A 72,089-nucleotide genomic window follows, 5' to 3' on the forward strand; every position below is an offset into this window, starting at 1 on the left:
ATTATTCGGTAAGTTTCAATGAGGTATTCCCCTCATCCTTCATCCTAAACTCCAATGAGTACGGGCCCAATGCCGTCAAAAGCTAACCTGGGATCATTTTCACAAACAACATCGGGACCCTCTCCAGCGCCTGCACACCCTTCCTCAGATATGGGACCCAAAATTGGTTAGTGCTTCTAATGCGGTCTGACCTGCGCCTTAAAGCCTCAGCATTACATCCATTTCTGTATTCTAGTCCTCTCGAAAAAAATGCTAGCATTGCATTTGCCGTCCTTACTACCGATTATAGACTTGCAAATTAACATTTTCCCTTCTTTTCTGGTCCCAGGCTTAAGCAACTTGAAATACGTTGAAAATGCCGATAATTTATTGTATTGTATTGTATTTATAATTTTACTTCGGAGTCACGTGAGTGACTACGTGAAGGGCCGTCCGTCTGCGTGCGCGTCATTATGTCTGAACGCAATGCGCACGACGGACTGGCAGAGGCACTGCGTCCTCCCAGCCGTTGGGATTTTCAAAAAACAAGCGACAGGTAAGGAAAGTTGAATTACTTACCTGCGTTCTTTTCGGGCTTGAAGCTGTTGTAATTTCAGAGCCCAGATGTCGAGGAGACGGTCCGCGGGGAAGTCGGCTGCCGAAGACCGCAGCATTCCCAGTAGCGGGCGACGGTCTTGTCCCCGACATTACAGCCGGCAGCAGAAACGGCAGCAACAGACTTGGTGCGGGAGGAGAGCTCCGTGGTGGTCCCAGCGGGACGTAAAACCACTCGCAAGTCTGACAGACCCGTTGACTCGGATGAGTCCGGGGAAGAGGGATACCCTCCCTCAACGGAGAGCGTCCGAGGACGACTCTCCCACATGGAGCAACTTATGGAGAAGTTGCTCCACAATGATCTGCTCCGAAGGAGGGAGCATTATCAGCACGGGTCTCCACAGCAGACCGTGCCAGGAGCCTCGCACATGGGGCAGCACAATGTCTTCCCCATTGGAGGGGGAAGTACATATGGAAGAAACTACTCTGAGTCAGAGTACAAAAGCACAGGGGGGGAACATTCCCAGGGACGAGCAGAAGAAGTACCTCTGCAATCATCCAGGTTTGCTATCACAACACCACTGGGTGCTTCCTGGATGAAGATCTAGCTAGTAATATCAATTACCTAGCATCCCATTAACTTTAAGACCTGGCCATGGAAGAAACCAGGAACAGGTACCCCCCACCAGCTAACTGTGCTTCCCTGAAGGTCCAAGCAGTGAACCATGTCATCTGGGGACAGATTGGACCTATCATCCGAAACCAAGAAGTAAAATTCCAGAAGGTATTAAACCTACTGGGGTCTGGGATCACATAATTTGCAGGAGGAGTGGAAGGAGGACTCCTCACTGACAGAGAACAGGACACAATGGCACTATTGTGTAATGCCCACTTTGAGATTAATTGTATTCGGAAGAATGCAATCAAACCATCGATTAACTCGAAGTTCGCTGTCCTGTGCAAAGCCAGCAATGTCCAGCCCGCAAACTACCTGTTCGGGGAAGACCTGCCGAGACAGGTACGGGATCTGGACGACGAGGCAAGAACGATCCACCTAATAACCAGAGGTCAGGTTACCCAAAAGGGTTCATCGCCAAGGATGCATCCTTACAGCTCTCGGCGTTTTACGCCTAGAGGGCCAGGCACTGGAGGAAGACCCACACCGGAGTCAAGGTCTTCTTAGGGGCAGGGCCCAGCCGGTCCACAGCGAGGATGAGGAGAGAACCACCAGTTCAACCTCCAAAATCTCGCGAACGAAAACCAGCACCATACCGCCAGTAACGTTAGAGGTACGTCAAACCAGTTCCTTCGGGAACACCCCAGACAAGCCTCACATACTGGTGGGAGGAAGGTTAAATTATATTTTCAAAGAATGGTGTTGAGTCACAATGGATCCGTTTGTACTGCACAGTATAGAGGGTTCAAAATTGAGTTCATTTTGAATTCATCACCACCCACAACATTCAAATTTTCGCACATAGGTGTTCTCTCAACAAGAAACTATGGATATACAGGAGGAAATTGGAACTTTATCTGACAAAAATGTCATTGAGAGGTCACATACAAAACCTCACCAATTTATATCCAATATATTTCTCAAAAGAGAGAAAAGATGGAAGGGTCCGCATCATTCTGGATCTTACGGAACTCAAAACATATGTGCAATATAAACATTTCAAAATGGACAATTTTGGAACAGCAACTCAGTTGGTTTCCAAAAATGGTCACATGGCATGCATCGACCTCAAAGATGCATACTATTCGGTGTCTATTCACAAAGAGCAGGAGATATTTGAAGTTTGACTGGATGGGTCAATTATGGCAATACATGGCTCTGCCAAATGGGTTGACATCAACTCATAGACTATTGACTAAACTACTGAAACCAATTCTGGGTCTACTAAGTTCTCAGAACCACATAGTCATGGCATATTTGGATGACATTTTCATTTTTGGAGTCACCAAGAATTGGCAGAAGCATCAGTCAAAGCAAACCAAAACCCTGTTTGAAAGACTTGGTTTCCTCATCCATCCAGTTAAATCAAAATTGACACCTACAAGGGTAATTGATTACCTAGGATTTACTATCAAACACAGTAAATATGTTGGTGACTTTGCCTAGGGGCAAACAAGATTTGAGTAAAGCCTGCTATGACCTGATAGTCAAATACAAGCCATCCATCAGGCAAACAGCGAGTGTAATTGGAAAATAGTAGCTGCATTTCCAGCAGTACGCTACGGGCCTTTGCATTACCAGAATTTACAGCGAGCAAAGGAACGAGCACTCAGATTCCATGCAGGCCAAATTGGCAAACCTATGGATTGCCAGCAGAGGCCATTGTTGAATTACTATGGTGGATAACGAACGTGAGACAGCTCAAGGGAAATCTTGCTCGAAAGCCATCGGTGGTTCTTCAAACCAATGCTAGCGGCTAAGGATGGGGAGCTACAAACACAGTCAAGAGCTGTGGGGGCAGATGGAATGAGCAAGAGTCTGTAATTCCCCAACAACATGGAATCAATTACCTAGAATTGTTGGGGGCACAATATGGGCTCAAGGCTTTCTGTAGCAACATGCAACTTGTGCATGTTCAAATTCAGATTGATAACACCACAGCGGTGGCATATATCAATCACAAGGGTGGTGTAATATCTGTATCTTGCGACAGATTGTCAAACCTCATTTGGCAATGGTGTATCGAGAGGATATTTGGGTTACAGCAGTCTATCTACCAGGTAGATATAACACGGTGACAGATGCTAGATCACGAATGTTTAATGATAACACAGAATGGATGTTGAATCGAGCAGTATTTAATGAAATAACTACACGATTTGGCATACCAGATATTGATCTGTTTACATCTAGACTAAACAATCAGTTACCCAGATATGTGTCCTGCGAGCCGGATCCATGAGCAGAGGCAGTGGATGCTTTCTCCCTCAATTGGGGAGGAATGTTTATGTATGCTTTTCCGCCAATTTGTCTCACAAACCGATACTTGACCAAAATCAAGCAAGACTAAGCCACAGGCATTTTGGTAGTGTCAGATTGGCCTACTCAAGCCTGGTCCACAAAAAATTTGGGAATTATAGTCCAGCCATTTATGGCTGTACCCAAGAGCAGGGACCTCCTAGTGAACCCAGTTACAGGGAGCAATCATCCACTACATGAACGTATTAACTTGTTGGTCTGCAGATTCTGAGGAGGCCATTTCAAGGTATTGGACTGTCTGAACAAATACAACACAGTTCAGATAACGGATGTCTTGGAGTTCCTATCAACTCTGTACTATGACTATAAACAAAGTTATAGTGCAATCAATAGTGCCAGAGGCGCACTCTCCTCCTATCTGATGCTGGAGGCAGGGCACGGGTCGAAAGGAACGCACCCATTTATAACAAAATTTATGAAGGGAATTTACAATTTAATACCTCCAAGGCCAAGGTACACGGACACATGGGATGAGAGCGTGGTACTAACCCTACTTCGACAGTGAAGACCGCCTATGACCTCATCATTATAAAAACTAACCCTGAAGGTGGTATGCTGATGGCAGTACTAACAGCACAAAGAGTCCAGACACTGCAAAAGCTACGATTGGACTACATGACCACCAATATGAACAACATAACATTCGTAATCAGGAACCTGATAAAGAGCAGGCCAGGCATGAAGAGCTAGTTCTTGGCATATCCAGAGGACCAACGGTTGTTTGTGGTAACATACTAACACCACTATCTGAGAGTTACGGAGAACCTGAGGCTCAGAACAATTGGTCCACATCAGCCATAAAAAAACACATCAGAAGGTGTCAACTCAAACCATCTCCAGATGGTTAAAGGAGGTAATGGCGGTAGCAGGAGTGAACATTCATATCGTTAAATCTCACTCCACAAGGGCTGCATCTACGTCGGCAAGAGCAATGGACGTGCTCCTTGACGACATCCTAGCGGCTGCAGGATGGACGAATGAACGAACGGTCCACCAATTTTATAACAAAACCATAGCCGGACCGGGGGTGTTTGCTCGTACCATTTTAAGTTCTGTTTCCTAGTTTCCCCCCCAAGGTTGGGAGGGGTAACTATTTTTTAAAAACGTTTTCCTTCGTTTAAAGCATCAGTGTCTTTACTTAACTATGTAATGTCTGAATGCTTTAATGATTACACTCATCCATGGTCAATCCATTCAGTGTGTGACGCCTGGATTCGTAACCGGCGTAAAATCACAGAGCTTTGAAATTTTCACGTAGTCACTCACGTGATTCCGAAGTAAAATAGTAAGATTAAACGAGAACTTACCAGTTTGAAGTTTGATCTTGATTTTTTGAGGAATTACGATGAGCGATTACGTGCCCACCGCTCCCACCCTCATACTATCAAGGTCATATGGAAGTTCTAGTTTCTTCACAATCTTACTATTCTCAGGTCTTCTTTTTATCTGTGATTTAACACTGCTGCTTTGAAGATTGACGCGCACGCAGACGGACGGCCCTTCTTCACGTAATCGCTCATCGTAACTCCTCATAAAATCAAGATCAAACTTCAAACTGGTAAGGTCTCGTTTAATCTTACTATTTTGTTGTGTTGTTGCATTAATGTGACTGCAAAACTGCAGCAAGTAAGAATTTCATTGTTCAGTTCTTTGGGTTGAAAATCTTCTGACATCCAGAACAGGTCAAATTTTACAGATGCTTGTGACAAAAGTTAATTTTCAATGATACAAATGATTTAAACACTTCACATGAAGCAGTGCCTCAAGAAACACCTGTGCATTCAGAGAGCACAATATTTGTGCAATTATATTAAGTGTAAGATACAAAACACGAAATAAATAATTTCTGTTACAAAAATTAAATGCAGCATATTTGAAAGTTTTATTAAACAGCTGAAATAACTTAACAGAAGGAAAGCATCAACTTCAACAATTCCATTTTTTTAAACACCCACTATATGCTAGATTATGACATGTATAACAATTACAAAAAAGACATGAAAGGCAAAGATTATAATCACTCTGTTTTTCCTATTAGTCATTTCATTTCACAAACATTGTTACTCGATGGCTACACAAAATGGGTGATACGATTCGGAATTTAATTTCATACCCTTGGCCAATGAACGTGACGGAGAGGAAATTTGGATCCGGAGAAACAAGATCCCAGTTCACCAGAGGATATTTTGCACAAACACCCTACATACATTCGTCGTACCAGAAATTAATTTTGTGATGGTAACTACAGAAAATGCAAGCAAACTCAGATAAATGGAGAAGTTTGGGTCCATTTCATTTTTTTACAGTGCAGTTGACAAAGGATGATTAAAAATGTTGCATAGCACAATACAATGAAAATAAACTTGTCACACTGCTTCATATTTGCCAAAAAACATCCAAAGTGCTTCAAAAAGAAAGTAACAATACACAGTTAGTTATTATATAGTACACACTTTGCATAGGTAGATTTCAGAAACATATGAGATGGATGAACTGGTCAATCTGTAGATGGTGGGGTGGGCATAGATTCCCAGTCTTAACTGAATAAAAAAAAGTGACAATACTAGAAGCCAGGAAGAAGTCTGCTTTAACTTGATGTGATAATGATATTTTTCCTTTTACAATTATCTCCTGTATTTATGCTTTAAAGCCACTTTAAAAATCTGGGCAAGAACCAGATCAAGAAACACAGTAGAAAACAACATTGTGTTTATTTATTTACTTTTTTCACATAAATTCCATGAGAAATAATTTTATTCCTTATCTCAGTTTTTTGGAGAGTGATTTGTGAATTTGTTAGAGGCGAATTTCCATTACCTGAACGGCCATAATACAAGGGACATCTTTACAAATCATCTCAAAAGTTAATAACTCTTTCCAACAGTAAGATTAAAATATTTGTTAATATCATTAAAAACAACTTTATTTAAATAATTCATGGTCAAAATAACACAGAAGAATTTAAGAAAAAGAAAGGTCTGTGCCTTGATGGGCAGTTATGGGAAAGAAGAATTGAGAAATAAAAAGATGAATGGTGGAGGGTTAATGGTAGATCAACATCTGATCAACTTGCTTGGGCCACATTACACTGTAAATTTCACCCTTTGCCAGCAAAATATGTCATTAAAATTTTAGCCAATATTAGTCTTCGCTCAGCCCACCATGTTCACTCAGAACATGTCATCTAAATGCCTTGGACCATCATTTGATTTGCAAGCTCTTTTAACTATACTGGTGCAGAATAGTAATTCAAATATTTTTGGAAAATGCTCTTATATTTCTTTAGCCGATTCTTAACTTTTCACTGATAGGCAAACTGCTGATCAATAGAAAAATCATTGAATGGCATTTAAGCTACTGGAACCTGGATGATTTACATTTTCTTGAAACCTGGATGATTTGCCATTCCCTGTAACATCGAAAAATGATCGTTCTATAGAACCTGGACATTTTCCTATTCCTAATAGGAAAGTTGGGATGAACTCTGATGCAACCACTGCTGACTGACTCAGCTCCGATGTTCATGACCCTTCTGGAATACAAGTTTTTGAAAATCATCAATGTGCTATATATTTCAGGATTTGTTTCCAATGAAGTGAATGGAACCACATTTCAGAAGTGCGGTAGATTTATTGCAATTTCTAATGGCACCAAACACTGATTGATTACCTCCAATTTTTATTCCAATCATGGAAATTAACAAAACTTGGTAACTTTGCTAATTTTCTTCAGGTGGTATCTAAATTTGTCACCAGCACCAGTTTACAAAATGCATGACGATGTTTTGCACAAATGCGTTAGACATCAACTCTCCTTTCATTATTGAACAAACTGGCAATGGCAATGAATCCTAAGACAATGACCTAAAGATCAGCCGGAACTGTCCAGGCGTGCCACGAAGCCCCAGAGATATTCTCAAAACTTGCTTTGGAGAAAGATATAAACAAAAAGCATTAAAACACAGCTATTTACATTTACCAACTAACAACTATGAATGAAAAAAAAGCCTGAGCTGAAAAATAACACAATACTAGCTTTCAGAACTGTTGCTTGGTAGTTGTAAATTCTTACTTAATTTTCTATATACAAGTGCCTTCACTTTTAAACAATCTTGTCCCTTATTTTGGTGTGCTGATTTAGACTTAAAAACTGCAATAATTTCTCTGGAACTTCTTTTCAACTCTGATTATATATATATATCTTTTAATCAGCTCCTTGTAAAAAAAAAAAAGTGACAAAATGTTAGAGGAGAGGAGATGATTCCTCAAAGGACCATTTCTTTTAGGATCATCTCAGGAGTAATCTCTTTCTTGGCTTGAGTATGCTGTGTATCCAGCTTTCTGCTGTTGTCCATGTGGCTGGAAACACTCTCTGCAGGATCCTGTGGGCCAGGGTTCATGTCAGCTGCAGAAGTGTAAAGGATACATGAACGTTCAAAACTGTGAGACAATTTATTCAAATCCACAAAATGGGGAATGAGAGTAGTGAGAAAGATGATAGATCAGACAAATGGATAAAATAAAAGTTCAGAAGTGTGGAAAAAAAATCCAGAGAACTGGAATTCAATAAAGTTCCAAAAGCACTGGGTCAAGGAAATGGGGAAAGAGAAAAATGAAAAAAAAAAGACCCTTCACAGCAGAACAGAAGAAAACAGCGAGGACTGAAGAAAAATATTCAGTGTGAAAAGGAATCGAGTAAATTAAATGAGGAATATAAGCTGAATAAGGATAACAAAATGGTGAGAAACAATGGCAAATAAAAGAAACAATGATTAGAAAGAAAATTCAATCAAAAAAAGGTATGTTAATGTGTCAGGCTTATCAATTAGTGAGACAACTGTGCTTTGGCCTGCATAGAGATGGATTTGAGTAAAAGAGTGGAGACATCTTGCTCCAATTATATAAAGCCGTGTAATTGCACACCAAGAAGTTCTGCACGTATCTTCCCCCTCTCTTCCCTGTGTCCCATCTGGAATTGCACCCATTTCTCCCCTTCCCTCTCCACCTATATTCCTACCATTGGCTTCACAATCCGCACCTCTTCTAACCGTAGCTCAAATTTTGTCTTTCATCTCTGGTCGTCAAACCATCTGCCAGTCAACCCATCCCCCCACCCTCCGCTTGATGCACTGAGTTACCAGCACTTCATGTTGTTTTTTGTATAAACCAGCATCTGCAGTTCCTTGTATCTCCTCTAGAATATTAGGTATTGATGCAGTCTCCCGACTGAGGGAAAATATACTTGCAATGGAGAGAGGGTATGTAGAAAAGATTGTACGGATTGATTCCTGGATTGGTAGGTTTGTCATAATGAGTCATTTTAGAAGAAAGTGAGGTGATCAAATTGAAACATACAAAATTGATGGTGAGTGCATAATTATGTTTCCTCTAACTGGAGTGTCTAGAACCATAGGTAAGTCTCCAAATAAGCTGCCAAACATTCACAACGGAAGTAAACAAAAGATCTTCAACCATAGGTAGTGAATCTTTGGAATTCACTAAAGAAGGCAGTCGAAGTTCAGTTGATCGATGCATTTAACACGGAGATGAGTATATATTTAAATATTAAGCAAATCAAGGGATATGGGGTTAGTGAAGGAAAGTGGTGCGGTGTTAATATAGATTACCATTGATTTTGTGAAATGTGAAAGCATGGATCTGTGCCAGGAACTGCCTAGATTTGTTTCCCTGCGAAAGATAAAGCTGTACTAAGATCTGAAGCACTGTTCCCGAGTTGGTAAACTGAAGCTGACAATTATTAGAAATTCAGGTGGAGTATCCAAGAAACAGAAAAGAATATCACAGGCAAGTCAACTGAAAAGTTAAACACATGCATTGAGCTTTACTCTCCATCTCCATTATGCAGTATAAAGTGCTGTACCTGACTTTCCTTTAATATTTTCCACCTCTTCAACTGTGTTTGTCTGGACATACTTTCCAATGTGAGCATCATTTGTTCTTTCAATGATCTTCGAGGTATTTTGCTCAACTGGAGGCTCATCTATAATGAACAGAAACACATCTTTAGTACAGCACAGTTTCCACGTACATCCTCGAGCTAAAAAAAAATATGCTTTTTGTCCCGATTTTTTTGCTGACTTGGAGATGTATCCAAATATATCTCTCTTACAAACTGTCGGGTTGCATCACTGCATGATTTAGGAACAGCTCTGCCCATGACTGCATATTACAGAGTGTTGTACCCCAGTCCATCACACAGAACAGACTCCCCACCATTGACTCCATCTACACCTCATGCTGTCTCGGGAAAGCAGCCAACATAATCAAGGATCTTTTCCATCCTATTCATTACCTCTCCCCAATTCTGCTGGGCAGAAGATTCCAAAGCTTGAAAACATGTAAAACCAGACTCTGGAGCAGCTTCTTCCCCTCTGTTATCAGACTTCAAAATGGTCCTTCCATAAGTTAGGTTACATCCCAATTTCCAAACCTATCTCATTGGACTTTTTCTCTGGAATTGTTATGCTACAATGTTGTGAATATATATTCTGCAGTCTGGTGTCTCTCTCTTTGCTCTATCTACGCGTTTGGCTTGATTGTATTCATCTATAGTATTATCCAATTTGACTGAATAGCATGGGGTGGAAGATTGCAACCACCCTGTTTCAACGAATGCAATCAACCTGGCATGCACAATCAAATAAGATCAAATAGAACAAGTTGTCCTACAACTTTAGGCTGTGCACGCCATACGCAAGAAGAAGACTGAATAGCATACAAACAGTTGCTTTTCACTGTATCTCTATACACGTGACAATAATAAACCTAAACTTAAACCTCAAAAGGCACTAACTTTTCAATAGGTTATAAAACAATCAACAATATCCAAAATGATCTTGTAAAAATAGGTCTTTAAGCATGAACATTTGGCCAAATAAAACTTCAAAAGGGATTTATATATGACAATGAATGCATTTATGCTGCACATTAATGTAAGAATAAGTCAAATTCAGAGAGCACTAAACAAAAATTCGACAGTGATTCACATAGGGATATCAAATGACTGATAGCTAGATGAAAACGGTTAAATCAGAGGAGCAGGCAGAGAAACCCGAGCTCATAAAATTTGGATTCTGTGGGAAAGTTTAATATGGGATTCTAGAGAGTTACATAATCAATATTTAAACAATAAAAACATCTTAAAATTATTAAGCCCACAAGTTTAGCTTATAACAGACCCAAGGTAAATTCAGAGCATGCTGCTCACAGAAATGCAAATGTAGTTTTTATCTGATGATTAATCTTTTCAAATAATAATTTTGGCTCGAGTTATTTGTTTAAAATGCACCTTCTTTTGCTTTTTTGGGGTTTCTGGAGTCCAGCATCATCTTGCTACTCTTGATTTTCTTTGCTGTCACTGCTGCATCTCTATCTTGCACCCTCTGACTCCTGCACTTCTCGGCATGTTTTTTCATGATGTTCTAATAAAGCAACAGACTTTTGCTTGATGTTTGTACATAACATTTTCATGTTCACCGTCATCTTCATTTAGCATTATAAATAAACAATAGTACAGCTAATAAACAGGAATGATTAATCATTGTAAACGCAACACTAAACTATTCAGACACTGACATAACAGAATACCATTAACTAATGAATTGAGATGGGGCAGAGCATACGTCTCAGAGAAAACTGTCAATATATATCCGCTACTGGAACATTTCGGGTTTTATTTTTGTTTCTGTTCAAGAGTGTTTTCTCATTTTTTTAAAAATCAGTGTACTGCAAAATTGCCTTCCTGAAATTCACCATATTAATATTAATGCTTTCCATCACCTATCTATTCATCACTGTCATTTACTGACTAGCACATCTCACAAACACAAAGATTTAGTTAACAATACATGTGCACGTTTTGAAAGCCACGTATGAGATTCTTGAAGCAACATGAATGAGAATGAAAATTTTTAATTCAGCATGATTAACATTTATTGCATTCAATGTTTTCAAATAGCATATGGGAAAGCTTTTGACATTTTAAATTGGTGAAAATCAGAAGAATTCAAATTATACAGTAAAATACATCTAATCAGTAAACACCCAATTTAAAGAGCAAAGTGGATAATCTACAGTTTAAAAAAAGCAATGCTACGGATGGTTACATGCAAATTATATGCCTGAAGTCAATTTCAATCACTCACAGCAGCATGGACCCCAAACTTTTATTTTTTATTTATTCCTTTTTCAGGATCTGGGCACCACTGGCAAGCCCAACATTTATTGCTCATCCCTAATTGACCTTGAGAAGATGTGGAGGGGAACCTGTTGGTGATCCCCTCACCAGCTTCACAAGGTCAATTAAGTATGAGCAGTAAATGTTGGTATGTTGGTCCTGCCAGAGGTGCCCAGATTCTGGTGAAGATATACCCACTTGATTTAGACCCAGCACCACAATGAAGATACATTGCCAAGTTAGGATGGTATGCGAGTTGGAGAGGAATCTGGAAACGGTGATGATGGAACAATACAATACAATACAATTCAATTTATTGTCATTTGGACCCCTTGAGGTCCAAACGAAATGCCGTTTCTGCAGCCATACATTACAAACAAATAGACCCAAGACACAACATAATTTACATAAACATCCATCACATTGCTGTGATGGAAGGCCAAAAAAACTTCTCTCTACAGCTGCCTTTGCCCTTCTGAATAGCAGGTCAGAATTGAGAGATGCTCTTGGACTAGCCTGGGCATAACGTCATTACATTTTGTAGACAGTGTACACTACCACATCTGTGTGCCAGGGTGGAGGGCATAAATGTTCAATGAGATACCAACGTTGGTGCTTCGTTCTGAATGGTGTGGGCACACAGATATGGTAGTGTAAACTGTCTACAAATTGGGGCATTTTAAAATACCAATTTATCTACCAATCTGCATATCTTTAGGATATGCGAATAAACCCACTCAGTCACATGGAGAATGTGTGAACTCCACAGACTTCATTGAGATTAAGAATTGAACCAGGGTCGTTGGCAGCAGCTCAAGGTGTGCCTCTGTGCTCAAGACCATGTGCTCTACTAAAGTTTCTTAAAGAGGTTAACAGCTACAAATCAGATCAATACTCCTAATACTATGGGACATTATAAAATATCATGACATTGGAAATTATAATGAATAGTTTTGATGTCCAGCAGCCACTCTTAGCAGTCAAAGCACACACTGCCTCACAATACATACTGTACAACATGTACAGATGTTTTTCAGCAGTTAAGAGAAATGCAAATTATTCCTTCATTATAATTCCCTTGCCCCGAGACTGCAATGCAAACTGCCTGCTGTGGTAGAAATTTAGGGTATCTGACGGAATACGTACACCTTTTGATAAAGGCAAAATATAAGAAGGTACCTTGCGTGTAAAGCTTTTGCAACACCAGGAGCAAACATGCGCCTCTGGAACAAAACTGGGATCATGATGTTTCTTGAAATGCAGATCCAGGAGCTGCTTCTGTCTGAAACTTTTATCACACTGAGTGCAGTTAAATGGTTTCTCTCCAGTGTGGATACGCCTATGCATTATCATGTGACGTTTCTGTGGATAGAATAGCACCCGCACTAGTAATCAGATTCATTTAAATCAGAGTGGCTTTCAGAAATTAAAGGAGTAAAATAGAAAGTTTGAAATGTGGAATTAAAACAAAGAGTATTTAGCAGGTCCAGTAACAATTGAAGATAAAAGATGGATTTCAGGAAGAAAATCTGTATTAGCCCATGTAACAATTAGTTTCAGAGATACTCATTACGTGCACAGTACTATAAACTTTTCCCAAGATATGCGAGAACCTTCCCTTCAGATGCGGAATGGGCAATTGACCTTGTTTTCCTATCTGTTCACAATTTATGTGTTGTTTATGAGGGTAGCAATCATGCTCATTCCTATTTGCTCTTGAAATAAATGGCTTGCCATTTTAGAGGGCAGTTCAGAGTCAACCATACTGCTATTGAACTGAACAGATGCATTGGCATAAGCTCCCAGAAGCTGGTGTATTTAAGTTTTTACCTTTAGATTATTGTATTACTAGTCCACCTATTTATGCTGCCAAACACCATCATCCAGATGTGAAGCCACTAGTTGAATAATATGGTGGCACAATTGATCAATTAAAAAGTCTGAGAACCTTCCATCATCACATTGACAACACAAGCCTTATGCAGGCCTAACAACAACAACCACGTATAAGGAATTCAGCAAGATTGGGTTGAAATCTTGAAGTTACATTACTCATTGCACTAATGTGGTGAATATTTGGTGCAGAAAGAAAGTTGATCGGAAAGAAATATCTAAAAAAAGGCTATAAGTACTTGACAAAAATAAATACAGCTCTCTCAAAATAAAAGGCAAAAGAAATTGTAACAGGAAAATGGTTTTGGCATTAAACTCATTTGGTAACTATCTTTACTGAAGAAGACACAATAAACATAGTAGAAGTAGTGGGGAACCAAGAGTTTAATGACATTGATGAACCTAAAGTAGAGTCAAGAGTGTTTTATTGTCATATGTCCCGGACGGGACAATGACATTTTTACTTGCTGCAGCACAACAGAATATGTGAATATGTAAACATTGTATATAACGGGGAAAAAAAGTTCAATAAATAACAAATATAGTGCAAATAACAAATAATAATAGTCTTTTGCAGTTCAGAGCTCATAGCTTATCAGTCTGAAGAAGGGACTGTATTGCCTCCGAATAAAGGAGTGGACATTTGGGAGGGAGCGTGGGCGGAAATCCGGGGGGGGGGGGGGGGGGGGGGGGGGCACGTCCCCTCCATGTTTTGAGAGGTGGGGGACAATCCTCCCCCATGTTTTGTAATCCGGATTTTGAAATTTGGTGAAAAATAAAAAATCTCCACTTTCCGCGAAACAGTGGGGGTGGGACTGATGATCGACTGATTGGACGAGAGAGACGTCGGTCAGCAGGCAGTGGGGGGGGGGGGTTGGGGATGCAGGACATGATGATTAAGCGCGATGATTGGAGGAGGGAGGTGTCGGTCAGAGGCAGAAGTAGGGGTGTGGGACTGAGGATAGAGCGCAGTGATTGGAGATCATAGAGCGGAACTTAAATCGGCCCGTTCGCGGGGTCTTTCATTGCCCAGCCCGGTGCGGCTTAAAATCGGCTGCGGGTCTTCCACCACCCCGCGGTCAAATTGCTGCAACAAAGCTCCCAATGTTGAAGCCCCGCCGACGACAGAAGATCTCGCGGATGATTTTACTTCGGAGTCACCTGAGTGACTACGTGAAGAACCCGCTCAGCGCGCATGCGCGGCATTACGCCAGCAGTGCAACAAGCGGCGGCAGCTGGAGTCAGGCTCTCCACCTGCAGGTTTAAAAAACGGACCGTTAGGTAAGTACACTGAAGGTGGAAACGGAGAGGAGAGTTGTGTGTGTTCTTTCTATTTTACCGAGATGAGTACACTGAGGAAAAAACTCTCACAGAGAACTGCCCCCCGCAAAACTCCACCAGAGGAGCGTTCAATCTCAGGGGGACAGAAACAGGTGGCGGGACCGCTCATAGAGCGGTCCACCATCCCTGACACCGTGCCAAGCCCAGTCCCGCTAATGCCTGAACAGCGGACTGGGTGGTTTCCGACTCGTCGGACGGGGACACGTCTCCACCTAAACGGAGGAGACACAGCCGCATGGAACGGCTCTTGGAGCAAGTACTCCAGCGAGAAGTGCAGAAAGAGCGCTCTCGCGGAGGGAGGTCAAGCACCCCCTCCACAGTGTTCTGTACACTGCCCTCTGCTCCCTCATTACTGGAGGCTAGCATTGGTGACCAGGGCTGGGCTGGTCTGCAACAGGGGTTGGCGGACGAGATCGGGAGTATGCAGGAGGTGCAGGAGCAGGAAGAGCTGCTGGGTGTGGTGGACCGCTATGTAGCAACCCCACGTGCTGGAAGACCGCTGGAACCGAAATTAGCGGCCAGCATTAATCAGCTTTCAAATAAGCCCTTGCAGGAGAAGGTGCTTTCTGAGGCGATGGATCTCTACAAAACACCAGAGAACTGTGAGGCCCTCAGAGTGCTGACTGTAAACAGCCAAATCTGGGGGCACGTGGGGGCACACATGCGCAACTATGAAGTTAAGCTACAGCGGATCCTAAGGCTCCTGACGTCGGCCATCACAGCCTTTGCTCGTTCTGTGGAAGACACGGAGATGGATACCTGCCAGCAGGATGTATTGGCATTAATGTGCAACACGCAGTACGAAATTAACAACTTCCGGCGGGAAATCATAAGACCTGCACTCAATCCCAAGTTTGCTGGGTTGTGTAAAACCCCAGCCGCAGAGACGGACGCTCTGTTATTCGGGACGGACCTCAACAAAAAGTTGAAGGACACGGAAGAGGCATCAAAAACTTTCAACCTCATGAGGGCAGGCCCCGGAACGAGCAAACCAAGACTTACAATACCCAAGCGGCAGCACCCCACGGCATCCACCAGTCGACGTCCTCAATATGGGACTGGTGAAAGCTCAAGGACCGCATTTTATCCCCAAAGATCTTTTTTAGATCAGGGCCCAGAGCGGACCCCATGGAAAATGCGCCAACCCCCAACATCGCCAACACGTCAGACAAGCAAAATCTTCAGGAACATAAGGGAACAGAAGAAACGACAATAACCCTGGAGGTAGGTGGGTCTGGTTCCTGCCAGCATATAGAGAGTAAGGGTGCTTTACTAACAGGAGGGAGATTACACTTGTTCAAAACAGCATGGGATAATGTCACGAGTGACAAGTATATACTCAACAGCATTAGTGGATATAAAATACAATTCATGTCAGAAAAATCGCGGCCAGTTCAACATTTGCCCCAAAGGGTATTTTTTCCCTCCGTCAAAGAGAAACGTGAGGGACAAGCTGAACTGGTGAGACTTATCACAAAGGGGGTCATCGAAAAGACCAAACATGAACCTTTGGCATTTGTATCGAATATATTCACTAAAACTAAAAAAGATGGTGGTTGTCGCATCATCATTGACTTAACATCACTAAACAAATTTGTTAAGTATATACATTTCAAAATGGAGACATTTGTTACTGCCAAACAACTGATTTCCAAAGGATACTTCATGGCAAGCATTGATCTTAAAGATGCTTACTATCTAGTACCCATACACAAGGATCATCGCAGATACCTAAAATTTATCTGGATGGGGCAGCTATGGCAATATAAAGCATTGCCTAATGGGCTAACTTCAGCCCCAAGATTATTTACCAAAATATTTAAACCAGCCATGGCAATACTAAGAAAACAAAAACATATTGCCATGGCATATCTGGATGATATTCTGATAGTAGGGAGAACGATGGAATTGGCTGTGGCAGCAGTATCAGCTACAAAACAGCTCCTGGAAAGTCTGGGGTTTGTCCTACATCCAGATAAATCTAAATTGAAGCCATCCACTATCATGGACTACCTGGGCTTCACAATTAACTCAGTCCATATGACTGTTACCTTGCCAAAGGCAAAAATGGTTGAATTAGCACAATCATGCAACAATCTAATGGTCAACGAGCGACCAACTATCCGACAAGTAGCAAGAATAATTGGGAAAATGGTAGCAGCATTTCCGGCTACCCAATTCGGACCTTTGCACTATCAAAATTTACAAAGAGCAAAGGTACAGGCACTAAAACGACATAAAGGTCACTATGATCGTATCATGAAATTACCCACTGCAGCAATATCAGAGCTACAGTGGTGGGCAGAAAACGTTTGGCATAGTTTTAGCCCTATCATTATCACTAACCCTACTTTAGTTATTCAAACGGATGCCAGTGCTCAAGGCTGGGGAGCGACTAACTCCATATCCAGCACAGGTGGGAGATGGCCTAACAGAGTCATCATTACTACTCACACTGGGCATTAACTATTTAGAGATGTTGGGCGCCTTTTATGGTTTAAAATGTATCTAATATGCGGCACTTGCATGTTCGGTTACAAATTGCTAATACTACGGTGGTGGCTTACATTAACCATATGGGCGGCATAAAATCATTATCATGCGACAAATTGGTCAATATAATTTGGCATTGGTGTGTCGAAAGACATATTTGGCTATCAGCTACTTACCTACCAGGTAAGCTAAACACGGTGGCCGACACCAGGTCACGCAAATTCAATGATAACATCGAATGGATGTTAAACCCTAAAGTATTTGCGAAAGTTATTAAGCAATATGGAATGCCAGCTATTAATTTATTTGCATCGAGGCTAAATCACCAGGTACCTATGTATGTCGCATGGGAACCAGACCCAGAGGCAGCAGCGGTAGATGCTATCACGCTGGATTGGGGAAATTTCTTCTTCTATGCTTTCCCTCCCTTCTGCCTCATCAGTACCTAACCAGCATCAATAAATGGGAGAAGTACTGCCAGGAAACAGGAACAACGTATGCAACAGCCACAGCCACCAATGTATTGGAGTTCCTGGCCCATCTACACCATGATGAAGGGATCAGCTACAGTGCCATCAACACAGCGCGGAGTGCGCTTTCTGCTTATCTCAAGCCACCGCCAGGACAACAGGCGATGGGATCCCATCCACTGGTGGTAAAGCTGATGAGGGGCATTTACAATATCAAGTCCCCTAAGCCCAGGTATACCCACATCTGGGACATCAGTGTGGTCCTGACATACCTCAGGGAATGGCCACCAACCAGATCCCTCGGCCTCGAGCAAGCTACACTAAAGACACTCATGTTGATGGCACTGGTATCCGCTCAGAGGGTCCAGTCTCTGCACATGCTGAGGCTGGACAACATGGTGACCACCCCAGATCAGATTGCATTCAGCATACAGGGCCTGGTGAAACAAAGCAGGCCAGGAACAGCCAATCCAGTAGTGGTATTCCGGGCCTACCCACCAGAGCCACAGTTGTGTGTGGTGACCCATCTACAACATTACATCGACACAACCTATAATATCAGAGGGAGTGAAAAAGCCTTATGGGTCAGCCACAAGAAATCTCATGGCCGGGTAACGAGCCAAACCATTTCAAGATGGCTCAAACAGGTACTGAAGGCTGCCGGAATAGATACTAATACATTTAAATCTCATTCCACTAGGGCAGCATCTACATCAACGGCAGAGAGAATGGACTTACCGGTTGACCATATTCTGAATACAGCAGGATGGTCGAGGGAAACGACATTCAGAACTTTTTATAATAAGCCGTTGACGAAACCTGATTTATTTGCAGCCAGAATATTACAAGCTGCAAATATTTAATTTAAGCCCGGGGGAGCAATTATTTTTTTGTTATTGTTAATAAATACCTTTTGTTTCTCGAAAAACAGATTCATTGGTTGATTACGATAACACTTCCTCCCTCAAGAACTTCGGCAGTGAGTGAAATAAAACTGTTACACGGTTTGAAATCACAGAGCTTTGAAGTCTTCACGTAGTCACTCACGTGACTCCGAAGTAAAATAGTAAGATTAAACGAGAACTTACCAGTTTGAAGTATGATCTCTATTTTATGAGGAGTTACGATGAGGGATTACGTGCCCTCCGCTCCCACCCTCATTGTATGGATCAAACTAATAACTGATCTCCTTTTCTTTACTATGTTTACTTCAAATAACTGTGTCTATCTGTGATTCCACACCGCTGCTTGGAAGTATGCCGCGCATGCGCGCTGAACGGGTTCTTCACGTAATCCCTCATCGTAACTCCTCATAAAATACAGATCAAACTTCAAACTGGTAAGTTCTCGTTTAATCTTACTATTTTAAGCCGCGCCGGGCGATGAAAGGCCCCGCGAACGGACCGATTCAAGCCCCACGAATCGGGGTGGACGGAGCTGCTGTTGCTGGAGTTCGGAGTCGGTCACCAACCAGGTCAGCTACCCATGTTACCGTCCACAGGGGCCCACGGCCGAAGCCTCAGGCGCGCGTGTGTGTGAGCCTGCCAAGAAATTGTGCCCCCCCCCCATGTTTTGATAGCGATTTTGGCTCCTAGGAGGGAGATGAGGGGACATTTCTCTGAGGAATATAAATGTGTGGGACTCTGCTATCCTGAAGGGTGGTTGATGTTCGATCATTAAGTTTACCAATAGACTTTTGAACACTAATTCAATCAAAGAATAAGGGTAGTGAAGGGGAAGCTGCACATTGTATGGTGATTGGCTTCAACCTTAATAGGTGGTGAGGAAAGCTCGATGGGGTGAATGGTCTGCATTTCTTATGTTCTCATATACCTGAATAGTCTTGAGCTGTGTACCTGTTTACATGCATAATCACACTCGTCACACTTAAAGCGTTTCTCATTCCTGTGGGTCTTTTGATGCTGAATAAGTGTGTAGCGCTCATGGAACGTAGTCTCACAGTAACGGCACTTCATGCCAGAGCTTGTATAGGAATGCTGCTTTCGTAAATGGACGCCTATAGATTAAAAAATACCAGTGTCATTATTTCTGAATATCACTGTGGACAACTTTAAAAAAAAATCGGGGTAGATTATAATTCTGTGCAATAGTCACAGCCAGTTTTGTATTTCTATCCATGACAAGAGGCATAAAACAGGTTCATTATCAATTTTCTACACCACTGCACTGAGTGGGTGTGAAAATAAATGAATGCAAGTTGATTGAGATAGTAGCTTTTATTTAACATTTCTAAATATTAAATAATCTATTGCTGTGATATTCAATTTTGCTCTAAATGAAAAGTGTTAACTGCTGAGTCATTCATAAGACTGCAAGCAACGAATTAATCAATCGTAAAAATTTAAGGCTACACCTCTCTAGTTTCAGAATTCTCTCCCTGGGAAAAAGACTGAGCGTCCATTTTATCCATGCACCTAGTGATTTTGTACACCTCAAAGAGGTCCCCCCTCAGCCTCCTATACGCCAAAGAAACAAGTCCCAGCCTATCTAATCTCTCCATATAACTCTGCAAGACCAGGTAACATCCCAGTGAATCTGTGTCTGCCGCTGCTACTGATCCCCACCTGCACTCCAGCCACCCACGGACTGCAACCATTGGCTCCCTTAATCCTCACCTCTTCCTCCAACCACCAGCAGGCCAGGGCCATCAACTCACCTGGATTTCAGGCCCAATTTCTGACCGAGAGTCTGAAAAAGGGTCTCAACCCAAAACGTCACCTATCCATGTTCTCCTGAGATGCTGCCTGACCTGTTAAGTTACTCCAGCACTTTGTGTCCTTTTGAGTTCCACAATTGTTTGTTTCTACTACTAATACAACGATAATACCTCTCGTTTAGCGGACAATCAGCAATAACGGACACCATCCACCCCCCAAGGGTTTACTGTACACGTTGTGATTGTTAATTTCAATTGTTTAAACATTTCTCAATGTCAGAAACATTTGAGCTTCAGCTTTTACAGCTTATAACATGCGCTCACAGCTTTGCTGGACATCAAGGATATTTCCAGGCCAGTATCACCTCAACCTACCACCTAAGGCACTCGTTTTCAAGGTAGATTCTGCTGTATTGATGGAAATCCAGCAATGCATCGGGGCAACGCAATGCAAGCATACATAGACACAAAGGGACTACAGGCAGCAACTCTACATGTGACATCAGTGTCAGCAAGATCTAGCCCACTGCTGTTGCAAGTTCCACGCCATGGTAAGAAGAATATTTAGAATAAGTTAATAGAATATAGACTTTCGTTGTCTTCACTTTCAAAGCATTCCTTCATCCAGATGATCCTACCCAAGTCACTTTTTCTTGCAATTATAGCATTACAGTGAGGACAGTGGTACTTGGGCACATTGTCCATGTGCTTCTGCCGGATGTGCATCTTCATTGTACCACTCTGTGTGAAATTAGCCTGGCAAATATGGCATTTGTAAGGTTTCTCACCTGCAAAAGATTGGAAATTACAGCATTAGTAGCTGCTCATTAATTACAAATTGCAACTAGACTCTCAAATGCATCAGTGGACAATCCATTCCCATAGCAATTATTGCCATGGTTAGGATCAACTAAACACACTGTCAAACTCCTAGGATCATCTGTGTAGGGAGGAACTGCAAATGCTGGTTTAAACCGAAGGCAGACACAAAAGGCTGGAGTAACTCAGCGGGTCAGGCAGCATATCTGGAGAAAAGGAATAGGTGATGTTATGAAGTCACCTATTCCTTTTTTCCAGAGATGCAGCCTGACCCACTGAATTACTCCAGCCTTTTGTCTCTCTCAAAGGATCATCTGATCTGTTTCACAGTGCTGGTGACCTTTAAGTCTTTTGGGGAATCTTTCCATACTTACACATGATGTTTAAAAACAAGTCATGCTAAATAATAGTAAGATTAAACGAGAACTTACCAGTTTGAAGTTTGATCTGTATTTTATGAGGAGTTACGATGAGGGATTACGTGAAGAACCCCGCCAGGACGCATGCGTGTCATTCTTCAAAGCAGCGGTGTGAAATCACAGACAACTGTAATGACTAAACATAGTAAGATTAGAGAAGAGATACCAGTTAAGTATATGATCAAAGGTGGGAGCGGAGGGCACGTAATCCCTCATCGTAACTCCTCATAAAATACAGATCAAACTTCAAACTGGTAAGTTCTCGTTTAATCTTACTATTTTACTTCAGAGTCACGTGAGTGACTACGTGAAGATTTTAAAGCTCTGTGATTTCATGCCGTGGAAACGAGTCAATGCATCACGTCTGCCTTGATTGTAGGAGGAATAGTGTTAACATAATTTGGACATGAATTCGACATTGAAATCATAAAATTTATTAACACAAATTATAACCCTTTTATGGGTTTGAATTAATTTACAGAACTTAAATTTTTTTCTGCAAATATTCCAGATTTCATTACTGGTTTATTGTAAAATAATTGGAATGTTCTTTCCCCTGACCATCCTACTGCTTCGAGGACTTGGTCCATGGGCACATCCAATTGTATTGCTGCCGATGTAGCTGCAGCCCTGGTGGAATGAGATTTAAAAATGTTAGTATCCACCCCAGCCTGTGTAAGCACCTGTTTCAGCCATCTCGAGATGGTCTGGACCGTCACTCTTTTGTGAGGTTGCTTGTGGCTGATCAGAAGTCCCTTCTCATTGCCTCTTAGGATTTTTGTTTTCTCGATGTATAATGACAGGTGTCTAACTATACAGAGACGGTCATCTGTAGGGTATGACCTAAATAGTATATTGAGGCCTGCTGATCCCCGTCTGTTCTGCTTTACTAGCTCGTAGATGTGGAACGTAATATTGTCAGGTGAGGAAGTCATGTTGTCCAGTCTAAGTTTATGCAGTGACTGTACCCTCTGTGCCGTGACCAATGCCATTAACATGACTGTTTTTAAAGTCAGTCTGTGTAGGGACAGAGCTGATGCTGGAGACCAGTTTCTGAGCGTCTTCAGGACAATGCTTACATCCCAAATTTGGGAGTACCTGGTTTTTGGGGGATTAGTATTAAAAATTCCCCTCATGAGCTTTGTTACCAGTGGGTGAGTCCCTACAGAGTAACGCTCTGTCCCTTGCCATAGGTAAGTCGACAGAGCACTTCTGGCGCTGTTGATGGCATTGTAACTGAGCCCCTCATCATAGTGGAGGCCTGCCAGATATTCCAGAACAGACGGGATGTTCATGTTTCTGTTGGTGATGTTGTTTTTATGGCAGTACATTTCCCACTTCCTGATGTAGACCAGATACTGTTTTTTAGTCGATTGTCTTTGGGCCGCCGAGATCATGTTCGCTGTTCGGTCCGTTAGTCCCAGTTGTAGAAGTGGTGTTTTTAAACTCTACAAATTAATAGGTTCAAATATTTATGGCATGAGTGGCTATCCCCTGTTACGGGATGTAGCAATAAGTCTGGTTTATGTGGGATGGTAATATATGGTTCTAACACCTTGTTTTGTACCACTGGGAACCATGGTTGTGTAGGCCAATCGGGTACTACCAAAATACCAGACGCAGAGTCTTGTTGTATTTTCCTTAATACCCGACTGATGAGGCAGAAAGGAGGGAATGCGTGAATAAACAATTTCCCCCCAATGCAGCGAAAATGCATCTGTCGCTGCTGCCCTAGGGATTGGTTCCCATGAAACATAGTTTGGTATCTGGTTGTTTAGTCTGGATGCGAATAGATCGATATCTGGTGTTCCATATTTTGCTGTAATATCAGCAAATACTATTTTGTTCAACATCCATTCGGTGTTTTCATTAAATTTACGTGACCTGGTGTCTGCCACTAAATTTAGTCTTCCTGGTAGGTAAGTGGCTGATATCCAAATATCTCTTTGGATGCACCATTGCCAAATTGAATTAGCCAGATTGTCACATGATATCGATTTGTTTCCACCCATGTGGTTAATGTATGCTACCACGGTGGTATTGTCTATTTGTAGTCTAACATGCTGGTGATATGACCCAGTACAATATGACTTTAGGCCATGGAATGCACCCAACATTTCCAAGTAGTTTATGCCCAGTGTGAGTAAGAAAGATGCCTCCTGTGCAGTCCATCTACCTCCACAGCTGGTGATGGTATTGGTGTCTCCCCACCCAAGTGCACTGGCATCAGTTTGTAGTACCATGGAAGGGTTACTGACAATGATTGGGTTTGAACAAAGCCAGATGTTGTCTATCCACCATATTAGTTCTGTTTTGGCTTGGATTGGTAGTCTCATAGGTCTGTCAAAGTGACCTGCATTAATTTTGAGCACTTGTATTTTTGCTCTCTGTAAGTTTTGTTAATGTAGAGGTCCAAATTGTGTGGCTGGGAAAGCAGCCACCATTTAACCAATTACTTTTGCTACCAATCTGATGGATGGTTTTCTGATGTCAATGAGGTTATTGCAAGCCTCTATTAAATCTCTAGCCTTTCCCTTAGGTAGTGTCACCGTCATGTGAACTGAGTCAATGGTAGTCCATAGTAGTGGAAGGCGTTAGTTTAGATTTAACTGGATGGATGATAAATCCCAGTTTTTCAAATAGCTGTTTTGTGGCTGTTACAGTTTGTATGGCCAATTCCAAAGTTTTGCCCACAATGAGTATGTCATCTAAATATGCCATAACCATGTGTTTACGTTTCCGTAGAAATGCTAGGGCTGGTTTAAAAATTTTTGTGAACAGCCTGGGGGCTGATGATAGCCCATTTGGCAGTGCTTTATACTGCCAATGTTGTCCCATCCAGTTGAATTTTAAGTAACATCTGTGGTCACCTCGTATAGGCACTGTATAGTAAGCATCTTTTAAATCGATGCTGGCCATGAAGTAACCTTTGGAAATTAATTGTTTAGCAGTAACAAAGGTTTCCATTTTAAAGTGAACATATTGTACAAATGTATTCAATTTTGTCAGATCGATGATGATGCGACAACCACCATCTTTTTTGATTTTGGTAAAAATATTGGACACGAATTCTAATGGTTCGTGTTGAGTTATCTCAATTACACCTTTTATGTAGAGCTGCTCCAGTTCAGCTTGTGCCTCTGATTTTTCTTTATCAGAGAGCACGAACACTCGGTTCGGTATATGTTGAACTGGAGGGCTGTACTTGTGTATAAACTCTATTGTATATCCCTGGATACTGCTTAAGATGTAAGTATCGGTTGTTAATATGCTCCATGCATTCCAAACCCAGTGTAGTCTCCCCCCAACCTCCATGCTCTCCATATTTTTTAGGGAACCAGACCCACCTACCTCCATTGTCACCAGTGGCAGGTTTACTTCTTTTTGTAGTTTTTTCGCTGTTGTTGTTGCGCTGGTGTCTGGTTTTTCGGTTTGTTTGTCGTTGGGGTTCCCCGCATCTTCCAAGAAGGCCGGCCTGGGCCATGGCCTAAAAAAGACTCATGTTTGAAATACCGTGCCTTCGAGCTTTCACCAGTTCTGCTGGTGGGTGCGTAGGGATGCTGTCTTTGGCTGTAGTGGGTTTTTGTTGGTGTTCCTTTTATTAATCCCAAGGTTTTGGCTTCCTCATCGAGCTCTTTTACCTGCGGTCGATAGGTTGCCTCCGAACAAGAGTATGGGTGGTTTCGTGGTCCCAGGTTTGCACAGTCCCGCGAATTTTGGGTTCAGTGTGGGTTGAATGGCACTTTTCCTGATGTTATTTATTTCATGCTGGGTGTTGCAGAATAGTGCCAGTGCATCTTGTTGGTCCTGGGACATGTCCCTGTCGTCCACTGTACGGGCAAATGCTGTTATCCCTGCGGTCAGTAATTTCAGTACTTTTTGCAATTTTACATCCATAATCCTGACTCCTGTTCCAATGTGTTTCCATATACAGTTGTTAACTATTGGAACGTTCAGAGATATGCAATTGCCCGGTGCCAGGTGTCCTCCTGTGGTGTCCAGTACAGCCTGCTCTTGTAACTGGTTTAGAGACATGTAGTCTATACTGGCAGCAAGCTTTGGCTCCAGATTTTGTCCAGTCTGTTCCGTCTGTATAAAATTGGCCACCATGTCCAGTAAGTTCTCTTTTTCCCGCACCCCATGCACACTTGTCTTTTCTTCTGCGGACCCCTCTTCCAGGTCAGCCCAGAACTGACCCGCAGTGCTCCCCTCCGATGAGGTAGAAGCACTGTGCAGCCCTTGAAAAGGTACTGATGTGGGTTTATCATAGGGCCCACAGTGACCCGACTCCATCTCCCGGAGTCTGTCACGTTGGAGCAAATGCTCCATACACCGCTCCATTCGGCTCCAGCGCTCTCGGTCGCTGGCCGCCCTCGGTGGTTCAAAGTCGGACTCCTCTGAGTCCACGACCTTGTTAGTTTTGTGTCTAGCCTTGCCGCCCGGCCGCATGGATTTGGCCGGTGCGGAGGCGACATCGGGCACAGCTGATCCCACTACGGGTGACCCAAGTGCCGTCGGCTGCTGTTGCTGGCTGCCCGCTACTCCGCGGTCCTCCCTCACCAGCTTTGTCGCAGCCCTTGTCTTCTTTGTTTTCTCCATTTTCCTACCTGTAGTTGGAAATGGAAACAAAAAAGACCGCAGAATAAACGCTTACCTGCAATTAGCGGCTTTTAAACTGCCGCCGCGGGGGAACGTCCTTCCACCGCGTCTGACGTTTCGCAATGTGTGTAGCGATATGACACGCATGCGTCCTAGCGGGGTTCTTCACGTAGTCACTCACGTGACTCCGAAGTAAAACAACCTATTAAATGCGTTATAGGTAACATTGCAAAGTTCAAACTAACTAAGGAGACATAAGATTATTCTCTAAATTCTAGCTGAACAATTAATTTAAAACTCATGTTGTGTGGAACACATGGCACTTCTCATCCTATGTTATGGCCAGCCGGTTACTCAGTCTGTGAATCTTTCCATTTATTGTATATAATTTGAAGATAAACAGACAACAACATTTTAGGTGTTAATAATAGACCAAAATAAATGCAAACTACTGGGACTTTGGATAAACTCAAGTTAACGTATTTTGGAGTTCTGCCCTATAAAAATTGCATAACATCACAAACCCCCTACAAAGAAGATACAAAATGTTCTTTACATACCTGAGTGAGTTCTCATGTGTCTCTTCAACTTGTATGTATCTCTGCTAGCGTAGCTGCAAAATGTGCATGGGAAAGGACGCTCGCCGGTGTGCGAGCGGATGTGTCGCTTCAACTTACTTACCTAAAAACAAAACATGCAGAAGTACACTGAAGAGCAAAATCTGTGATTTAGAGAATTATAAAGTAAGCTGCAGAATTAAATGGAAACCGTGACACAGTAAATGCAAGTGTTATTTTAAGAAATGCACAACTGACATTCTAAATACTTGTGAATCTGCAAATTGCAAATCATCTTCTCTCAAATCACTCGATAAGATGCTTTAATCCAACCAAATGGATTCAACATACTGTCACAGCAGTGAGCTGCTAACAAATATTTTAGCCATGATCCCCAAGCTGCAAATTCCAAGAACTAACTAAATGGATACTACATGTTTTTGTAACTGCAATTGTGCTGCCAGAGATCATGTGAGGAGAGCTCTCAGCCACAGACATCTATGCTGATGATATGGACGAAAAGGGAAAGAACGATTTGGGATCAAGGAAATGCAGATGCTGGAGCCTTAAATTTAAAAAAATGGCTGGGGGGGTGGCACAGCAGTGGAGTTGCTGCCTTACATTGCCAGTGACCAGGGTTTGATTCTGACTACAGGTGCTGAATGTTGCGAGTTTGTACGTTCTCCCTGTGACAAGGTGGGTTTACTCTGGGTGCTCCGGTTTCTTCCCATCCTCTAAAAGACGTGCAGATATGTAGACTAATTGGTTTTGTAAAATTGTAAATTGTCCCGAGTGTGTAGGATAGTGTTAGTGTACGGGGATCGCTGGTCGGCGTGCACTCAGTGGGCCAAAGGGCCTGTTTCCGCACTGTATCTCTAAACTAAATTCCGCATCTCTGGAGAGAATGGACATACCACATTTCAGGTCAGTATCCTTCATCAAACTCATGAAGTAGGGGGAGAAAGCTTTACATTTCTCTTCTCTTATTTCCTAAACTGACTCCTTCTATCTCCATTTCACCCTCGCATCTGCTAATCCATGCATCTGCCAATCATCCCCCCCTCACCTGTATCAACCGAACACTTGCCAGGCTATTCCTGACCCCCACCTCTCTTTCCCAGGTGTCTCAACCTCCCACTCCATCAGTCTGAGGATGGGTCCTGAACCAAAACATGGTCTGCCCATTCCCTCCGCAGATGCTGCCTGACCCACTGAGCTCCCCAGTATTTCGTTTTTTTGCCAAGAACTATTGGGGTCTTCGTTGGGAGTTTCCCGTCAGGGTGTCAAGGACCTGTCCCACTTTTACGACCTAATTCACAACCTCTGCCGAGTTAGCCCTTGACTCATACTCGCAGCATGGTCGTCATGTGGTCGTAGGAGGTCGTGATGCTAGTCGTAGGTGCTCATGGCATCAAGTAGGTCGGGGCGTTTTTCTCGCCTGATGAAAAATGTCCACGAGTAAAAAAGGTCGTGAATTAGGTCGTGAAAGTGGGACAGGCCCTTCAGGATTAGGGCATGAGAGTCTGGAAAATGTGGGCAGGTAGAATTAAGGGCTAGATTGAGTGGTGAAGGAGTGATCTAGAGGCAGAAAAGCATAGGGCTTACTTAACTGTTTAATGCCAGAATAATTTTAAAATGGTTATTGTCAAGAGTGTCCAAAGATAATCATCCAGATAAACATTGTCAGTTCGCAACAATGCTCTCAAAAGGGAATGGCATCATCTGGTTCATCACTGATGCAGAAATCACATCTACCACACAAGGGCAACATGCCAGGTAATGCCCATTAAATTTCTATACTAGAGTAAAACATGCCCATCATCATGTTTCGCTACAGCAATAATTGAGCTTCAATTGCATAATGATGAAATAACTGCATTTTAAATTTGTTCCAAGGGAAGCAGGGTAGTTATCCAGGTATCCTGTCTAACAATTAGTCTTCATCCAAGATATATTACCCAATCAACCCTCTTTAGACAGATTGACTCACTCTCGTTAGACAGATAGGTTGGTTTAGTGGTTCACCATAACCAACGCTATGACTCTCCAAAACTGGTTGGCATTGGTATATGGCAAATAGTGTAATTTGTGGTGGATTCCTAATTATCTTTCCTTAAAGTTTGAGCCCACATTCTTGCCCTTTGACTTCAATTTAAGCTAAAGTTTCAGCCTTTGCTCATCATGATACTCACCCCATTACAGATTAAGGAAGCAATGTCAGTAAGTAGTCTATTTCATTTCCTAGAGTAAAAGCTTTTCACTGTATCTTAGTACACATGAAAAGAATCAACTAATTCTCTGATTCTCTAGCCTCCAATTCCTCTTCCCTTAAAAACTAAATTCCGTTCATTGGTCATTCTAATCTTTACCGCATGATCCTTGTAAATCTGTTTAAATAATTATTAAATTCTTGTATGTTTTATTCCAAAAATTGATTAAATAAAATGTTCTTCCTGAATTTGAGAACGGGAGACACATGAATTTTCTAAAACATTACAATGGTCACGGTTGCATTGCTGACATCAATGGTCTATTTGCAGAATTTACATATTTATCATTCCTAGGCACTGCTATGAGGATTATGTTCCTAATACTGTATTAAACCCAAGATGGCGGCGCTGCCGTAGCAGCTGCGGCTCGCCTGCAGTCCGTCTTTTCTTTTTCTTTTTTGTGTTGTTCTTTTGTCCTGTTTGAGTTCATTTTTGGTTTATTGTGTATGTGTGTGGGTGGGGGGGAGTAAACATGGTTTTGGTCTCTTATTTCGGGGGGATGCGACTTCTCTTGTCGTATCCCCCGTCTCCGTCTCCGCCTGCGCCGAGGCCTAATAGTAGAGCTGGCGGCCTCGGAGCTGCGGCAGTGGCGACCCGACCCCGGAGCGGGCAGCGGCAGTGGCGGCCCGACCCCGGAGCGGCAAGCGGCAGTGGTGACCCGACCCCGGAGCGGCAAGCGGCAGTGGCGACCCGACCCCGGAGCGGCAAGCGGCAGTGGCGACCCGAACTCGGCGCAGGCAGCTGCTGCGGCGAACCGACCCCGGTGCGGGCAGCGACTGCGGCAGCAGCCACCAGACCTCGGAGCGGGCAGCGGCAGCAGCGATCCGACCTCGGAGGACCGGCCGCGGGCCCGGTGGACGACATCGTCGGGAGCTCGCAGGTTGGTGACCTGTTCTGCGGAGCTCCCGCGACAACAGCTGTGTCCTCTGGACTGGAGGGCCGCAGCTTCGGCGGCTTCGACCACCCCGGGCCGCGGAGCTGAACCGGCCCGTTCGCGGAGCTTGCATTCAGCCGCGGGACTGACATTACTTACCATCGCCCAGCGGGGTCACAACATCCGAAGCCTGGATCGCCTCGGCGCAGAGGGAGAATAAGAAGGAAAGAGACAAAAACTTAAGACTTTTGCCTTCCATCACAGTGAGGAGTATTCAACTCACTGTGGTGGATGTTAATTTGTGTTTTTTGTGTGTGTTTTTGCCATTTTTTACTATGTGTAGGACTGCAAGGCAACAAAATTTCGTTCAGACCGCAAGGTCTGAATGACAATAAAGGCTACTCTACTCTACATGTTAGTTATGCTTAAGATGTCGCAATGATAATCAATCTGCATTAAACCATTTATCTGAAATACAATTCATTAATCTAATAGTAATGTCATTAATCACGTACCCCAATGCTGGGATAACTGCTGTTTATGATGTATATATAAATGATATGGATGCAATTGTAGGTGGTCTGAAAAGTAAGTTTGCAGATGGTACATAAATTGGTGGCTTTGTGGATGGTGAGGAAGGGATAAAGTATGGTATAGATCAATTGGAAATTTGGTCAGAGAATTGGCAAATAGGGTTTAGTCTGGACAACTGTGATGGTCTGCACTTTGGGAGGCCAAATATAAGAGGAAAATGGCCAAACAATGGTTGGGATCCTTAGGAGCATTGACCAAGTCCATAGTTTTCTGTGAGTGGCAACACAAGTGGATAATTTGGTAAAGATGGCATAAGGAATGCTTGCCATCATCAGTCAGGGCACTGTGTATAAAATTTGGAACGTCATGTTGCAACTGCAAAAAACTTCGGTATTATTCGCAGTTCTGGTCATCACACTATACGAAGGATAGAGAGGTTCACCAAGATGGAGACAGAAGAGACTTCAGATGTGGGAATTTTGAGCAAAAATCTGCTGGTGAAACTCAACTAATGGAATTCACCAGGATGTTGCCGGGATTTGATTGTATTAACAATAAGGAGAAGTTGGACAAACTTGGATTGCTTTCTGTAGATAGTAGGAGGCTGAGAGGGTGACCTAATAGAAGTATATAAAATTAGGAGATGCATAGGATCCTTTTAAAAAAAAAATCATGAGAGTCTTTTTCACAGGGTGACAAGATTAAATACAAAAGGGTAGAGGTTTAAAGTGAGAGTGTAAATGTTTAAAGGAGATGTGCGCGATGGGTTTCTTTTACAGAGAATGATAGATGCCTGAAATGCGCTACCAGGGGAGGTGGGAAGACAATACGACAGCGGGGCATTTTGACAGACACAATTTAGATAGAATAGGACGAATAGAAAGATATGGACAATGCGGCAGCTGATGGGATTAGTAGATGGGATTAGGTTAAAGTGGTAAAATGATCAGCACAGACATGGTAGACCAAAGAGCCTTATCCTGCATTCTGGTTACCAAAATGAAGACACCAAGATATTAAATAATGAAAGAAAGATAACAGCAGGGCACATTTAAGATACAAATTGCATTGTGCAGAGCTGTGTTTCAGCATCATTCAAATTATTTTCAATTGTTTTAGTTCAAAATTACAAAACTGTCATGAGTCTACGCAAGTCAGTATTTTGTGTAATTTGATCAGGCATTTCTGGGTACTGTAAATGCCTAAAGAATACTCTTGTCTGGAGTTTCTGGAACTGAGTTTCAACATTTTGCTTTAGAATCATCATTCGCCACTGCCCACAGAATGAGACGATCGCTAATCACATTCTCTGAAACTTTGGGCAGTTATTTAAGACGTTGGTTACATTTACAGTATTGTGTTCAGTTTTGGGCACTATGTTATAGGAAAGATGTTGTCTATCTAGAAAGGGTGCGGAGAAGGTTTACAAGGATGTTGCTTGGACTCGAGGGCCTGAGTTTAATGGGGAGGTTGAGCAGGCTAGGACTCGATTGTTCCCTGGAGCGCAGGAGGAAGAGGTGTGATCTAATAGAGGTGTATACAATCAAGATAGGAATAGATCAGGTAAAGCACAGGCTCTTACCCAGTGTAAGGGAATTGAGAAGGTTTAACGTGAGGGGGGAAAGATTTAATATGAACCTGAGGGGTAACTTTTGTAAACAGAGTATGGAACAAGCTGCCGGAGGTAGTTGAGGCAGGTTACTATCACAACGTTCAAGAAACATTATACATGTTAGACAGATACATGGATAGGATAGGTTTAGCGGGATATGGGCCAAATGCAGGCAGGTGGGACTAGTGTAGATGGGACATGTTGGTCGGTGTGGGCGTTAGACTGTAAGACGCTGTAAGACTCCATGACTACACAGTGATTTCTCAGGCTATTATCTCTTGTCCAAGGATATACAGGAGTAATGCTGGGTATTTGGCCAACAGGTTTATTTTGTGCTCGGTATGATAGTCCAATATATTTGCAGGTAAATATAGGGAATAACTGCAATGGACAATCTTACTTCTTTTGCAAATTTACTGCACATTTAGTCCTGGTTTCAGGATAAACAGACTCTCTCCCTGGCATGAAACCTAATAAAAACACTAAGCAAAATGAAAGGATCTAAGACCCGATAATTATACATTTTCTTTTCTCTTTTCTGTCATGTCCCTGGGAATTAAGAAACCGTCAGAAAACATACATTTGGAAAAACTGCCAGAATCTGAAACCCATTTAGCTATTGTACAGCACTTACCTCCACGCTGGCATAATCACAGATTGAGCATTTGAAGGGCTTCTCATGAGTGTGCTTGTAACGTCTATGTCGCACTACTTCCCCGCTTGTAACAAACGCCATAGCACAATCTGGACACTTGTGTGGTCGAGTGCCTAAAAGAAAGATTGCCGTAAGATTAGTGATTTGCTTCTAGGAGTAGAAATGTGGATTGAATTAGCTTTTTCATAGCATTCGTTTTAAACTATAGTGCATCCTAATTGCAAAATCAAAAATAGACCAGGTACCTTTTTTCTCAAAATGTTCATATTTCACGTTAATAGATAATTTACAGAATGTGTTTCGCAATCAGCCATTGTAGTATGTTTTAGGTAAAGCACTGCTCTGAGGCCAATCTGCTCTCAAAACAGGGAAGCTGGGACTCATTGGAAGTTGGCCAAACTGAAATAGGACAAGTGGAAGATCCAATCCACATTAGAATGAGTTTAAGAAGGAACTGCAGATGCTGGAAAATCGAAGGTACACAAAAAAGCTGGAGAAACTCAGCGGGTGCAGCAGCATCTATGGAGCGAAGGAAATATTCAACGTTTCGGGTCTGAAGAAGGGTTTCGGCCCGAAGCGTTGCCTATTTCCTTCGCTCCATAGATGCTGTTACACCCGCTGAGTTTCTCCAGCTTTTTTGTGTATCCACATTAGAATGAGCTGGGGAAGAAGCTCAGTCTGAGTTAGTGAGACTATGGAATAGGTAGACACAAGGAACTGCAGATGCTGGTTTACCACAAAAAAAGACAAAAAGTGCTGGAGTAACTCAATGGAGCAGGCACATCTCTGTAGAGCATGGATTGGCAACATTTTGGGTGAAGACCCTTCTTCAGACCAATTGTAGTTGGGGGGGAAGAAAGTAGGAAGAAAAGTAGGGACGGGACAAACTCTGTCTAGTGATCGATGGATAAAGGTATGGGGGGAGGGGATTGATTGGCAGATGGTTGGACAATGGGCAGAGATGAAAAGACAAAGAGTGTGAGATAAGGAGAGAATGGCTGATTAGGGGTAGTCAGCATGGTTTTGTACGTGGGAGGTCGTGTCTCACAAATCTGATTCGGTTTTTTGAAGACGTGACCAAAAAGGTCAATGAGGGCAGAGCTGTAGTATATCAATGATTTGGATGAGAACATACACGGTGAGATTAGCAAGTTTGCAGATAATACAAAAGTGAGTGGTTTTGCAGATAGTGAAGATGGTTGTGAAAGATTGCAGTAGGATCTTGATTAATTGGCCAAATGGGTTGATGGAATTTAATGCAGAAAAATTCTTCCGGAAGTAGCGGCGCTGTTGACAGCTGCGGCTCGCCTACAGTCCGGCTGTTTTTACTTTTTTTGTTGTTTTCTTTTGTCCTGTTTTACTTAAATTTTAGTTTATTAGGTTGTGTATATGTGTGGGGGGGGTGAAACATGTTTTTTTGTCTCTTCCTTCGGGGGAATGCGACTCTTCTTGTCGTATCCCCCTTCTCTGCCTCCGTCTGCACTGAGGCCTAATGGTGGAGCTGGCGGCCTCCAACTGCGACCGACCTCGAGGCTCCGGAGGCAGAGCCAGCCAGGACTTACCAACGCGAGGCTGGCCGAATTTGGGTTGTGGCGGCGTTCCGGCGGCGGTGGCCCGGCTTCGGGGCTGAGGCGGCGACGACCTGAATTCGGGGCTCAGCCGCGGGCCCAGTGGACGACTTCGTCGGGAGCTCGAAGGTCACAGGTTGGTGACCTGTTTTTCCGGAGCTCCCGCAACTACAGCTGCGTCCGCTGGACTGCAGCTTCGACCACCCCGGGCCACGGAGCTTGAACCGGCACGTTCGCGGAACTTGGTTGAGCCGCAGGACTTACTTACCATCATCCGGCAGGGTCACAACAACGGAAGCCTGGATCGCCTCAGCGCAGAGGGAGAACAAGGAAGGAAGAGACAGAGACTTTAAGACTTTTGCCTCCATCACAGTGAGGAGGTGCCTGGTGAACTCACTGTGGTGGATGTTAATTTGTGTTCATTTTATGTTTTGGTATTTATTATTATATGTATGACTGCAGGCAACGAAATTTCATTCAGACCTTTCGGTCTGAATGACAATAAAGGAATCTAATCTAATCTAATCTAAAAAGGTGAGGTGTTGCATTTTGTGAAATCTAACATGGGCAGGACCGACACAGTGAATGGTGGGGCTCTGGGTAGTGTTGTAGAGTAGAGGGATCTTGGAGTGCAGGTGCATAGCTCCCTGAAGGTGGAGTCACAGGTGGTCAAAAAGGCTTTTGGCACATTGGCCTTCATCAGTCAGAGTATTGAGTATAGAAGTTGGGAGGTCATGTTGAAGTTGTATAAGACGTTGGTGAGGCCATAATTAGAGTATTGTGTTCAGTTCTGGGCACCGTGTTATAGGAAAGATGTTGACAAGCTGGAAAGGATACAGAGAAGATTTACGAGGATGTTGCCAGGACTAGAGGATCTGAGTTATAGGCAAAGGTTGAGTAGGCTGGGACTCTATTCCTTGGAGAACAGGAGAATGAAGGGTGAACTTATACAGGTGTATAAGATTATGAGAGGAATAGATCGGGTATAGGCACAGAGTCTCTTGCCCAGAGTAGGTGAATTGAGGAATAAAGGACATAGGTTTAAGTTGAAGGAGAAAAGATTTAACAGGAATCTGAGGGGAAACTTTTTCATACAAAAGGTGGGGGAAGTATGGAACAAGCTCTACAAACTACAGAAGAGGTAGCTGAGGCAGGGACATTTAAGAAACAGTTGGACAGGTACATGGATAGGACAAGTTTGGAGGGATATGGACCAAATGCTGGCAGGTGGGACTGGTGTAGCTGGCGCATGTTGGCCGATGTGGGTAAGTTGGGCCGAAAGCCTTGTTCCCATACTGTATCACTCTATGAATCTAAGGTTAGAAGTGGTGTGAAGTGCATAGCCAGAATAAGGAATATAGGTGGAAGGGGACGGGGAGAAGAGGAAAGTGAGAAATGGGTGCTGACAATGTAAGGCAGCAACTCTACCGCTGCACCACTGTGCTGCCCTAACTATTAAATTATTGTATTATTGAATATAGTATATTTATTTTTTATATTATTGCGTTAATGAGTCTGTAAAGTTGCTGTTGGTAAGAATGTCACTGTCCTGTCGCTGGTACATATGACAATTAAATTCTCTTGATTTGACAATGATCCATAAACACCAATGTGATCATGAAGATAACTGAAGGAAAAATAATAGCCAAATCCAAGGGAAATTATCCATATGTACTTTGAAATTCAGTTTATGTTTCATCTAACAGGGAAGCAACCATACAACACTGCACTGAAATCCTAACCTAAATGTTACATTGAAATCATCAGAACACGACTTAACACTATAATGTTATGATTAAGCAACTACTCTCTGAGTCACAAGCAAATTATGTCTGAAGAAGGGTCTCAGCCCAAAACGTCACCCATTCCTTCTCTCCAGAGATGCTGCCTGTCCTGATGAGTTACTTCAGCATTTTGTGTCTATCTTCGGTTTAAACCAGCATCTGCAGTTCCTTCCTACACAAGCAAATTATATGTAGCAGTCTGAAATAGAAGAGTAAATTCACTTTCTCATAATTCCCATAGAAACCTTTCAAAGGAAAAATGGTCAGTAAAAACAAAGTGGGCCCAACTCTTAAATTCACAGGCCAGTCAAGTAAGAAACATTTGGAATAAGCAAATTCAGTATTACACCTGTGCATGCCCAGGTCATTTGGGATAAACATTCTCGGCAGCTGAGCTACTGTGTGTATACGGACCTGCGTTTCATACGTATTTTTCAGTTTTGCGTCTTCGAGGTAAGAAAATACTGCTTTCAAAACTATTAACTGGGTGTATTTATGGTTCATTTGTACAAAACTACGATGATTTTGGTGGTTATATTGCTTTATGCTTCGGTGAGTAAGCGAGATCGTGACGATGAATAACAACCATTTTTTTAATTGTTTTGGTTGGGGGTGGGAGAGGATGAAATGAAATGTATGATTTCTAAAACTATCAATAGATAATATGAAAAGTATTTGTGAGGTTTTCACCTCTTACTATACTAGTCAACGGCCATGGGCTGTATGCACATTTGTTGACTTCTGAATGAGTTCTGCATGTACATGTGTAAGTAAAGTTGTGTAGTACAAAACACAGTCACGAGTCTCCTGACTAATCATGTCTCTTCTGAATCCCATTACATTGGATAATTTGAATCAGTATTTGACATTCCAATTTTCTGATAGGTCACTAAGCAGGCGAGACTTCAGTGAAGTAGCCGGTTGGTTAGCCTCATCATAACTGGCAAGATGATTTGACAGCTCGACGATGGGTGTGGGAGGCCAGCAGTTTAGCCCTTGTGATTCACCAAGCTACCCATTGTTCAATTCGCTCATAGGATCGGGAAGAATTTTTTCTCCACATTTCAAGAGTTCCTTGTATTGATCAGCATGACGACGTTTTTCATCACCGGCAGTCGGTAGCACGGGCTTCTTCATGTACAATGCAGCGCAAGCAAGAGCAGTGAGATTTCTCGTCCTGTCTTTTCCAACCCCGTCCGCTAAAAAATGCTTCAAAACTTCGACTTTCCATCGCAGAAAATCATCCAGTGACATATCGTCGTAATTTGGATCAGCTATAACCAATATGATTCAAAGAAGACGAAAACTCAGAACGAAAATGCACTCACAGTTTATACAGGACTTTAAAAAAAATCCCGAATGACCTTTGACAAATCCTATGATTCCTTGCGTTTATCGAAATACCAAACATGCTTATTAAATAGCTCATAAACAACATGCATTACCACAACCTATCAGGAGAGGGCAGACAGGATTTAATTGATGTCTCATTCAAATGTTGGTCTCCAACAGGCCAGGAATCAAGAACACCGCATTGTAATGTACATGAACACAGAAGGTAACCAGCACACTTACCTGTATGAGTATTGATATGGTTTTGGAGGAGGGTGATGGTTCGGAAAGCTTTATCACATAGATGACATTTATGTGGCCGTTCATTTGTATGGCTTCTCATATGACGGTCTAGGCTAGATCGTTGAGGGAAGGTGCGTGAACATAGATTACACGGAAAAGTCTTCTTAACGCCTGTAGAATAAAAAGCAATTAAAGAACAAACATGTTAGTTACTGTTCATGAATGTCAAATAATCTTACTAATAATAAACAAACTGAGCTGAGGGAACTGATTCTCAGTTAATAACGCACTACATTGTAATGATTTCTTAATCGTCATTGGCCAATTACAAAATACAATTCTTCAGCTTGCCAGAAAGGTTTGTAGCAAATCTTAGTCCAAAATTAGGGCAATCGAGAATGAGGATGCAAAACTATGATTAGCCTGCCTAATTCACTTTAATAATGGTAATGTCAGACCCACAATTATTGGTTAATTTTAAACACTTTAAAAAAAAATAGCTTCAAGTGGATGAAGTAATCAAATAACCCTTGTTATTACGGATCTCTTTATAACCAATTTCAGTTATAACGGACAGAGTGTCCCCACAGTAATTAGACACCACTGTCTCTTTAAGAAAGGCTGCTAGTTACACTAGCAGGTCATCGAAATTGACAAGCATTTGCTTCGATCCACACGTGTGCAATGATACTCTATTAAACAATGTAACAAACAGCCTTTGGTATTTTTAGCTTGCAGTAACAAAAATACATTTTTGGCCGTTATAAAGAACTTTGTATTTGAAAACAAATGGTTTCAAGAAGTGACTGATTGGAGCGAATCCCTTACTTGGTGATCGCGAACAATCGGCAATAACGGACACCATCCCCCTCCCCTATGGTCTGCTATAATGAAGGGCATCTGTAGAAGAGCACAAAAGCTGAAGAGCAAGTTTATTTCATGTGGATGGTTGAATGAGATTATTTCTAATGTGCTTGAACAAATGGTACCTTTCATCTTGTATCGTGTCACCATTGGCTCCAGGAAAGTGTTATGAGTAGGGGCTGACTTATAGAAAGCATACATTTATCAGTTCTAATCAAAAGCTGCATAATATTGATTCTGATTTACATGCACAGCATAGATTTTTCTATCATTAGTTTATGCTGGAAAATAAGGATTAGTGGAGATAGATTAGGACTGTTATTGTGCCACATTACAAATAATCCAGGAGTGACTGAAGGTCTGGCATATACTTAAACCTTGCTGACAAATTCAAGTACACACATTAAAAATCATAAGTGCAAATAGGCCGTGGGCTGAGCATCAAAAATGTGTCTAGAATTTAACTTTCGTTGACCATGTCTGGTATCAACTTGAAATTTGACACAGATAAGATAAAATATAATTGAGAAGGAATTCATATCTCATCAGTGTCAAAAGTTGCACTTTAATTAATTAAGCTAATTAGAAAATTAGATCGAAAAAGTAAGCGCCATCTAGTGCTCAATGCTCATATTACTCTATGCGAGCCTAATTCCGTGCTGAGTTATTATACCATAAATATATATATGACGTGAATATGACTGGAGTTATATATAATTCTATATAATTATATTATATTAAAATAATATGATGAATATAATTGAGAGTGTATATGTTGAGTGAGACTGCCGCAGAGGTCCCGGGTTTCATCGGCTCCTGAACCGGCCTAATTAATGGGTGAGGGCAGATCCTGTGCGTTCCCCCATTTACTGAATACCACTGACTGCCAGTGGGAATAGTGGGGGTCACGGCCATAGTGGAACTGGGGCAGTGCCAGGCTGGGGGAAGGCTAAGGCATTTTCCACTGCGAGGAAAATGCCTAACCCTAACCTTAGCTCGCCCCCCTTCCAGAGCTGCCACTGCTGGAGTAGAGCCGCTTTGGGACCGGCTGCGGGCTCCGTACGTGTGGCCACTCAGCGCATGCCCTTCTGGATCATCGTGGTGATGAGGTGGGGAGCAGCACTGCCCTGCACGCTGCCCAGGCCACCTTCAGCACCCCCATAGCGCTGGCTCCGTCAGTCCGCCTGCTCGCTCGCTGCACCACCGGCTGGCCGGCAGCCCCACAGACCCCTTGCAGCACTCACCGGAATACCCACAGACCCCTTGCAGCACTCACCGGCGTGCCGACAGCCCAACCAACCCCTTGCAGCATCCATCGGCATACCGACAGCCCCACAGACCCCTTGTAGCACTCACCGGCGGGCCGACAGCCCGACTGACCCCCTCGCAGCATCCACCAGCCTACCGACAGCCCAACCGACCCCTTGCAGCATCCATCGGCATACCGACAGACCCCTTGCAGTAACCACCGGCATACCGACAGTCCGACCGGCCCCTCGCAGCATCTACTGGCCTACCAACAGCCCAACTGACCCCTCGCAGCACTCACCGGCGGGCCGACAGCCCGACCGACTGACCCTAACCCTAGCTCTACATTTTTATTTATCTTTTTTATTTAACAGTTCACATCATAACTTTACAACGATAAATCAATTGTAAAACAAAATTATCAGTATCGTTACATTACCTTTATTCCTTCGAAACCTTGCAATTGTTTTGATGTAATTAGGAGGCAGTCATGATCCCAGGGTGCTCGCTGCATAACGACCATGTAACAAAGCGCGTGATTGGTCAATTGGCGTCCGCCTCAATGTAAAACGTGCATTGATTGGACAATTACTACTCGGAAAATTGGAGGTTTTTCTCATATTTGAAAAATACGTGCAGGTTTTGGTCTTGACGAGTTTCAGGTATGATTTCTATAATATTTTTATACAATATGTTATAAATACAGGTAGATACGTGATTTGGGTCACAAAATGAAACGAAAAAGCACCTCGGCCAACGGTCTAAAAGCTACAATCAACATTGGTGAATATGAAAATATGACAATTTTAATAGTCAACAACATAATGGATCTATGCTGTGAAATTTCTTCCTAACCGGATTCATTCTGAATTTCCACATAATATGAGATCTTAACAGAGTTATAAAGATTCACTACTTTTGAGGTTCTAATAAGGTAAATCACAAAAAGGTCATGCCTAACCTGCCAACACATCACGTGTGTCTCCAGGGGGGAAAGAACTTTGGACCACTGCTACACGCCATTCAGGAAAGGCTACAAGGCCGTTTCTCTGCCTCCTTTTGGAAAATCTGACCACGCTGCCATTTTCCTGCTGCCGGAGTATAAACAACAGATAGTACGGGAAGCGGCAGTGACGAGGGACGTGAAGCGATGGTCTGACCATACAGAGGCCTGCTGCAAGATGCACTGAGCGATGTCGAGTCAAGTTCCAGAGACATCAGTGAGTTCGCGGACTGCGAAGGGCGGTGAAGGACACAAAAAGGAGGTACAGGGACAGGATGGAGTCGCAGATGGAGCAGCGGGACACCAGACACCTTTGGCAGGGGCTACGGACTATAACTAACTACCAGAGCATCCCCCCCCCTCAACCAGGAGTGCCGGCACCTCCCTAGCTGATGACCTGAACTCTTTTTACGCACGATTCGAGACGGGCAACATCACCCCTAGCTCGCCAGCTAACAACATCCACCATTGTACCAGTGCCTAAGAATGCCTCTCCAGCTTGCTTGAATGACTACCGACCGATGGCCCTCACTTCGGTAGTCATGAAATGCTTCGAGTGGCTGATCAAGAACCACATCTGTGCCTTCCTCCCTCACACCATGGACCCGCTGTAGTTCGCATACCGTCTAAACAGATCCACGGATGATGCGGTCTCAAAGGTTCTGCACACCATTCTCTCTCTCACCTTGACAGCCAGAAGGGGAGCTATGTGAGGGTGCTGTTCATTGATTTCAGTTCAGCTGTCAATACCATAGTCCCCACCAGACTTGCTGAGAAGCTGCTGGAACTGGGGCTGAACATTCCCCTGTGTGCCTGGGTCCTGGACTTTCTCACCGCCAGGCCCCAGGTGGTCAAGATGGGGAGACATACCTCCAACCCCCTCACCCTGAACACAGGATTCCCCCAGGGTTGCGTCCTGAGCCCCCACTGTACTCCCTGTACACACATGACTGTGTGGCCAGGTTCAGCTCCAACTCCATCATCAAGTTTGCTTATGACACTGTGGTGGTGGGCCTGATCTCCGATAACGATGAAAAGGTCTACCGGTAGGAGGTGGCTGATCGGGCACTCTGGTGTCAGGACAACAGACTCCTCTTGAATGTCACAAAAAATAAGGAGCTGATTGTGGACTTTAGAAGGGCTCAACATCCGAGGACGTACACGCCACTGGAGATAAATGGGACTACTGTGGATAGGGTGAGCAGCTTTAAATACCTGGGAGTCCACATCAAAGAGGATCTGACATGGACAACACATACTGCCGCACTGGTGAGTAAGGCAAGGCAGTGCCTTTACCACCTCAGGCAGCTGAGGAAATTCAGAGTCTCTCTGAGGATCCTTCAGTGCTTCTACTCTGGGGCTGTAGAAAGCATCTTGTCCGGTAACATCTCAATCCGGTTTGGGTACAGCTCTGCCCAAGACAGGAAGGCTCTGCAGAGAGTAGTGCGTTCAGCCGAATGCACTTTGGGAACTACACTCACCCCCCTGCAGGACCTATACACCAGGAAGTGCAGATCCAGAGCAAGCAACATAATGAAGGACCCCTACTACCCCAGCAACGGATAGTTCCAGCTGCTACGGTCAGGCAAGCGCCTCCACTGTCACGCTGCAAAAACAGAGCGGATGAGACGGATTTTCTTCCCACAGGCCATTAGGACTGTAAACTCTAATCTCACCAGGGACTAATTTACTGTTGTGTTGTGTCTTTTTGTTCATAAAATGTAAATACTGGTTGTGTTCTCTTCTGTTCTGTTGTTTTTGCACAATCCGCAGACATTGTCACTTTCATTTCACTGCACATCTAGTATGTGTATGTGACAAATAAACTTGATTTGCATCAGTGCCCAGTATGATGCAGTTTTGCCTGCAGAATCCCTCAGAATGAGGATCGTTTGGGTAGTTTGCCCCATTTTTACTGGAGATTTAAAGATTGAGAAGCTGCAAACATTCCAATTTTGCACTCCAGATGAAGCAGGAAAGTTCTCAGGTGACGGCTACCGTTAGAACACAATTGCTGATTATAGGCTACACCTGCATCCCGTACAGCAACACTGAAACATCTTGCCGCTAATGAGGAGCTCTACCACGATCGATAGTGAGCGCTGTCACCAGTTATCAAATTTTTTCTTTATGCTATTCATATGCTCCAACCAATTCTTGGTGCAAGTTCAAGTTCAAGTGAGTTCAAGTGATTTATTGTCATGTGTCCCTGTATAGGACAATTAAATTCATGCTTTGCTTAAGCACACAGAAAAATAGTAGGCATTTACTACAAAACAGATAAATGTGTCCATATACCATGATATAAATATATACACACATGAATAAATAAACTCATAAAGTGCAAATAGCAGAAAGTGGTTATTAATAATCAGAGTTTTGTCCGAGCCAGGTTTAATAGCCTGATGGCTGTGGGGAAGTAGCTATTCCTGAACCTGGTTGTTGCAGTCTTCAGGCTCCTGTACCTTCTACCTGAAGGTAGCAGGGAGATGAGTGTGTGGCCAGGATGGTGTGGGTCTTTGATGATACTGCCAGCCTTTTTGAGGCAGCGACTGTGATAAATCCCCTCGATGGAAGGAAGGTCAGAGTCGATGATGGACTGGGCAGTGTTTACTACTTTTTGTAGTCTTTTCCTCTCCAGGGCGCTCAAATTGCCGAACCAAGCCACGATGCAACCGGTCAGCATGCTCTCTACTGTGCACCTGTAGAAGTTAGAGAGAGTCTTCCTTGACAAACTGACTCTCCGTAATCTTCTCAGGAAGTAGAGGCGCTGATGAGCTTTTTTGATAATTGCGTTAGTGTTCTCGGACCAGGAAAGATCTTCAGAGATGTGCACGCCCAGGAATTTGAAGCTCTTGACCCTATCAACCATCGACCCATTGATATAAATGGGGCTGTGGGTCCCCCTCCTACTCCTTCCAAAGCCCACAATCAGTTCCTTGGTTTTGCTGGTGTTGAGGGCCAGGTTATTGCGCTGGCACCATATGGATAGTTGCTCGATCTCCCTTCTATATTCTGACATCCCCATTAGTGATACGCCCCACAATAGTGGTGTCGTCAGCGAACTTGATGATGGAGTTCGCACTGTGGTTGGCTATGCAGTCATGGGTATAGAGTGAGTACAGCAGGGGGCTGAGCACGCAGCCTTGAGGTGCTCCCGTGCTGATTGTTATCGAGGCTGACACATTTCCACCAATACGAACAGACTGTGGTCTGTGGATGAGGAAGTCGAGGATCCAGTTGCAGAGGGATGCGCAGAGACCCAGTTCTGCGAGTTTGGTAACCAGTTTGGAGGGGATGATTGTGTTGAATGCCGAGCTGTAATCGATGAATAACAGCCTGACATATGAGTTTTTGTTGTCCAAGTGGTCCAGTGCGGAGTGGAGGGCCAGCGAGATCGCATCCACCGTTGATCTGTTGTGGCGGTAAGCGAACTGCAGTGGGTCCAGGTTTTTGTTGAGGTAGGAGTTGATTTGCTCCATGATCAGCCTCTCAAAGCACTTCATCACCACCGGCGTTAGTGCCACTGGCTGATAGTCATTGAGGCACGTCACCTTACTCTTCTTGGGCACTGGTATAATTGATGCCCTTTTAAAGCAGGTGGGGGACCTCAGAAGTGAGAGGTTGAAAATGTCCGTAAAAACTCCCGCCAGTTGGTCCGCACAGGACACGACCGGGTATACCATCAGGTCCAGGAGCTTTTCAGGGGTTCACCCCTCTGAAGGATTTCCTGACGTCGGCCTCTGTGACTGAGACTGAAATGCCATCACAGCGAATGGGGGATCGGGAAGGCACATCAGTATTCTCCCTGTCAAAGCGTGCGTAAAACGCATTGAGCTCGTCAGGGAATGATGTTTCACCGACATTCAAGCTGCCTCCTGGTTTCGCCTTGTAGGAGGTGATTGCATTCAGGACCCGCCACAGCTGCCGAACATCTGTCTCATCCTCCAGTTTGGAGCAGAAGTCCCTTTTGGCCTTTTTGATGGCCTTACCAGGGTCGTATCTGGACTTCATGTAGGCCACTGTATCATCGGACATGAATGCCCTGTGTCTGGACTTTAGAAGAGTGCGGATCTCAAAGTTCATCCAAGCCCTGAGTTCTTTAAATTGTGTTCCTAGCACCTTAGATCAGGGGCCTCCAAACCTTTCAGCATGAGGGCCACAATATATATTTGGCACATTTTTGCGGGCCGTAGGAAAAATAAAGAAATGTCAGTTTTATAAATGTAATGAACTCAGACAGAAGGGGGGGGGGGTGACAGAGAGGGGGGAGGGAGAGAGAGAGGCAGAGTGAGAGAGTGAGGGGCAGAGAGAGAGGCAAAGAGAGAGAGAGGCAGAGAGAGAGAGCGAGGCAGAGAGGCAGAGAGAGAGAGAAAGAGGCAGTTTTATATATTTTTTAATACATTTAATGAACTCAAGAGATAGAGGGGGAGAGGGGGGGCGACAGAGAGGGGGGGAGAGAGAGAGAGAGGCAGAGAGAGAGAGAGGCAGAGAGAGAGAGAGGCAGAGAGAGAGAGGCAGAGAGAGAGAGAGGCAGAGAGAGAGAGAGGCAGAGAGAGGCAGCGAGAGAGAGGCAGCGAGAGAGAGAGGCAGCGAGAGAGAGAGGCAGCGAGAGAGAGAGGCAGCGAGAGAGGCAGAGAGAGAGGCAGAGAGAGAGAGAGGCAGAGAGAGTGAGGGGCAGAGAGAGTGAGGGGCAGAGAGAGTGATGGGCAGAGAGAGTGATGGGCAGAGAGAGTGATGGGCAGAGAGAGTGATGGGCAGAGAGAGAGAGAGAGGCAGAGAGAGTGAGGGGCAGAGGGAGTGATGGGCAGAGAGAGTGAGGGGCAGAGAGAGGGAGAATCAGAGATAGAGGCAGAGAGGGAGAGGGGGAGAGGGGGAGAGAGAGAGAGAGAGAGAGAGAGAGAGGGGGAGAGGCAGAGAGGGGGAGAGGCAGAGAGGGGGAGAGGCAGAGAGGGGGAGAGGCAGAGAGGGGGAGAGGCAGAGTGAGAGAGGCAGAGTGAGAGAGGCAGAGTGAGAGAGGCAGAGAGAGAGGGGCAGAGAGAGAGGGGCAGAGAGAGAGGGGCAGAGAGAGAGGGGCAGAGAGAGAGGGGCAGAGAGAGAGAGGGGCAGAGAGAGAGAGGGGCAGAGAGAGAGAGGGGCAGAGAGAGAGAGGGGCAGAGAGAGAGAGGGGCAGAGAGAGAGAGGGGCAGAGAGAGAGAGGGGCAGAGAGAGAGAGGGGCAGAGAGAGAGAGGGGCAGAGAGAGAGAGGGGCAGAGAGAGAGGGGCAGAGAGAGAGGGGCAGAGAGAGAGGGGCAGAGAGAGAGGGGCAGAGAGAGAGGGGCAGGGAGAGAGGGGCCATAGAGACGAGGGGCAGAGAGAGAGGGCAGAGAGAGAGGGGGCAGAGAGAGAGAGGGGCAGAGAGAGAGGGAGAGAGAGAGAGAGGGAGAGAGAGGGGCAGAGAGAGAGAGCAGAGAGAGAGACGAGAGACGAGAGAGAGAGAGAGGCAGAGAGGCGGAGAGAGAGGCAGGAGAGGACGAGAGAGAGGACGAGAGAGAAGCGAGAGAGAGAGAGAGAGGAGAGAGAGAGAGAGAGGAGAGGAGAGGAGAGCAGAGAGGAGAGAGAGAGGAAGAGAGAGGATGAGAGAGAGAGCGAGAGAGAGAGAGAGAGAGGAGATAGAGAGGCAAGAGGAGAGAGGACAGAGAGAGAGAGAGAGAGAGGAGGAGAGAGAGAGCAGAGAGGAGAGGACAGCAGAGAGAGCGAGGCAGAGAGAGAGAGGAGAGAGAGAGGCAGAGAGAGAGAGAGAGAGAGGCAGACAGAGAGAGAGAGGGCAGAGAGAGAGAGGGGCGCAGAGAGAGAGGCAGAGAGAGAGAGAGGCAGAGAGAGAGAGGCAGAGAGAGAGAGAGGCAGAGAGAGAGAGGCAGAGAGAGAGAGAGAGAGAGGGGGGGCAGAGAGAGAGAGAGAGGGGTAGAGAGAGAGAGAGAGAGAGAGGGGCAGAGAGAGAGGCTGATAGAGAGGCAGAGAGAGAGAGAGGCAGAGGGAAAGAGGCTGATAGAGAGGCAGAGAGAAAGAGGCAGAGAGAGAGGCAGAGAGGGAGAGATGGGAGAGAGGGCAGGGAGCAGAGAAGGGAGAGTGGGCAGAGACGGGGCAGAGAGAGAGAGGGGAGAGAGAGGACAGAGAGGGAAGAGCGCACAGAGAGCGAGGGCAGATAGCAACGATCGCACATTATAATGCGCTGCTGACTCATTCTGACCGCCGCTGAACACCGCCCCCCGCCCCAGCCGAGCACTGCCCCCGCTGCCAACCCATTCTAGCCGCCAGCGCCGAACAACACCCCCCCCCCCCCCATTGCACCCTTCTTCACGACGGACCTGTGATGTCTCGGCTCTGACAATTCGAGGGACTTACCCGGTAACAACACTAAGAGCAGCTCCGGGCCGCCATGCTCCCCGACTCGAATTGACTCGATGCCTAACTGACACACGCTCCGTCCTGCGTTGAGCTAGCTGCAGGCCGGATAAAATCCAGTGGCGGGCTGGATGTGGCCCGCATGCCATAGTTTGGAGACCCCCGCCTTAGATAATTGGACCTGACAGTGCACCAACTTGCACCAACTGCCAAAAAACATCGCTTAAATTTTGGTGCAACTGACTTTGGTCCAAGACGACTTCAAACTGGTTGCTGGTGAATTTTAAATCGCTGTGGAAATCCCAATAGATAATGACATTGACCATTTAAAGGGAGACCTTGACCTAAGTGTCTCTACTGCTTGAGATCATCATCCTTCTTATGCCCGTTTCCTTTTAATGGACTCCAGAAAAGAGTCAATGTAGCACAAGAGATTCAAGAGAGATTCTAGAGAAATTTATTGTCACATGCACCAATTGGTACAGTGAAATTTGGGGTCACCATACAGCCATACGAATAAAAAAACACAGCACACCATAGACTTTAACATAAACATCCCCACACAGTTTCCACAATCAAAGTTTCCCACTGTGAGGGAAGGCACCAAAGTTCAGTCATCCTCCTCTGTTGTTCACTCGTGATTGGGGGCCTCCCGAGCCCCCCGCAGTCGCCGCTACAGCGGCCCTGATGTACAGGCCCTCTCGCCGGGATGATGGAACTACGACGTCGGAACGGAAGAACATTCTTAGCAGCTAGGACTTCCGAATCGGCCACTTCTTACCGGAGACTGCGGCTACCGAAGTCCACAGGCCGAGCTGGGCGGAGATTCACATTGGCGGCCCTCGGCCAAGGAATCCCAGGACTCCGCGATGTTGAAGTCAGCGCCCAAGACTGGAAGCTCCGCAAACCACAGCTCCACGATGTTGAAGCACCAGGCCCAACACTCCGGAGCTTCAAAGGGCGATCCCAGGTAAGGCATCGCCCGCTCCGTGATGAATCCAGTGCTGCGCCGCTGCTGAAGCTCTGGTCACGCCAATCCAGTTGGTAGGCGAAGATGCAACTCGGAGAATAGTCGCATCCTCGCCAGGAAGTGACTGGGAAACGGTTTCCCCCTTACCCTACCCACCTCCCCCACATAAAAATACTAAGAAATACTAAAAAACATACTTTTTAAACAGACTAAAAATAAAAAAAGATGGAAAAACAAACAGACTGTAGGCCGATGCTGCCATCATGCAACACCCCTAGTGGCATACAAACAAGACAAAAGAGAGGACAACCATGTTATGTTAAATCCAGATTTGATTGGAAAGTTTTATGTTTCCCACCCATTGTTGGATTGCACTGCAGATATTTGTATTTCCTTCGCTCCATAGATGCAGCACCCGCTGAGTTTCTCCAGCATTTCTGTGTACCTTCGATCTTCCAGCATATGCAGTTCCTTCTTGAACACTTTGTCTACTCCACTGCGATATCTCCTCAAGGTATGCCTACTTTGAAGAAGTTCTCCTCCTCTCTCCGGAGACAGTTTCACAACCTCCTCTCGAACTGCACACCCTCTGTGATCCCCCCTGCCCTCCAACTGTACGACCACATCCTTACCCAGACTCGATACCACAGCCACATTTGCTTCCTCGGGGCCTACCTGCGCCTCCATCTCATCCCATTTCCAATCCGACCTCTCTGTCCTGGGTCTCCTCCATTGCCAGAGCGAGCAACACCGGAAATTGGAGGAACAGCACCTCATATTCCGCCTGGGTTGCTTGCGTCCGGATGGCATGAACGTTGAATTCTCCCAGTTTTGCTAGCCCTTGCTGTCTCCTCCCCTTCCTTAACCCTCGAGCTGTCTCCTCCCATCCCCCCGCCCTCGGGCTCCTCCTCCTCCCTTTTCCCTTCCTTCTCCTCCCCACCCCCCATCAGTCTGAAGAAGGGTTTCGGCCCGAAACGTCGCCTATTTCCTTCGCTCCATAGATGCTGCTGCACCTGCTGAGTTTCTCCAGCATTTCTGTGTACCTTCGATCTTCCAGCATCTGCAGTTCCTTCTTGAACACTTTGTATAGAGCAATTGTATTTTAAAGACTACTCAAAGAAATTCAATACTGTAGGATCAACAAATATTGCATTATATAATGGAATTTCCAACCAGTTATGGCGCTGTTGTCAGCAGCTATAGGGCTAAAATAAAGAAAAAATATGGAGACATGGCAATTGTTGTACTTGAACAGAGGAAGGACTCTACCACGTCCAGAAATTGCCTTTGGGATATCATGCATTTCTCTGGACACTTGCTTTGCTTTTAATTCAGATTGTAGTGGAGCAGTTATTTAAATGTCATTACAATGCACCATAAGTAAAATAAATTGCCTGCACTGAAACAGAACGTATTTACTCCTACATCAATACCTACTTCCTAGCAAATAATCAGCGTAACAAGATACCTGGAAGCTAGTCGCTTAACACTTAGCCAAGATGGAATGATAGCAAGAAAGGGACAAACAAATTATTTTCAAGTGGAAAAGAACACTAACCTTTAGTTTTAATTTTGATAGGTCTGTTGCTATTGACAAGACCAATATTTTCTACAATTACATCTGGTCGTGACCCTTCCAAAAGTGTCTCTCGATGTTCACAAATGGACACATCTGTAGTATTTCCAACTTGCATGTTAAGTGGCAATGTACTTTTTTCCTTGTTAGCAGGATTATGATCCTGATACACCAGTGTGCCCATGTAATCTGGTTCAGTAGTAGCAGTACCCAGATCTGTATGCTCAACGTTCTGCATTTCTCCATTTGGACCAACCTAACAATGAAGAAATTAACAACAAGTGAGTTTAAGGCTGGGTAAAAATATAAATCAAACAACGGGTAGTGACCAGATTACATTAACTATGTTTGGGTAAGGTACAGTGTATCACACACAACTAGTCAGAGAATCTGACATTAACTTTAATATCGAAGTTTGTAGTGTGCATTGGGCCTAACGTTTTTGTGAATAGTTATGTCCACTCATGGACTTTTTGATAACAATAATGATTCCTTATTTGAGCATCTTTGCACTTTAGCTTTTCATGTCTTTGTTTTTTTATCACTATAGATGAAGCTCTTTAGTTTAATTGTTATGTCACCATCCTGCAACCAATTTCAGCTCTCAGTAAATCTGTGAATCCAAGGGCTAAAGAGTTTCACCAGGATGTTGCCTGAAATGGAGTTACATGGAGTGACTGGATAAGCTGGGTTTATTCTCGATGGAATGTAAGGGGCATAAATCGATAGTTAGAATCGTTTGCCCAGACAGGCAAATTTAACTAGAGGTGTAGGAAGTAACTGCAGATGCTGGTTTATACGGAAGATGGACTCAAAATGCTGGAGTAACTTGCAGCGGGACAGGCATGGATGGAAAGAATGTCTAATCTTTAGAACTAGAGGAACAGGTTTAAGTTTTTCACACAAAAGATAGTGAATGAGATGTCAGAAGAGGTATTCGAGGCAAATACAATTACAACTTTTAAAAGACATTTGGATAGGTACTTAAACAGGAAAGGTGTGACGGGATATTGGCTTAATGTAGACACATCGGATTAGACATCACGGTTGGTATAGGCAAGATGGGCTGCAAGGGTCTATTTCTATGCTGCATGTTTCTATGATAAAAGTTATGGTATAAAACAATGCTGAATAATCATTTGAAATGTTAAACCTTTTTAGAAAAGCTATCAGTATAGTAAAAACATATTTTGCAATGTTTTCAACTCCATACCTTAAACACTTGTACTCCCTCAGGGAGCGGAAGAGTATGCATTATCTCTCCCTCATTTTCCAACGCTTGGTTCACACCAGTTGGAATTATTTCAATCCCTTCTTGATGCACTGTCATTAAATTAACCTCATTCAGGCAAGGTTGGACGTGATCATCCATATTCACCACCTGTAATGTGATGACGTGCATTTTGTCAGAACTTCCCCGCTCTACAGAATATTCCACAATGTCCTCCTCTGATTTTGTCAAAAATAAAGTTGTTTCATGGAATAAAATTTCACTTTCCATCATGGTTTCTAAACTTCAGATTTTTCCACTTTGTGTTTGCTTTGTATTCTGTCAACTGCATCACTTTTTTCTTTTAGTGAACTGCAATAAGTAAATGTTTCCAAAATATTTCCAATTCTGAGACTTCATCTGATATGGTTGCCTGAAAAGAAACATGAATTAGTCAAAACAATTTAATATATGCCTCAAACTAATGGAACATTAAAGACTGCACTTCCAGAATACTTTGGCTTCAAACTACTTTAGTGCTTCCGTGGCTGTGAAAGGTATTTTATATATGCAAGGCATTTTCTTACACCATACTTTCCTCCTTTTTCAGATTTTCATAGTACAGTACACAGTACAACTTTAACAGTACAGCAATGACAGATTCAAAATACCACTCAGTTTCAGTCACCCATCACCGCTACAGAGTGTAACATCAGATTAACAGGATTTTTTGAATTTTCCAATACATTTCAGAACTTCCACACATAAAAGTGTCAAACTAGTAATTTAAAACATTCGGAATTTTCTCCAAATCTTTTAAATAAATTGCGATTTGGCTAATTATAATTCATAGATTCCTTCCAGCAGAAATTTCTCAAGAACGTTTTGACTACCAGGACTCAGTTAACTATCATTGGTTCACTTTCTGCCCAAAATGGAATTGGAAAGTAATAAAGATGAGAGAGTAGCATCAGGAGATTCACCCTGACCTATGGAGGAGAACCAGGACATAATGGTCAGTATGGGTACACACAAAAAGCTGGATTAACTCAGTGGGACAGGGAGCATTTTGGAGAGAAGGAATGGGTGACGTTTCGGATAGAGCCTTCTTCAAGTCACCCATTCCTTCTACCCAGAGATGTTGCCTGAGTTAGTCCAGCTTTTTGTGTCTATCTTCGGTTTAAACCAGCATCTGCAGTTCCTTCCTACACACTTTTTGTTTCCAGCACTTTACACTTATAATCAATTTGAAGAATGGTCCAGATCGAAATGTCGCCTTTTGCTGATTTCCAGAGAGGCTGGCTGACCCGCTGAGTTACTCCAGCACTTTGTGTTCTTTAGCAGCATTTGCTCTATCTTAGGCTGCCTCGTGTGTCTGAAGCATCACTGTAGTCTCACGCCTTCAAATACAACCGTGGGGGTTTCATCGGTCCTGCAACAATTATTCGACGCCCTTACTTGAGAGCAATGCTACGTGATGCAGCACGGTGACTGTTGGGGCTACGACATGGTGGGCAGTATGGTGGGCAGTGTGATGGCGGCGCACTGGTGGCCCCCTTCACTGGGCCCAGGATGGGTGCAGGAGGGTGACGCCGCCTCAGGATGGGCGCGATCCCGACGCTGCTCCGGTCCAGAGCTGGAGCTCCCGTGGGCCCGGCCTGGGGCGTCGACCGTCGTCCTCACCAGCTCCTCTATAATCTTTGGTCCTCACCTCCTGCTGGCGGCGGCGGCGGGCGGGAATCGGCCGCTCGAGCAAAATGGCAGCGCGCTTCACAGCGGTGCGCATACGCGGGTACAGACCCGCTGTCTCAGCGCAAGCGCATCAGGAGGACCGCCGGCTCCGCGCGGGCGCAGTAAGTAGGACCGTCGGTTTCGCGCATGCCCAAGAGGAGGATGTCCGGCTCTGCGCATGCGTGGAAGGAGGGTGACCGGCGGTGCAGCGACTTGCTGCTGCAGAATCGAAGAGTAAGTTGGGCGACATCGCCAAAGGCAGAAGAAAGCTCATTTTCTTCCCTTAGGGACAAAATCTCAAAATAGTTCAGCCCAACAGGTAGTCTTTCGGGCTCTTTGTTATCCAGCCTTTCCCATTCTCCCCCCCTTTCATTACCCATTCGCTCTCTCATTGCCCACCCGGCTCTGTTGTTAACGCTGCCGTCAATAGACAATAGGTGTAGGTGCAGGAGTAGGCCATTTGGCCCTTCGAGCCAGCACCGCCATTCAATGTGATCATAGCTGATCATCCACAATCAGTGCCCCATTCCTGCCTTCTCCCCACATCCATTACTCCGCTATCTTTAAAAGCTCCATCTAACTCTCTTGAAAGTATCCAGAGAACTGGCCTCCACTGGCCTCTACCGCCTTGAGGCAGAGAATTCCACAGAATTAGTAGAGAACATCAATACATTTTATCACCGTGGTCTAACAATGCAGTCCCCACGGTTCTCAGTTGAAAGCGGTCAAACATTACCCAGCCATTGGCATTAGTACTGCTGACCTGTTGATTCACCTGCTGATTCTAGAGTTAATATAAATGATTTGGTTATAAATGTAGATGGGTCGGTGAGTAAGTTTGCTGACAACACCAAAATTGGAGGAGTTGCAGACAATGAGGAAGGATGTTAGAAGATACAGTGACATATAGATCAGCTGCAGAAATGGCCAAATAAATGGCAGATGAATTTAATCTGGGTAAATGTGAGGTGTTGCACTTTGGGAGATTGAATGCCATAAGGGATAGGAGTAGAATTAGGCCATTCGGCCCATCAAGTCTACTCCACCATTCATCATGGCTAATCTATCTCTCCCTCCTAACCCCATTCGCCTGCCCTCTCCCCATAACCTCTGACACCTGTACTAATCAAAAATCTATCTCTGCCTTAAAAATATCCACTGACTTGGCCTCCACAGCCTTCTGTGGCAAGGAATTCCACAGATTCACCACACTCTGACTAAAGAAATTTCTCCTCATCTTCCTAAAAGAATGTCCTTTAATTCTGAGGCTATGACGTATAGTGAAAACACCCTCTCCACATCCACTCTATCCAAGCCTTTCACTATTCTGTCTGTTTCAATGAGGTCCCCCCTCATTCTCCTAAACTCCAGCGAGTACAGGCCCAGTGCCGACAAAAACTCAACATAGGTTAACCTACTAATTTCTGGGATAATTCTTGTAAACCTCCTCTGGACCCTCTCCAGAACCAGCACATCATTCCTCTGATATGGTGCCCAAAATTGCTCACAATATTCCAAAAGTGGCCTCAACATTACATCCCTGTTTTTGTATACAAGCTCTCTTGAAATAAGTGCTGGCATTGAGTTTGCTTTCTTTACTACTGAATGTAAGGGAAGAGTGCACAGTTAATGGCAAGACCCTTAACAGCGTTGATGTGCAGAGGGATCTTAGAGTCCAACTTCATAGTTCGAAGGTGGCGGCATAAGTAGATAAGGTGGTAAAGAAGGCATATGGCGTGCTTTCCTTCATTGCTAGGAGCATTGAGCATATGAGTCAGGCAGCCATGATGCAGTCTATAAGAATATGGTTAGGCTGCATTTGAAATATTACGTGTAGTTCTGGTCGCCCCATTACAGGAAGGATGTAGAGGCTTTGGAGAGGGTGCACTCTCCAAAGTTACCAGAATTCTGCCTGGGTTTGAGGGTTTCAGCTACAAGGAGAGCTTGGATAGTTCACTCTGGAACATTAGAGCTGGAGAGGAGACGATAGGTGTATAAAATTATGAGAGGCAATAATCGGAATCTTTTTCCCTGAATGGAAATGGTCAACACTAGAGGATATAGCTTCTAGATGAGAGGGGCAAAGTTTCATGGAGATGTGCAGGGCAGGTTTTTTTTACACAGAGTGCGTGAGGAAATCAGAGCACCCGAAGAAAACCCACACAGTCACAGGGAGAACATACAAACTCCATACAGACTGCACCTGCAGTCAGGACCGAACCAGGGTCTCTACGCTGTAAGGCAGCAAATCTGTCACTGTGCCGCCCGTCTGACCAATGTGGTTGAATTATTTGAAGAAGAATCAAAGTGGATGCGATTTAGTGATAAATAAAGGCCTTAATAAAGCCTTTGACAAAATCCTTAATTGGAGACGTTCAAAAGGCAAGAGTCTATGTGATCGAGGACAAGTTCTTGGTTCTTGGTCCTCCAAAATATTCCAACTGGAGGTGGTGAAGGGAGGGATTAAGCCAGAAAGGGTTATTGGGAAGAAAGTGCTACTTTAAATTTAGTTGCATCTGGTTGGGTAACTGTAGTTTGGTGGAGATTATTCCATGCTTTAATTGTGCGTGGGAAGAACGAATTGCTGTACACATCTGTCTTTGTAGCTGGGATCACAAATTGGATCGAATGCCCTCGTCTGCTCCTAATTGGTTTGGGGTTGGTGTAGGTCTTGTGATCTATGTCTAGCTGACCATTTAACATTTTGTAAAACCAGGTCAAACGGTGAGCTTCACGTCTGTCTTGGAGAGGGTTCCACCCCAGAGAATTCAGAAGTTTGGTGACACTCGCTTCTCTCTCATAGGTGTTAGTAACAAATCGAGCGGCCTGTCTTTTGACACGTTCGATGGATGAAATGTTTTTATCTGTGTATGGGTCCCAAGCTGCAACTGCGTAGTCCAAATGAGGTCTAACGAGGGTGAAATACAGCTTCTCCTTGACAGAAGCTGAACAATGATGAAAGTTGCGCCTCAGGAAGTTTAGGACACCTGTTGCTTTCACTGTTGCATGATGTGTCTGACCATTCCAACGCAGATCATTCTGCAATTTGATGCCAAGATACTTGGTTTGTTTGGATTCTTCAAGGGTGACACCAAGTATGTTGTAGGATGTGACGCCTGGATTCCTCTTTCTGGTGACACGCATGGTTTCACATTTGGAAGGGTTGAACTGCATGCCCCATTGTTGTGACCACTCGACCATAGTATCGAGATCCTTTTGGAGAGCATCTTCATCATCAGTTGACTTAATTGGACGGTACAGCAAACAATCATCAGCGAATAGTCCGAAAAGTTGGACTGAATCCAAAATTAACCTGGCAACAAGAGACAGAGGGGGGCAATAGAGGGTTGATTTTGTGATTGGATGTCAATGATTATTGGTGTCCCATAAGGATCAGTACTAGGTCCCATATTGTTTACCATGTTTGTGAATGATTTGGATATGGGTTTCACAGCTTGCTTTGGCAACTACTCTGTCAAAGACTGCTATACATTGCTATACATTGCAAAGAGCTGTGGACATAGCCCAGTATATCATGCAAACCATCCTCCTCCACACAATTGTATTTTCAATTGACCTATCTACCTTGTTGCTGCCTTTTCACTTTTTTATCTGCACATTTATTTGCAGTTCTAACATTATATTCTGAACTTTGTTTCCTTTCTCTTTTTGCACTACCCGTTGTAGCCAGAGACTTGATGTCAAGTATCCCGACAAGCTTTGGGAGTATGCAACTAGCTCAAGAGAGAGACAGAGAAATGCTGGGACCAAGAGAACAAAGAAGCACTGCAAATATGGTCCCGTGATGGACATCTGGTGAGAGCAGAGCTGAAGGTAACTTCATGGCTATGTAGTGTGGCCTTGAGAAGATTGTGTCTTTAGGAGTTTGAAGGAAAATTTGTATAAAAGAAGCACGGTCCGAGACTTCAGGGACGACAACGAGGAAACGTGCATGGCAAGAAGAAAGGACCTGAGTTCGAAGCACAGACAAGACTACCCCCTACCAACAGAGTGAATCTGTTGAGCTCTTAAAGATAGCGGAGTCAAGGGATATGGGGAGAAGGCAGGAACGGGGTACTGATTGTGGATGATCAGCCATGATCACAGTGAATGGCAGTGCTAGCTCGAAGGGCCAAATGGCTTACTCCTGTACCTATTGTTTATTGTCTATTGGTCAATTCATTCATGCGGGTAATATCTGAGCCCAAGTCTTGAGTTTTGTGATTTAGTTTAAGAAGTGATAAGTTGAAATAGTAAAGTAAATGAGGTTATTAGGTCAATAGTTTGCATGCGTGTTTAAGTTACTCAAGTGTTAATAAAGATTAAGTTGTACTAAACCTTGGTTTAGAGTCTTTTGTTCGACACGTATGTTGACACCCTACAGAGGTAATAGGGTCAATGCTGTTATACAATACAATACAATACAATACAATTACAATACAATACAATTCAATTTATTGTCATTTGGACCCCTTGAGGTCCAAACGAAATGCCGTTTCTGCAGCCATACATTACAAACAAATAGACCCAAGACACAACATAATTCACATAAACATCCATCACATTGCTGTGATGGAAGGCCAAAAAAACTTTTCTCTCCACTGCACTCTCCCCCCCCCCCCGATGTCAGAGTCAAAGTCAAAGCCCCTGGCGGGCGATGGCGATTGTCCCGTGGCCATTAAAGCCACGCCGGGTGATGCAAGGCCGCGCACCGGGTCTTGATGTTAGAGCCCCCGGCGTGCGCTCGCAGAGTCCCGCGGCCATTCCAAGCCGCGCGGGGCGGTGCTGTAAGGCCCCGCTCCAGGAGCTCTTCAACCCCGCAACTCGGGCGGGAGAAGTCGCCGCTGCGGGAGCCCGGAAAAGCGGTCTCCCTCCAGGGACCCGCGGGCTCCCGGTGTCACTGTCCGCCAAACCCGCAGTTGCAGCCACCGAACTCCGGAGGTCGGGCCGCAGCAGCGTCCACCACAGCTCCACCCGCTCTGGACTCGGCCAGCTCCGCGACGGTGAGGTGAGTAGTCGGCACCAGAGCCCCCGGTCTTCCTGTTGGAGGCCGCTCCTCGTTGCAGCCCCAACGACAACGGAGACCCGACAAAGAAAAGGTCGGGTCTCCCGTGCAGGGAGAGATTTAAAAGTTACCCCCTCCTCCCCACACCACCCCCACACACATACCCCAACAAAAATAACAAAAACTACATAAAAACATAAGACATAAAATAATAAAAACGCAGACGGACTGCAGAGGCCGCTGCTGACGAGAGTCGCGCCGCCTACCGGTTTGATTGGTTTGATTGTAATCATGTATGGATGATTTACTTGGATAGCACATACAGCAATGTTTTTCTCAGTTTCTCTGCATATGTGACAATAATAAATTAATACCAATGCTTCTGCCAATGAGATGTTTGGGACAGAGGTACTTAGATGAAGCTTTGTTTGCCTGTTCAAAATGGCGTAATATACATTGAGCACATTGTTGCATTGCGCCAGAAATTGCCACGGATTTTGGCTTGTAGTCCATGATGGCCCCATCATCGTGGTCTGGCGTCCACTTGATTGAACTGAGCCTCAAAGCTTGTTTTGGAAGTCTCTTTTGGCATCCCCGATAGCTTTACTATTAGGCCTCAAGTACAGTGCAGTCATCATTCTTGGGTTTGGACTTTAGCAGAGGTGAAGGTCCCTTTTCATCTGTTTGTTATTTCATATCATCTGATGAAAATGTTTCAGTATTTCCAAAGCAGTTGAGGATTGAAGTAAGCTTGATTGTGATGGAATTATAGTTTTACTTGACCAAGTGCAGACCCGTTGGGTCTGCTCCCCCAACGCAGCCGTTCCCTACCCGTAGCCCCCATGGGAGACGTGGTCCTCCAACTCAAGCCGTTCCCGAACATAAGATTCCAGCACTCAGCAGTGCGGCTGTTTTTAAATGGCGTCTTTGAGGCGAGAGGCGGGCGCCAGCAGCCGTTATGGTCGCTGGCCAGCAAGAGGCGACAAAATGAGTGAGTGGGGGGGGGGGTGGAAGAAGGATTTTATTAAAAATGTGTACATAAACACAACAACATTTAATGAGGAGTGGATAGAAACAGAAACATAGAAATTAGGTGCAGGAGTAGGCCATTCGGCCCTTCGAGCCTGCACCGCCATTCAATATGATCATGGCTGATCATCCAACTCAGTATCCCGTACCTGCCTTCTCTCCATACCCTCTGATCCCCTTAGCCACAAGGGCCACATCTAACTCCCTCTTAAATATAGCCAATGAACTGGCCTCGACTACCCTCTGTGGCAGGGATTTCCAGAGATTCACCACTCTCTGTGTGAAAAAAGTTCTTCTCATCTCGGTTTTAAAGGATTTCCCCCTTATCCTTAAGCTGTGACCCCTTGTCCTGGACTTCCCCAACATTGGGAGCAATCTTCCTGCATCTAGCCTGTCCAACCCCTTAAGATTTTTGTAAGTTTCTATAAGATCCCCTCTCAATCTCCTAAATTCTAGAGAGTATAAACCAAGTCTATCCAGTCTTTCTTCATAAGACAGTCCTGACATCCCAGGAATCAGTCTGGTGAACCTTCTCTGCACTCCCTCTATGGCAATAATGTCCTTCCTCAGATTTGGAGACCAAAACTGTACGCAATACTCCAGGTGTCGTCTCACCAAGACCCTGTACAACTGCAGTAGAACCTCCCTGCTCCTATACTCAAATCCTTTTGCTATGAAAGCTAACATACCATTCGCTTTCTTCACTGCCTGTTGCACCTGCATGCCCACTTTCAATGACTGGTGTACCATGACACCCAGGTCTCGCTGCATCTCCCCTTTTCCTCGGCCACCATTTAGATAATAGTCTGCTTTCCTGTTTTTGCCACCAAAATGAATAACCTCACATTTATCCACATTATACTGCATCTGCCAAACATTTGCCCACTCACCCAGCCTATCCAAGTCACCTTGCAGTCTCCTAGCATCCTCCTCACAGCTAACACTGCCCCCCAGCTTAGTGTCATCCGCAAACTTGGAGATATTGCCTTCAATTCCCTCATCCAGATCATTAATATATATTGTAAATAGCTGCGGTCCCAGCACTGAGCCTTGCGGTACCCCACTAGTCACTGCCTGCCATTGTGAAAAGGACCCGTTTACTCCTACTCTTTGCTTCCTGTTTGCCAGCCAGTTCTCTATCCACATCAATACTGAACCCCCAATGCCGTGTGCTTTAAGTTTGTAAACTAATCTCTTATGTGGGACCTTGTCGAAAGCCTTCTGGAAGTCCAGATACACCACATCCACTGGTTCTCCCCTATCCACGCTACTAGTTACATCCTCGAAAAATTCTATAAGATTCGTCAGACATGATTTACCTTTTGTAAATCCATGCTGACTTTGTCCAATGATTTCACCACTTTCCAAATGTGCTGCTATCCCATCTTTAATAACTGACTCTAGCAGTTTCCCCACTACCGATGTTAGACTAACTGGTCTGTAATTCCCCGTTTTCTCTCTCCCTCCCTTCTTAAAAAGTGGGGTTACGTTTGCTACCCGCCAATCCTCAGGAACTACTCCAGAATCTAAAGAGTTTTGAAAGATTATTACTAATGCATCCACTATTTCTGGAGCTACTTCCTTAAGTACTCTGGGATGCAGCCTATCTGGCCCTGGGGATTTATCGGCCTTTAATCCATTTAATTTACCCAACACCACTTCCCGGCTAACCTGGATTTCACTCAATTCCTCCAACTCCTTTGACCCGCGGTCCCCTGCTATTTCCGGCAGATTATTTATGTCTTCCTTAGTGAAGACGGAACCAAAGTAGTTATTCAATTGGTCCGCCATATCCTTGTTCCCCATGATCAACTCACCTGTTTCTGACTGCAAGGGACCTACATTTGTTTTAACTAATCTCTTTCTTTTCACATATCTATAAAAACTTTTGCAGTCAGTTTTTATGTTCCCTGCCAGTTTTCTTTCATAATCTATTTTTCCTTTCCTAATTAAGCCCTTTGTCCTCCTCTGCTGGTCTCTGAATTTCTCCCAGTCCTCCGGTATGCTGCTTTTTCTGGCTAATTTGTACGCATCATCCTTCGCTTTGATACTATCCCTGATTTCCCTTGTTATCCACAGATGCACTACCTTCCCTGATTTATTCTTTTGCCAAACTGGGATGAACAATTTTTGTAGTTCATCCATGCAGTCTTTAAATGTCTTCCATTGCATATCCACCGTCAACCCTTTTAGAATTAATTGCCAGTCAATCTTGGCCAATTCACGTCTCATACCCTCAAAGTTACCTTTCTTTAAGTTCAAAACCATTGTTTCTGAATTAACAATGTCACTCTCCATCCTAATGAAGAACTCAACCATATTATGGTCACTCTTGCCCAAGGGGGCACGTACAACAAGACTGCTATCTAACCCTTCCTCATTACTCAATACCCAGTCTAAAATAGCCTGCTCTCTCGTTGGTTCCTCTACATGTTGATTTAGATAACTATCCCGCATACATTCCAAAAAATCCTCTTCCTCAGCACCCCTGCCAATTTGATTCACCCAATCTATATGTAGATTGAAGTCACCCATTATAACGGTTTTGCCTTTGTCGCACGCATTTCTAATTTCCTGTTTGATACCATCTCCAACTTCACTACTACTGTTAGGTGGCCTGTACACAACACCCACCAGCGTTTTCTGCCCCTTAGTGTTTCGCAGCTCTACCCATACCGATTCCACATCCTGCAAACTAATGTCCTTCCTTTCCATTGCGTTAATCTCCTCTCTAATCAGCAACGCTACCCCACCTCCTTTTCCTTTCTCTCTATCCCTCCTGAATATTGAATAGATACTTGGAATGAAAAGTGAAATCTCTACCGAAATGGAAAAAATCTCACCGTTTCTGGGTCTGGTGTTGGCGTAGCAACGAATCAAAGGCTGGCACCCACAAGTCAGGCAGAAACACACACACACAGCCAGCCACAGAGTCTTAATATTATACTAGACCAAGTACAGACCCGTTGGGTCTGCTCCCCCAACGCAGCCGTTTCCTACCCGTAGCCCCCACGGGAGACGTGGTCCTCCAACTCAAGCCGTTCAGGACTCAGCAGTGCGGCTGTTTTTAAATGGCGTCTTTGAGGTGAGATGCGGGCGCCAGCAGCCGTTATGGTCACTGGCCAGCAGGAGGCGACAAAATGAGTGAGTGGGGTGGGGGGGGAGAAGGATTTTAGTAAAAATGTGTACATAAACACGACAAAATTTAATCAGGAGTGGATACTTGGAATGAAAAGTGAAATATCTACCGAAATGGAAAAAATCTGGGCATTTGTGGGTCTGGTGTTGGCGTAGCAACGAATCAAAGGCTGGCACCCACAAGTCAGGCAGAAACACACACACACAGTTTTAATATTATATAGATAGATGGTCCTAGTAGTTAACTTGGACAAATCGCCTGGGCTAACACAAAGAGAATTGTAAATTAGGTGAGGTAGCTTAGTTCTGCATACACACATGGAAGTGTTTGCCAGTATAAGTAATCGTCATATCATGATATATTTGTTGCAGGATATGTTTGCGAGATTGATTTCTGCTTTCTAATGCTATTATTCCTACAATGCCTTGTGAATATTCAGATCTAAAAACACTTCAACATGTTATAGTTTAAGAAAGAACTGTGTATGCTGAAAAAATCAATGGTAGACAAAAAGCTGGAGAAACTCAGCGGGTGAGGCAGCATCTATGGAACGAAGGAATGGGTGACGTATCGGCTCTGAAGAAGGGTCTCGACCCGAAACGTCACCCATTCCTTCGCTCCTTAGATGCTGCCTCACCCGCTGAGTTTCTCCAGCTTTTTGTCTACCTTCAACGTTATAGTGATATTTACCATTTAAAAGCCTTATACTGAACATTCCAAGAGCAAAGAGGGCTTTTAAAAATATGACAAGGGTCTGCTTACAAATGGCAAGAGAGCAGAACTGCTACAGGTGGAGAGTCAGAAATCACATATAACCTTTCACCCATTTCTCGCTACCAAAACAAGCTGTTTGTGAAATTATTCAATCTGACCTTATTCTGGGTACGTGAGTAGCTTAGCATTATAAACCTGTTTTTCATGACTTTGCTATCATGTTTTGCTAAAAAGTAATCATTAACAAGTTTCATTATTACATGCTTTTTTGGATCAAACTGGAAATAACTGGTTTGGGTTTAAGTTCATTTTTGCCCAATAAACAGTTTTCTGAGTTTTTCCTTAAAGTTGCCTAAATTATATTCTTTTTTACATTCATGTTAATGTGTGCATGCTTTAGTTTAGTTCGAAGGAGAATTCATTTCTTGACTTAGCATGCTGGTGGCAATCTTGGTGACTCTTGGTTATCTATCTCTGACTGAAATTGACCCGAACAATTAATTATTATTTGAAACATTGGAGTGACATATGAGCTCCAAATCGCATTGAGTCTATTTTCAACACATGACTGGCACTTTGTCAATGAACTATATATCATGAAAACAGGCCCTTCTGCCCAACGTATCCATACTGACAAAGTTGCCATTCTGAGTTATTTCCATTAGCCTGCATTTAGCCTATATCCCTCCACACCTTATACATATCTATCCAATTTACTTTTGAAATTCACAATTGTATCCGCTTCTATAACTTCCTTTGGCAGCATGTTTCAGATAGGGTCAGACCACTTTTTCACTCAAAATATTTCAATTGAGACCCCCTTAAATCTCTAACCTAGTTTTTAAATCCTTTACCCTGGGGGGGAAAGACTGTGAGGGTTCACTTGATCTATCCCCCTCATGATTTTGTACATTTCAATAAGGATACCCTTCAGCTTCCTATGCTCTAAATATGAAAAGTTGCAGCCTATCCAGCATTAACTCAGCCTGAAAGGTGAGGTAACATCCTGGAGCATCTTTTCTGCACCCTTTCCAACTTATTGACATCCTTCCTTCAGTCGGGTGACCAGAATTGCACACAGTACTCCAAGAGTGGTCTCACCAACGACTTCTACAGCTGCAGTATGATATGTCAACTTTTGTACTCAAAAGCCTTGCTTTCAAAAGCAAGCATGTAAAAGGACTTCATCATCAACCTTTCCACCTCAACAGCCACTATGGGCTCTACAGATAGACACCAAATGCTGAAGTAACTCAGCAGGTCAGGCAGCATCTCTGGAGATGCTGCCTGACCAGTAGGGATCAGTTTAGCCTACTGTCTCCACCTCTTTCTTTCTGCCCCCCCCCACCACACCTCTATATCAGTCTGAAGAAGGGTCTCGACCCGAAACGTCGCCTATTCCTTCGCTCCATAGATGCTGCCTCACCTGCTGAGTTTCTCCAGCATTTTTGTCTACCTTCAATTTGTCCAGCATCTGCTGGTCATTCTTAAACAAGGGATCGCTGCACCCTCTACCAACTCCCTTTACCCTTACCCTTACCTTTACCTTTACCCTTACCAGTGGCTTGGTTTGGAAGGCTTGGTTGTGCAAGTCCACCCTTTTCATCAAGGTTGATCAAAAGCTAACACCTTTTGTCAGCTGCATGAGCCTTGTACATGGATTTCTACATGAACTTGTACATGGATGAGCAAATGCCAATGCAGCCGTTTACTGGCACACCGCGGTTGAGATAATCCTCTTAGTGTGCAAGCTTTTTTTAATTTCCAGTGTCAATATATATTTCAATAGCCTCAACTGGTACAATTTTCCTTGGTTACTTAAATAAGATAACTGCAAAGAGAACGTTTGTTTACAGCAGTGGCGGCTCACACTTTCTATCTATCAGGAGAGGGGAAATTATTGAACACAATAATTTTTCTGGGTGTATAATGGAATCACATTCCTTGGATGAATGTTGCCCTTAAACTGGAATAGAAGTGAGGATATCAACATTGGCCATTAAAATGGGAACTTCAGACTTTTGCACACTTTTAAGCATTAAAATGCAGTTGTTATTATTAATGATCCCCTAATCTACAGGTTATGCAATGTTCTTTGGCATAATTGGTGAATGTTCAACACTTAATAGATTTAAAATGGATGTTATAGTCACATTGCTTCATCATGTTGGAATTTTCATCAAGAAGTAAAGTCACATCATAATGCATCTGGCAGCAAATATCAAGTCGAGCCAAAGGTTCAAGTACACCAGAAGTACGCAGATGTCAATGCCAGTTATTGTGCAATGCTGCTTTGATGCCTGGTCAGGCTAATTCTAAAAGTACAGAACCTGCACAGGTTTGTGGTGGTGTTGTGAACCACACAAGCATCCAGGGAAACACAAAGAACATCAGGTTGGAATCTTGAGCAAAACACAGAGAATTAGGTTTGTCTTGAATGATAAACCAGAACAATTATTAAAGATATGGTCTCCTTTTATTGAATTTCTTGAGCAACACAATGGTTGAACACAAATTTGAAACTGATCATAGGACGGGGTGAGCGGGCGCATGGGTGGGTCGACGAATATATCTCCTCCTTTAATCGGATCAGAACCTTCTTCAGACTGATTGTAGTAGGGGAGAAAGCTGGAAAAGAAAGGTGAGGATGGGACAAAGCCTGGCAAGTTATTAGTGGATAGACACAAAAAGCTGGAGTAACTCAGCGGGACAGGCAGCATCTCTGGAGAGAAGGAATAGGTGACATTTTGGGTTGAGACCCTTCTTCCGACTGAAAGTCACGGGAAAGGGAAACGAAAGATATAGACGATGATGTAGAGAGATATAGAACAATGAATGAAAGATATGCAAAAAAGTAACAATGATAAAGGAAACAGGCCATTGTTAACTGTTGGGTGAAAACGTGAAGCTGGTGCGGTTTGGGTGGGGAAGGGATAGAGAGAGAGGGAATGCCAGGATTACTCAAAGTTAGAGAAATCAAAACTTATACCACTGGGCTGTAAGCTGCCCAAGTGAGATATCAGATGCTGTTCCTCCAATTTGCATTTAGCCTCACTCTGACAATGGAGGAGACCTATGACAGAAAGCTCAATGTGGGAATGGGAAGGAGAATTAAAGTGAGATCAGGTAGGATAGTGTATACAGTCTGAGGTTTGATTCACAGATGGGTGGAGCAAATGACAAAGGTGAAAAGGAGACAAAATGGTGTCAGACAAGGACAAAATAACAGGAATGAAATGTGAAGCACGAGGGAGGGATATGTAGGTGGAAGGTGTCATGGGGAAAGGAGAGAGAGTGGGGTAAAATGGAAAATGAGGGACTTGGGGATGGGAGATGAGTGTACAAAAAAAGTGGAAAGCAGTGGGGGGAGGGGGGGGGGGAGGGTGTTAAAGATAATGGGTGTGCACCAGAGTGTAGGAGGGGGAGGGGGCAGGAAAGAAAGAGAGGGTAATAATGGTTTTTCTTAAAATTGGAGAATTCAATGTTCATATTGTTTGGTTGTAAGCTAGCCAGGCAATGTACTGTTCCTCCAGTTTGCCAGTAGTCTCACTGGTGGTGGAGGAGGGCGAGGCCAGAAAGGTCGCTATAGGGAAGAGGGGTTAAAATGGTTAGCAACTAGAAGATCCAGCAGGCCTTGGTGTACAGAGTTCAAGTGTTTCAACAAAATAGTCGCATAGTCTATGCTTGGTCTCACTGATGTAAAGGAGGCCTCTTCAGGAGCACCAAATAGAGTAGGAAAGGTTTGAAGAGGTCACTTACCAGAAATGGCTCTGGGGTCCTTGGATGCAGTTGAGAGGGTCGGGGAAGGTACCTGAGGAGGGAACAGAATGGGTAGGGAAAGGATGAATGAACCAAGGAGTTGCGGAGGGAGTACTCTCTGTGGAAAGGGGTGGGGACAAGATGATGTAACTGGTGGTGGGATCACGTAGAAATGTCGGAGAATATTCTGGAAGTCATTGCTCACACATGCACAGTCGCCAGTCTGCAGCCGACCTTGAAGACACTGGAGGCAATACCCAGGTCCCTCTCCTACTAGCGTCCTCTCGTCCGTCGTCACCAGCGGCTCCCTCCTCCTCGAACCAATGGTCTTCAGGTCCAAGTTCGGCTCCCACCTCCTCGACTTCAGAGCCAAGCTCGGCCGCTTTCGAGCTTCCCTTAAGGCAGTGACCCACCGGATCCGTCTTCATTCGCAGTAGCCGCTGAGTCCATCCTTGTTCTTGGCTGTTTGGATTAAGGATGGCATGACTAGGCTCCAGTGATCTGATGCTTGTGCCTACAGAAATTGGGGTTGGATAAACAAACATGCATGTTATAGTGATTTTTAGAACTTTGTGAACAGCTAGAAAGCAGGAGCAAAGGCAGCCTGGTTCTAAAAGGGAGAATTAGTCTTGGTTCCTTCTCCCAGGAATTCTGCAACCCTCTGGCCTATACAACACACAAATCAATGACATAATTTTCTTTACGTTGTGGATTAACCCGGTCTAGTAATTGATTTACATGAAGATCTGATGCTGGGAGGTCTATTTGTTCCTATTTTTAGAACAGATTGTATTTTGTCAACAAAGGACACAAAATGCTGGAGTAACTTTGCAGGTCAAGCAGCATCTCTGGAGAACATGGATACGTGATGTTTTGGGTCCTCTGCCTAGCGAAGCTGGTACTCATTCTTAACAACTCTCCTTCGACTCCTCCCACTTCCTCCAAATCAAAGGTGTAGGTATGGGCACTCGTATGTGCCGCAGCTATGCCTGCCTCTTTGTAGGGTACATTGAACCATCCTTGTTCCAGGCGTACACTGGCCCTATCACCAAACTCTATCTCCGTTACATTGACGACTGCATCGTTGCTACCTCCTGCACCCATACAGAACTCATAGACTTCATGAACTTCACCACCAATTTCCATCCTGCATTCAAATTCACTTGGACCATCTCTGACACCTCCCTCCCCTTTCTTGATCACACTGTCTCACCTATCACAAGAGATAGACTATCAACTGACGTCAATTATAAACCTACTGACTCCCACAACTCCCACATACTTCTTCCCACCCTACTTCCTGTAAAGACTCTATCCACTACTCCCAATTCCTCCATCTACGCTGCATCTGCGCCCAAGATGAGGTGTTCCATGCTAAGACATCCAAGATGTCCTCATTCTTTAGGGAATGGGGGTTCCCCTCTTCCTTCATAGATGAAGCCCTCACACAAGTCTCCTCGGTATCCTGCAGCTCTGCTCTTGCTCTGCCTGCCCAAGGAGCTACTGGGACAGAGTGGGATTAGAGTCCCCATAGTCCTTACCTTTCACCACATCAGCCATCGCATACAACACATAATCCTCCGACATTTTCGCCACCTCCTATGGAATCCCACCACTAGTCACATCTTCCGATCTCCACCCCTTTCCGCCTTCCGCAGAGACCATTCCCTCCACAACTCCCTGGTTAGCATCCCTTCGCACCCAAAGCAGTCCCTTCATGGGTACCTTCCCCTGCAACCATAGGAGATGCAACACCTGTTGCATCTCCTCCTCCCTCGACTCTGTCCAGGGGCCCCGACAGTCCTTTCAGGTTAGGCAGAGGTTCACTTGCACCTCCTCCAATCTCATTTATTGTATTCGTTGTTCAAGGTGTGGACTCTTATACATTGGCGAGACCAAACATAGCCGGAGTGATCGTTTCGCTGAACACCTTAGTTCAGTCTTCCTGGACCTACCTGGTCTCCCAGTTGCCAAATACTTTAATTCCCATTCCCATTCCCACACCGACCTTTCTGCACTGGGCCTCCTCCATTGTCAGAGTGAGGCCAAACATTAATTGGAGGAACAGCACCTCATTTCGCTTGGGCAGCTTACAACCCAGCGGTATGAATATTGATTTCTCTAACTTCAAGTAATCCTTGCAACCCCCCCTCCCTCCATGCCTCCCACACCCAGGTCGTACTAGCTTCAAAGTCGGCTTGTTGAGTCTCATTGGCGGCAACTCGTTTTCACCTTGCCACTAGCTAACAACAGCCTGTTTCCTTTATCATTGTTACTTTTTTGCATTCCTTTCATTCATTTGTTCTATGTCTCTCTATATCATTATCTATATCTCTAGTTTCCCTTTCCCCAGACTCTCATTCTGAAGAAGGGTCTCGACCCGAAACGTCACCTATTCTTTTTCTCCTGAAATCCTGTCTGATCCGCTGAGTTACTCCAGCTTTTTGTGCGTTATCAAGGCTTCTAACATCCATCCCACCTACGTTTTCCCCCACACTGTCTTTCTATGGCTGCTTCATATGATTCCACAAGAAACATTAAAAATGACTTTGCTGCTGAGATTTCCCTCATATTATCAGAAATGTTACCATTCTTCAATTTCACTGCCCCTAATCATTTGTGAATTATCACAAAGTATTGGTCTGAAAACTAATGAATGGTAATTGTTGAAAACTCTTTTAGCAATGGAATGACAACTCTTTTCTCTTTTTGCAATAGGAAATTGTTAGAACAAAAAAGAGAGTAGCCACATTTTATGATGAGAAATCTTGACATGAAACAAGGGCTGTTGAATATGGCAAAATTGAAGATATAAATCAAAGAATTGTCTCTGTGGACTTCTTCCACCCTTCTGAGACTCACTGCTGCTGTTTCATTATTCACCTCAAGGACATACAATGTTTATCTGCCTGTTCCCAGAAGGTGGTGTCACAGGTAGACAAGGTGGTAAAGGAGGGTTTTAGTACATTGTCCTTCATCAGTCAGTATAATGAGTAGAGAAGTCGGGACACTATGTAACAATTATACATGACGATGGTGAGGCTGTATTTGGTTTAGTTTGGTATTTGGAGTATTGGGTTCAGAAATAGAAGAAAGGAAAGACCATTTTATGATCTGGATGAGGGAATTGAAGGCAATATCTCCAAGTTTGCGGATGACACTAAGCTGGGGGGCAGTGTTAGCTGTGAGGAGGATGCTAGAAGACTGCAAGGTGACTTGGATAGGCTGGGTGAGTGGGCAAATGTTTGGCAGATGCAGTATAATGTGGATAAATGTGAGGTTATCCATTTTGGTGGCAAAAACAGGAAAGCAGACTATTATCTAAATGGTGGCCGACTAGGAAAAGGGGAGATGCAGCGAGACCTGGGTGTCATGGTACACCAGTCATTGAAAGTAGGCATGCAGGTGCAGCAGGCAGTGAAGAAAGCGAATGGTATGTTAGCTTTCATAGCAAAAGGATTTGAGTATAGGAGCAGGGAGGTTCTACTGCAGTTGTGCAGGGTCTTGGTGAGACCACACCTGGAGTATTGCGTACAGTTTTGGTCTCCAAATCTGAGGAAGGATATTATTGCCATAGAGGGAGTGCAGAGAAGGTTCACCAGACTGATTCCTGGGATGTCAGGACTGTCTTATGAAGAAAGACTGGATAGACTTGGTTTATACTCTCTAGAATTTAGGAGATTGAGAGGGGATCTTATAGAAACTTATAAAATTCTTAAGGGGTTGGACAGGCTAGATGCAGGAAGATTGCTCCCGATGTTGGGGAAGTCCAGGACAAGGGGTCACAGCTTAAGGATAAGGGGGAAATCCTTTAAAACCGAGATGAGAAGAACTTTTTTCACACAGAGAGTGGTGAATCTCTGGAACTCTCTGCCACAGAGGGTAGTCGAGGCCAGTTCATTGGCTATATTTAAGAGGGAGTTAGATGTGGCCCTTGTGGCTAAGGGGATCAGAGGGTATGGAGAGAAGGCAGGTACGGGATACTGAGTTGGATGATCAGCCATGATCATATTAATAATAATAATGGATGGGATTTATATAGCGCCTTTCTAATACTCAAGGCGCTTTACATCACATTATTCATTCACTCCTCAGTCACACTCGGTGGTGGTAAGCTACTTCTGTAGCCACAGCTGCCCTGGGGCAGACTGACGGAAGCGTGGCTGCCAATCTGCGCCTACGGCCCCTCTGACCACCATCAATCACTCACACACATTCACACACAGGCAAAGGTGGGTGAAGTGTCTTGCCCAAGGACACAACGACAGTATGCACTCCAAGCGGGATTCGAACCGGCCACCTTCCGGTCGCCAGCCGAACACTTAGCCCATTGTGCCAATGTCGTCCCCAATATTGAATGGCGGTGCAGGCTCGAAGGGCCGAATGGCCTACTCCTGCACCTAATTTCTATGTTTCTATGTTTCTATTTGCACTGTTGTGCACCATTCAAGAAAAAATATGATCTTTCATCTCAGTAATATACATGCATTAACCCCACATCGCTTGATTCCCTTAGTGTCAAAATCTATCCAAGCACACTGTACGTCAGATTGTTCTGAACAGAACACAAACTGTTGAGTCATACAACATGTAAACAGGCCCTTCGGCCCAAATTGCCCACGCCGACCAACATGCCGCACCTAAGCTCATCCTACTTTCCCGAGTTTGACCCACGTCCCTCTAAACGTAATCCGGCAGCTTATTCCAAACATTCACCACCTTTTGTATGAAAAGGTTGCCCCTCAGGCTCCATATTAAATCTTTCCCCTCTCACCTTAACCCTATGCCCTCTAGTTTTTATTCCCTTACCCTAGAAAAAAAGATTCATGAGTAGATATGTGTGCCAAACTGGGATAAAAAGCAAAGAGGTTGGAACGTCTGGTATGATGAATGGAAAACAAATCTAATCCTATAAAGGACAGTATTTGAATTTATCGAAAAACAAAGTAAAACTGCAGATCTGGAAATCTGAAATGTAATTTTAGTTTTATAGATACAGCGCAGAAACAGGCATTTCGGCCCACTGTGTCCGCACCGACATGCGATCCCCCACATTAACACAATCCCACACACACAAGGGACAATTTGCATCACTATAACAACATTTTAAACATGCTTGGACAGGAAAGGTTTAGAGGGATATGGTTGCGGCAAATGGGACCAGTTTAATTCGGCCATCTTGGTTGACATGGATGAGTTGGGGCAAAGGGATTGATTCCGTTCTGTGTGACTCTAAGTTATGTTGTGACTCATAACATCGACAGTTCCTTTTCTTCCACTGATGCAACTCGACTCTGAATTCCTCCAGCAGATTCTTGGTTGCTCCAGATTCCAACATCCGCTATCCGTTGTATCTCCAAGTCTTGATCTTTACTCTACCTTCTGCCTTTGACAGGCTTGGAGTATCTTCAGTTAGGTCAAGATTCTGCTTGAGTTTGCTGTCTTATAGTTCAGCAGATGCGTTACGTTGGAGCTCCGATGTGGACTGGGATCAATAATATTGCTGCATTACTGGATGTTTCTCTGTTGCCCTATGCCCAGACCTCCACCTGAAAACAGGATGGGTCAGACTGACTCATAAAAATGTAAAGA

The 72,089-nt window shown here is 44.2% G+C and overlaps 1 protein-coding gene across 1 annotated transcript; it reads right to left on the minus strand.

The window, feature by feature from the left end:
- Positions 1–5,401: 5,401 nt before the first annotated feature.
- On the minus strand, positions 5,402–51,539 carry ctcfl (CCCTC-binding factor like). Its single transcript, XM_033041990.1, has 11 exons — positions 51,124–51,539; positions 49,893–50,166; positions 37,866–38,036; positions 32,918–33,051; positions 26,997–27,117; positions 21,238–21,387; positions 19,779–19,939; positions 12,905–13,087; positions 10,838–10,970; positions 9,410–9,529; positions 5,402–7,933 (listed from the first exon to the last, which is right to left on the minus strand). The coding sequence occupies exons 1-11, from the start codon at positions 51,412–51,414 to the stop codon at positions 7,794–7,796; spliced, it is 1,878 nt and encodes a 625-aa protein (XP_032897881.1). The 5' UTR covers positions 51,415–51,539; the 3' UTR covers positions 5,402–7,793.
- Positions 51,540–72,089: the final 20,550 nt, after the last annotated feature.

Source organism: Amblyraja radiata, chromosome 23 (assembly GCF_010909765.2).
Source record: "Amblyraja radiata isolate CabotCenter1 chromosome 23, sAmbRad1.1.pri, whole genome shotgun sequence".
NCBI lineage: Eukaryota > Metazoa > Chordata > Chondrichthyes > Rajiformes > Rajidae > Amblyraja > Amblyraja radiata.

What these genes read in the sequence shown, in the direction of transcription:
- ctcfl (XM_033041990.1), bottom strand. Translation starts at nt 51,414, where the DNA reads ATGATGGAAAGTGAAATTTTATTCCATGAAACAACTTTATTTTTGACA. An exon ending in AGGGAGTACAAGTGTTTAAG is followed by an intron (nt 50,167 to 51,123) that starts GTATGGAGTTGA and finishes CTTCATTGTTAG; the next exon opens with GTTGGTCCAAATGGAGAAAT. An exon ending in AAATATTAAAGGAAAGTCAG is followed by an intron (nt 7,934 to 9,409) that starts GTACAGCACTTT and finishes ACACTTCTGCAG; the next exon opens with CTGACATGAACCCTGGCCCA.